Genomic DNA, 72,089 nt, shown 5'->3' on the forward strand with positions numbered 1-72,089 from the left:
CCAAGTATTGGAGAAAGCTCGATCCCTGGCGTAGTTGAGTGGCCGCATCATAACTGTCAATCCAGCGACAGAGCTCTCCAATCCAAGGAGAAAGTCCTGCGTGTCCACCTACAAATTCGTAGCAGCAGCGAGTGTAGCGGTAGTAGTTGCTGAGCTCAATCGGCCAGCCTACCTAACCTAACACACACTGACACACCACGGAAGGCGATTGGACTTTTGGTTGGTGGAACAGGCGAACAGCGGCCGAAGCCATGAGTCCGTGACGGACACCGCAACGCGCGTATCCACTGAAGAAAGCTCAACTGGCCAGAAGGGACAGAACAAGTGTACTCTCTTTCAAATGTTCCTCGGGTAAAAGTTTGATTGTTGGTGCTCTATACCACTCTCGGTCGGTCCCATGGAATTTAAGAAATCATTAGGGTGGGGGAGCACCTGAATTATCCCAATTACCAAATTGAACTCCCAATCCGTTGGTTCACTCAATTTGGACGGAACCAACTTGTAAGACAAACACATTACAACACATATCACCATCAAGGTGCTTATAGTGATTTCGACAATTTTGAGATATGTTGATCCAGTCTTTTGAAAATGCTTAAGGTTAGGGTACTTACGTGATTGGTTGTCATTCCTAGTCAACCTAGCTCGTATCTATGCGCATGCTAGACATATATATTTGGCTTCCTACTGCAACTCAATGGGCGTGTTTGTTTGCCTGGACATCGCTGGTCCACTCATAGAAGCCAGACCAAGGTTCTACCAAGCCGGCCCAGCAGATGCAAGGGGCTGTGTTTGTTTCATTTGGTCCAGGACAACCATGTTGCTTGTTTGCTTGGATCATGTTGGAGCTCACGCCAATTACCATATGTTTGCTAGCCTGCACATCGGGTGAACTGAACAGCTTCCCAGCCATCTAAATACAAAATCCAGAGAGAGGAGAACAGACTTAAGCAACAAAACAGCATCTAGAACAAGTTCTTAATAAAATTGCACATGAAGTTCAACTATGAGATTGACAAAGTACATGCCCACTAGTAACAATTACATGATCCACAACTGCTAATCTTCATGCAAAGCACACAAATAAGGATGACAAGCAGCACAACACAAATGGATTCCCAGAAAAAGCTACTAGAAGGAGCGAAAGGAGGTGGTTTTCCCAAACATACATCATTAGTTGGGGCTGTTTCAAGCTTTGAGTTGATTGCTGAGTTGAAATCTCTAATTGCCTCTCCATGATCATTGTACTTCATGTGGCTAGCACCAGGATAGCCACTTACCTGTTCTTGGCACTCATGCCATTTAGAGTACACACACCAACATACCAAGCTATGATTCTGCAAAGATATTCATTGCCTCAATGAGTTTGAATTAGTTAACTGTGGTGGTTAGAACTGGATTATCTCATCACAGACAGATAGAGGAGAATGAAAAAATTACCTCAGTTCTTATATGTTGTAGTTGCATTGCATGAGTTTGCCAAAGAGATCATCAATTTCATTAAGTTGAATTGATGACCTAAAAAGCAATCCGATGCACTACAACAATATGTGCTTCCACTAGGGTAGACATCATTGGCAAAAGCAAACAAAAGTGGCCAGAACATATAAGAGTATGAAATCAGAGCCATGAGTTTGCAATTTGAGTTTTATCGACGTCTGATAATGGAAATCTGAAAAAACAAACCAATGAGCCGATTCAACATATAGATCACTTTGGAGCAACAAACATCATTGGCTAAAAAAGGTTGGCCTTAGACATGACTAGACATATTGATTTTTCACACTCACTGGTGGCACTAGAGATAGGGCACTAAAAGTGGCAGAGGTACAAGATGAAAAATGCATAGTAAGAATATAACAGGTAGACACTAGGGCGTGTTTGTTTGCTTGGAGGTAGCCAAAAAAACAGCATGTAAGGTTGAAGAAGCAACTACAAATCAAGATACTCTAGTGCAACTACAAAAAAAACATAGATAGGTTGCCTATTAAATCAAGATACTCTACAAAGAAACAGCATGTAAGGTTGAAGAAGCAACTACAAATCAAGATACTCTAGGGCGTGTTTCTGTTTAGTTTTATCGAGGTTTGAGACTTACGATGTCTTGTCATTCAAAACAAATAATTTCCGTCATGTTTGTCTTTGATTGTTAGCCATAATATGCTTGGTTTGAGACTTACGATGTCTTGTCATTCAAAACTGAACATTATTTCTTTACATTTACCTTTGATTGCAAGCCAAATATACTTTCATATGCTAAATTCAACATTAGATTCAAGCATAGCCTTTATCAGACACTCCATGTAACACCCCAGGTGTTTGGCTTCCACATTTGCACTTGCATTTCATAAACATGAGCATCATTCATCCATTCATGAGCTTATATTGCATGAAACATGTTTTTGAAATATTGCAACATATTGTTATATTTCATGTGTGTTGTTTTTATGAAATGAAAAGTGTGCAACATGTGCAACTCACTTTAGTGAAACATGGTTAGTTAGTACTATGCAACAAGATCATGAAACATGTGAAACATGACTATGAAACAAATGTAACATTTCATTGGTTTTTCTTTGTTTCAGTACATATAATGCTTGATTCTTGTGTGACCAATGTGTGGTGTGGCTAATAATTCTCTTAAGTAACTTAGTTACACTTAGAATGTCATTTGGGACATTGTTCATGTTGATCATGTTGCCTATTTATGATTCAAATAGTGGTTTGACTTGTTTTGACCCCTGAACTCTTTTGTTTGACTGTTTAAAAAGTGTAGCTTAGAGTGTTTGCATGTCTGAGCAACCTAAAGCAAAGTTGTAGCAAATTTTATAAGGAACAAACTTTGTTTAGAAGCCAAGTCATGAAAATGTGCACAACATGCTCAAAAAGGTCACACAAGTTAGTGTTGAGGGCTGAGTCAACACTTAGAAAATTTTCTAAGTCTAAAATGCAATGTCAGTTTGATCGAGCTAACTTTGGCTTGATATAACTCGTGATCCGTTGAGAATTAGCTGATGACTTCTAAAGCATTGTTGTAGCCCTAGCATAGCTCTACAACTTTCATGTATATTGTTTGCACTGATTCTTCCCGGTTTAGGAGATCAAACGCTGTAAATCTTCGCTTTCAGGCATCATTGTCGGGACTGAATCGGAGCTACAGTAACTGATCGGTTTCAAAAAACAAACGCCGCGTGGAGGACACCCGTCGCCGGCCGCCTGACCGCGCAGGCCATGCGCCGCGGCTGTCCTGGCGCTGCTGGCCACTGCTTGAACCCGCGACCGTCTGCCCGACCTACTCGCAAGTCCATTTTCGTTTTCCTTCACTTCCCACTGCAGCCGTAACGCAGCGCCGCCTCGCCATTGCTGCTGAGCGAGCTCCGCCGTCGCCTAGCTCACTCGTTGCCGCAAAAACACGACCTCCAGCTCGACCACAGCTCCACCGTGTCCTCCTCTACCTCGTTGACCTTCTAGCCGTGCCATCCGAGCCTTAGGTGAGGGCCATTGGCCATTTTTCCGACGCCGTCTCCATGGCCGCACCTCGCTGGGAGCGGAGCTCACCACGGCCAACCACCACCGGGACCCTCTCGTCCTCCTTTCTCTGCTTGGTTAGCTCCGTGGTGACCCCGTGAAGCTCGTACTGAGCTCGGGAGGGGCATTAGGGGCTCGCCGCCGTCTGTATCTCACGCCGGAGCTCCGCCGTGCCGCCTTCACCGGTGACGAGCTACCTCCGGTTAGCTTTAGGCCTTGCCGGTAGCATCATCCGACACATCTCATCACATAGATCATGTAGGTGCCCTCGGTGTCATCGGAGTCCTCGCCGTCGGCAAGCTTCGCTGCTGCCGCGCCGTCGCATGCCGTCTCCCTTGTTTCCATCTCACTGACCAGCAGGCCCGACTGACACGCGGGTCCCACGCATCAGTGACTACATATTCAAAAGCCAGTTCAAATAATTCCAGTTTGTATGCTATTTTGTGAATTTTGTATCTCCTAATTGGTAGATCCAAATGGGGTGATTCTAATTTTGGTAGAATCACAGTGAAGGCTAGTATTTAGGAAAAATATGACATGAGCACTTGAAGTGGAAATTTTGGATGAATTAAATAGAAACTTGAAATGTGTTTTTATATGCATGCAAACTTGTTTAAATTATATCTTGAGTTTCTGTGCTCCACAAATTATGAAATTTTGTGGGTAAGCTATTCTTACTTAGTAGAAGCTCTGGTAAAAATTTGAGAGTCATTGCATGTATGGTTTTTGAGTTATAGATTTTCCTTTTATCATTAATTGATACTTGTGTGAATTTTTATAAATTATCTAGGAATCCTATGACCATGAAATTTTGTGGGGAGTATCCTAGTACCTTAAGGATGCTAGGAAAAATATGAAATCTATTGCTTGACACTTTTCCCTAAGGTTTCCTAATTATGTCATTTTAAGCCATTTTGTCTTATCATTTTTGTGTAGGTTGTTATACTTGCTCAAATGGTGTGACATTTTTATAGGGGTTTACTTAGAGCATGTAGTACCCACTGTAATTTTTGTAGATTTAATGGTGAAGTTTTCATATATATTTACCATTTCCTCTAATTAATTAGATAAATTAAGAAAGGCATTAAAAGAAATGATTTGGTGATGAACACCTTACTTTCTGGTGTTCTTGTGATATGTGTAATGAGTGAGTAAAGTTAGTTTTGTCCAATTACGTGTTTACATCATAAGTTAATAATTATTGTGTTTGCCTTATGTCCTTCTGGATAGTTTTGGAGACTTTATAAAGTTTCCCATGATAATTTGTTTTTCTGTCAATGGGGTGAATACAAAAGTTGTAGATAATTTATGTATCTAGCTCCTGTCAAAATTTGATGGCATTTGGCCTAGTAGTTTAGGAACTATAGCTGTTCAAAGTTAGGTTCCAGTTTTGCCTATTCTCTATCTTGTTAAGACAGATATCTGTTGATTAAAGAGTTCGACCTGGTAAAGGTTGGAATCATGCTTTGAGATCTGAAAATTAATTGTAGACAATTTCATAAGCTTTCCAAATTGTCTTGTTGCATGTCATTTGAAATTCTAAATCTCCAGTTATGGCAGTTTATTGTACCACTATATAGTCTCTATTTTGCTGAAATACAAATGCTTGAGTGTATGCTCTGTTGTAATGTTCTCGTTGATTGTTTAGGGGCTAGTCTAACTTAAGAACATGCTTAGGTGTAGGTGCTAGGTCCTTAACTGAAGATGAACAATTATACATTAGGTTGTATAAACTTGGTAAGTTAATGTGATTTGAATAGAGCTTAAGTGGAATATGCGGACTACAGTGAGCATGTGCATTCCCCGAGCATCCCTAACTTCGTTCATATGCATGCATGATATTTATCATGTGCATACATGCAATAGGTGTGCCGGAGGGAGTGACGCTGCTAGAATTCGAGGGAGCCAACCAGGAGGAGGAGCCCGAGGTGCAGGAAGCCGACGAAGCAGCCGCCGAGGAGGAGTTGCCCGAGTGCCCTGACCACCATCCTTCCTCTTTCCTGAAAGGCAAGCCCCGGAGCATCTTAAGCCTCCCATGTTTTTACAAATACCTTGAGTATCTTTTATTCGTTAATGATGCATTAAGTATAGGAATTGGTTGGAACCAATTGTTGCATTATATATCCATCCTTGTCTAGATATCACACTGGAATCCTATTTAAGTTCACGAACGGGTTAAATGCTTAGCCATGCTTAGTGCGGTAGAAGTCAGGTGATTTCATGTCACCTGCGAGCTTTAGGATGAGGTGGATCACGGTTGGCTATATTTGCTATCGTGGAAAAGAACCATGTTAATAATGAATTAAGACCGGGCAGAGTCTTGTGTAGGTTTGGACATAGTGACTCCGTCTGAGTCGTTTAAGGACCGATACGCTGTACGTCCTTATGTCATGTTGAACGCAGCCTAATACTTAGCTGGCCGGATAAGTCGTTCCGACCGCGAAGCCTAGTAGCTCGACTCAGGCCGGGGACGCGAGCAGTGGCGTGCATTCTAGAGGTAGTAAGGATGTGCGGAGAGCCATTGGCATAAGTTCAAGGCGGGTTAGAGTCCCGAACAACCTTGGCAGAGTGGTTCTCTAAGAATATCAATCTGTTTGGACTCGCGACTCCTGAATTGTACCAAAGGTGACTCGTTGCGACCCTGACGGGGAAGCAGGATTTGTGTTTAGGAATACCCCTCCAGCTGGATAGGAATCGATTCGAATCATCGTCTCTCCCGGATAGTGAGAACTTGACTGAGCAGCAGCAACGTATATTCAATTAATTTAACGATATGGTTAAATGGATGATGATGATAATGTTGCCATGATTTATACCTGATATGGTTATTAATGTTTGTATCTTAATAAAATGATTGCTTAGTACATGTGCTAATATAGATGACAAGCTAATGGCTAAAAGTCACTGCTAGTTCAGGTTATGAGTTGATCATTATTACTTATGCTTTTCTGCAAAAAGAAAGTGTCAGCCAGATCCACTAAATTAAGCTATGCATAATCCTTGGTGCCATTTATTTTGGTTTATGATGGGTAAGTCTAGCTGAGTACATTCTCATACTCAGGGTTTATTCCCTCTTGTTGCAGATGACCTTCTATATCAGGGATTCTGTAAGTATTGTCTCCACCCGGTGGGTGATGAAGACTAGATCATGGGCATGATCTCTGTTTCTCTTATCTGAATGCTTTTGCGGGTTGTGATCAGCGAACCAGTATTTGTATTTGAACTCGGGTGTGTAAGTTAAACTATTTGCTTCCACGTACTTTACAAGACTTGTTTTGTAATAACAATGACTCTGAGGTGTTGTAACTTATTTGCAACCGTCTGTGAAATATTATAACGTACGATATGTTATGTTGAATTACTGTAATCTTGGCTATATGTAAGTTGGTTTGAAATTCTTCGAGATTTCAGTTGACTACCGGGTTTATATGGGCTCAAGTGCGAGAATTTGATCGTTTTGACGATTGTTTTTGTACTTGTGCTCTTATAAATTGATCGGTTCTGTGACACTCCACAATATAACCATTTACTCTTCTTTCATGGTTCTTTGCACCCGTCCACAAATAACTGGTCTTCAAATAAAACTTGTTTCCCTATCACCATATAATTACCAGATTTATGTTGCAGAAGGACATGGGAGCTAAAAGAAAATTAAAGCTCTTCATAACTTGGGCTACATTTCAGTTTTAGAGCCTCTTTGGCAGGGCTCCTGCAGGGGCTTCAACTCCAGCTCCTGCAGGAGCTGTGCCAAACGCCTGTTTTGGAAAGGGCTCCGCATGGGGAGCTGGTTAAGAGCCGGAGCCATTTTTTATCTGCACAGGAGAAGCCTCAAAAACGAGCTTCGCGTGGCTCCTTGCTGTGGGTTCACGTCGTTTAGTGCGAAGGAGCCGTTTTGCCAAACGTTTTCCAGAACAGCTTCAGCTCCTCCAGAGGAGCCAGAGCTAGAGCCATTTTCAAAGGAGCCAGAGCCCTGACAAACAGGCCCTTAGTTGTACTGATAAATCAGATCCATCACTACTGGAAACGGGATCTTTGTCGAGTGTCAAAAATCGGGCATTGGGCAAAGACCTTCTTTGCCGAGTGCCGCACTCGGCAAAGAATTACACTCGGCAAAGAGTCTTTGCCGAGTGCCGGGCACTCGGCAAAAAAAGGCTCTCGGCAAAGGACTTCTTTGCCGAGTGCCAGGCTCTCGGCAAAAGCGCGGCACTCAGCATAGGCTGCCCCGCGTAACGGTGTTTGGCCACGTCCTTCTTTGTCGAGTGTCTGCTGTTAGGCACTCGGCAAAGAAGGTTTTTTAAAAAAAAAAATATTCTTTGCCGAGTGTCCCAGATCTGGCACTCGGCAAAGAGGAATTTTTTTAAAAAAAAATCAAAACTTTCTTTGTCGAGTGCCTTATTCTTGGCACTCGGCAAAGACCCCATTTGCCGAGTGTCATGCCCCGGCACTCGGCAAAGTTTTTTTTTTGTTTTTGGCCTCCAATTTTTTTGTACAGCCCTTTTAAAGTACCAGGAACTCCTAGTTAGAATTTGGGGATTTTTTGTGGCTTTTTGATATATTTAGTTACTTTATTTCGTTTACTTGAATTTTTTTCGAAAAATATAAATTTGAACTACACGTGGTACGAATAATGGAATTTAATGATTCAAAAAATGATAGTCATGTTACTGAGTGTAGTGTGAGGCCGTATCCAGGAACGGACCTAAAATTTCAGACATCTTGTTTACGAAACATGACCGCGAACTTGTGTGCGAAGTGTTTTTAAATTCTATAAAAAGCAAACAAAGTCTGAAAATCATGAAACTTGTTGAGATGTCGTGATATCGTATGTGGAGGCTATGATAAAAATTTGAGAAGGTTTGATGCACGTTGTCACGTACGATGCTTACAAACCAGGACATCTCCACGTGTGATATAATATCATAATTGACTGATATATACCACCTTTGCCACTGCATTTAAAACTGTAATACATTGTCTACATTGTTAGTCTCCTGCCCGCGCGAAGGGCGGGGTTACCCGCTAGTTTCTATATAATTGGTGGCAAATGACATGCCACCGGTTGCAAGCCGCATGCTACCTAGCTCGCATCCTCCAGAGTCCAGAAGGGAGGTTTAATTAATGGTCATAAGTATCCCTTGGTGATTTGTTGCTCAAGCTCATTGAAGTTCCAAGCATCATTGACCGAGTATTCACCTGCAAAATAAGCCTTAGAAACCTTCACAAGCAACAAATCTTCACTGGACTAGAACTACAGCTGAACCATGTAGACAGTAGCCAAGAGGCACAGAACAGAAAATTACCTATTGAGTCTCTCCGCAAGGCAGTTAAATGAGCACAGCTGCAGGAAAATGTATAGACTGAATTTGGTCACCGAAATATATTAGCATAAAAGAGATGTCGATGGATAAGAACAGTTACTAAAATGAAAATGAGGGAAAAAGGAGCATGGGGTTATTCTACAATTAAACGACAAGAGTAATATCTTAAACTACATCAAGAAAAAAGAGGAGGAACAAGTATGTGGGTTCAGTGCAATAAATACATGAAAGTAGCCAACTTCAGTAAAATAGCTAAGTTATTTAAAAAAAAAAACTTCCAGCCCAAAGACATGAAAATAATACTTGTGAAATATGAATATCAAACTTGGGCCTGTTAGTAAGGGTAAGTTCCAAGTGAGTACTATTAGTATGTATGCCAATTGACCAAGATGGTAGACTCGGTTAAAACTTTGGCAGAGCAAGTATAAGCAGGGTGCATAAGCATAGGCCCAAAACACATAGGGACCGCGAATGTATGTTCCTTTTGAGCAAGTAACACGAAATATCAAATTCTGTCTGTAGAATGCAACCCAAAAAAACATTATCAAGAGGAGTACAGGTAATTATATGAACACTGACCAGATATTTATTATCTGCTATGAATTCAAAAGTAGGAAAAGAGGAATGTAAGAATACCTATCTTCCAAGCTGCGCTCAATATCAAATTGGTATATTGATATACGTCTTGGTGAAAGCTCTACTGTTTCACCCCTCCGTGCTTTGTCATACATCTTTTCACCACCAACCTGATTTCATGGTTGATTAACATTGTGAGCTTGTAAAATTTGTCATATATCTTTTGGAAATAACGCAACTTGTGAACTTGTGATTTCATGGTTGATTAATTGAGTAATAGGCAGTGTGACGGCAGATGAAAGATCTAACAGTAATATCAAACTGTATTAGGTATTATGACCAAATCCATTTTTCCAGCTTTGCCGAGTGCCATGACCATGGCACTCGGCAAAGAATTTTTTTAAAAAAAATTCAAACTTTGCCGAGTGCCGGCCAGAGGGCACTCAGCAAAGAATTTTTTTAAAAAAAAATTCAAACTTTGCCGAGCGTCGGCCAGGGGGCACTCGGCAAAGAATTTTTAGAAAAAAAAACATCTTTGCCAAGTGCCGGATAGAGGGCACTCGGCAAAGAATTTTTAAAAAAAAATAAAAAATCTTTGCCGAGTGTCTGCATGGTTGGCACTCGGCAAAGCGACCGTCAACGGGGCTAGCGTCGTGATGGTCGTTTTTCTTTGCCGAGTGCCCCCGGAGCTCTCGGCAAAGCCTTTGCCGAGTGCCCGATAAAAGACACTCGGCAAAAAGAGCTTTGCCGATCAATTTTTTGTCGTGTGTTCTTTGCCGAGTGCCGCACTCGGCAAAGGCTTTGTCGAGTGTAATTTGGTCTTTGCCGGGTGCCTCAAGCACTCGGCAAAGAACCTGAATCCAGTAGTGCATGTCCCTCATAAATTGTCTGGTATATGTTTTGGTTTCATCATCAATAAATGGGCATGAATTTTTTTACCCCACTTTTATTTTAACCGTTACAGTTCAGCATCCAAATCTCCTAGCTTTATATGCAAGTCTAGTTACACTCAACAGATATCTCTTTTTCAGGCGAAAAACGTTCTCATAAAATCCATCCAACCGAGTGGTATACGTCCATGGTTTATTAAATATTATGTTATGAGAAAATCCATCCAACCGAGTGGTATATGTCCATGGTTAATTATTAATGTATTATTATAACCAAAATTCTTCTGGATAAAAGATATCGGAGTCATCCAACCGAGTACTGGCCTGGTACGTCCATGCAGTTAATATATTAACAAAAAAAAATCTAGAGAAACGATATTGGATCCAATCTATCAACGCCAACAAAAAGCATACACCATCTGCCGGACTGCCTATATATTTTGTGAGCCACGTACTAACAGGACCCATCCAACACACACCAATCGTCTTTTCATCATCCAACAACTGAAGGTACGGCTGTACCGATTTGCATTTATGTATTTTGTCAACCACCCGCAAAATAAGAATCCATTTATTTACCGCATGAATCCATTTACTCACTGTTCATCCCCCCGTTGTTTCCTCATCATCACCAACCAAAGTTCTACTGTTTTCATCATTCACCAACCAAAGGTATGTCCGTCTTGCTGAATCCATTTACGATTTAATCTGTCTCTTACAATCTACATGAAAAAGGTAATACCATCATTATTATGTTTTCCAGTTTACAAGGTCTATTGTTTTATCATTCGCCAACCAAAGGTATGCCCATCATGCTGAATCCATTTACGATCTAATCCGTCTCCTGCGTTCTACATGAAAAAAAGTAAAGTAATGCCCATTATTATTATGTTTTACAGTTTACAAAGTTGTAATAGTTAGCAAAACGTTAAGTGAGATTAGGCTAGGTAAAAGATCATAATGGTTAGAGGGGGGTGAATAACCTATTAAAAAATCTACAACAACACTAAGCCAAGTGGTTAGATAATAATGAGGCGAAGCAAATGTTGCGCTAGCCTACTAAAAATGCAAGCTACCTACCAATAATACTAGTCAATTAAGATCACTAGGCACTCAAGGGCTATGTCTCTACTCTCTACACTAGTTGAGCTAGCTAGGAACTAATTACAACTAAGAGGCTAAGAGACACAACTAGCTACAACTACCACAAGCTCTACACAAAGTAAATACACAAAGTAATGAAGAGAGTGGTAGAGAAGATATACCGCCGTGGCAAGTGATCAATCAATGAATACCATAGAATACCAAGGAGACAAATGATGACACAATGATTTTTCCTCCGAGGTTCACTTGCTTGCCAGCAAGCTAGTCCCCATTGTGACGATTCACTCACTTAGAGGTTCACGCGTTAATAGGCATCACATGCCTAACCCGTAACTGGATGCCGCACAACCAACACAAGATGAGGATCCCTAAGCCACGCGCATTCCACTAGAGTTGCCTTTGGCACTCCGCTGGGGAAGGCACAAGAATCCCTCACAATCACAACGATCGGAGCTAGAGACAATCACCTTTCTCTGCTCGACGATCTACCAATCACCGGACCGTCTAGTGTCAGCAAACACCAAGAGTAACAAGAACTCCACCAGCCCAAATCGCTCACCTAGTGCCACAAGATGCTAGATCACTAAGCAATGCACTAGAGGCTCTCCAATCTCACTCAAGATGATGAAATCAAGTGTAGAAGTGAGTGGAGTATGTTAGCTTGCTCACAATATGAATTCTCAGCACTTTGGGGTTCCAAGAGAGTGGCCATGGCCGACCAAGGGGGCTATTTATAAGCCCCACCACAAAATAGAGCCATTACCCCTTGGAGCTGGTTTCTGCGAGGCCACCGAACACGGCGGTGGTGGCACTGGACATGGGGTGGCGGTGCCCCCCAACGGTCGACTCAACGACTAGTTTGACTAGCCAAGCGGGCACCAGACATGCTACGGTGGCACCACCCTAGGGAGGGTGGTGACCAAGCCACCCGAGACCCCCTCTCTAGAAAAATAGGGCGGTGGCACCGGACACAGGGTGCGGTGCCCTGTCCGGTGACCACCCTCGGTTCCCTCGCTCTCTGAATAAAAATGGCGGTGCACCGCCCTACTAGTGGCGGTGACCAAGCGGTGCACCACCCTCGCTGAGGCAGTGAACACCGGCCACGGCGGTGACCGTGCCCACGTAGCTTCTCAGGATACTGCCAGGTGGGCACTACCATAGGGGTGGTGGTGCCACCGGACAGGGGGTGATGGTGCCCCTAGGGCACCACTTCAAGCGTAGTTTCGTCTCCTTTTCTGCTCCTTTTCACCACCTTTACAAATGTGCCAACACCACAAGTGTTTCACCATCACATGCAAGTGTGTTAGCATTTTCACAATCATTTTTCAAAGGTTAATCACTTCTCACCAATTGTGCACAAGGCCTAAAATACATACGTAAGTTTTCCAATACCTAGTAGCACTAGATGATCGAGTTGTCTGATAAGAGCTCCCCTCTTAATAGTATGACCATCTATCCTAAATGTGATCACACTCTCTATAGTGTCTTGATCACCAAAACAAAATGGCCCTATAGATATCACCTTTGCCTTGAGTCCATTTTGTTTTTCTCTTTCTTCTTTTTCCAAAGTCCGGAGCTTGATCATCACATGTGTCCACACCATCACCATGATCTTCATTTCATGTGGCCATCTCCATCCATGAGTGCCACTTAGCTCCATCACTTAGGTTGGACCAACCTATCTCACATCCACACTTAGAGCATAGGGTTAGTTCAAATAGGTTTCATCAATTTTCCAAAACCAAACTAGGGTTTTCACCAAGAAAGGAATTATGGAAAATCAAAGCACGAGTCGCTAGAATATGGGATGTAATCTTGCTCGGTAGCGGCGAACAAGTCAGTCTTGATATGACCCTTATTGATCATCAGATATAATATTTTTTCATCGTGTTTATAATGGTTTTGGATTACTTCTGATTTATATGATAATGATAATAAAATGCAGGATACAAAAAACATTGAGTTATCAATAAGGCATATATAGAAAAATTCAAACCACTAATCGAAGAAGGTAAAGTTTATATCATTACAAATGTCAAAGTCACAGCAGCTGCACAAAAATATCGACCAGTGGAGAATGATAAGGTACTCAACTTCTTGCCCACAACTAATATAAAGAAGATCAAAGATACAATAGTTTCCAGTTTTTTCAGTACAGACATGCTTTCTAACGTTATATTTTTATGTTTTTCCTCTCATTCGATCACTATTTGATAACAACTCATATTTATGTATCATAGATATCATAAGAGTTGCAACACACATTGAACCATTGAAGAAACCAGAACATACTTCAGAATAACCAAAATTCATGATATTGTGCTTTTATCGAGTAGGTTTCTTTTCTTCTTAATCTACCAAACTTTAAAGGTTTACATGCATGCTACTGTAGCAACCCTAATAAACTAATGAATTGAAGATATTTCCTTATGTTTTTGCACACCTTAAATTAGATTAATTTTCCTAATGTTTTAGCACATCTTAAACTAAATTATTTTTCACTTCGGAATTTGTAGTGGATCGAAAAGAAGTAAAGGCTCAGCTTTGGGTGAAAAAGTTGAGCAAATTGATAAGAGGGCAAAATCTCATATCTTTGCAATAACATCTACAACTATGAAAAAATTTGACAATAAGTCTTCATTTAATAAAGTAATCAATGTACTACAACCGAAATATAGTATAGGACTAAGTGAACAACTAAGTAGAGAACATATATCAATTAAGGCCAAAGTCTTAAAAGATAGTGGAGATACAAGAGCTTTACCATCTTCTAAAAAGTACTCAGGAACCTAGAGCTAAACTCAACTCACTCTAACTCCCAACTATACTACAACTACAATACTAATACTATGACTATATCTTGAGAGAGTGGTGAGGCTTGCTCCTTGTGGTGTGTGTTTCAAGTGAGAGGGGCACCTCCTATTTATAGCCTTGAGAGAGTGAGGAGGTGGGCCCTTCAATCCATGTGAAAGCATCCCACATGCCCTTGGATCAAACTGCCATTCCACCAACACATGAGATTGATCCATTTTGTGTTAGCTTGGGTGTGTGAAAAGATGAGGTGGTTCGGTGGAGTTGGTGGGGTCGGGCGACGCCCCCCTGCCCCCCTTACTTCGAGCGACCAGCCCTAAGGAGTGGGGCTTCCCCCTTCTGTGTAGTGGTCCTTGAGGTGCTTAGGAGCGTGGGTATGAAGTTTGGTGTGCATTTGATCACCGAAGTAGGAATGGTGGACCCAAGGATTCATGTGTAGCTTCATCCAGACGTTTGATCATGAAATGACATGCAACCAACGATGGGATGAGCTTGAGAGTGTGTTTCTTCATCATGGGTTGAGTTGGGAGGTCAGAGGGGGCCAAGCCTAGGTTGATCGACTCATATTGACTTCAGGCGACCCACTAAGGAGCCCATTTTGGCTCCATTTCCACTAGCGGGCTTTGTAGATTAGTAGTTCCCAAAATATATGCATTTGACCTTTTATTCCACATTAGAAGTATAGGTTATGTTTATAATTCATCTTAAAAGTACACTCTGTTGGCGGTAAAAGTGGTGTATAATGACCGTCAACACTGCTCTTCTTTGTGTGTATCAGTTCCACTCTTTTGTGTGTTGATTTCTCTATGTTCTAAGCTAGACCTCATCATTCCTAGTGTCATTTGTCATATGTTGGTATGTATTATCTAGGTGATTAGAAGAGATGTGGTTTGTGCTGAAACTGGAGCATAGGCTAAGTTCTTTCCTGACGACAAGAATTTTGATTAACTCTTATTCACCTATCTCCCTCCGCTTGCCATTTCGAAGGAATCCTTGGGTCTGTTTAACATTGCGGAAGAAAGTGCTATAAAATTTGAGTCTAAGTTATTGCAAGAATGTGATACGGTGATATGCGAGCTAGTCTACTTGCTTTCTAGTAAGTGTTGTCTTAGAGTTTTTCTTTTAAAAAAAGAATATTCACAAGTTTATTCTATGGGAAAAAAATTCCTACCTGAGCTACATGTTTCACTTTCATAAGACATATATATATATATATATATATATATATATATATATATATATATATATATATATATATATATATATACACTACTACTACTACTACCTACTATTGTGTTAAATTTTGTCGAGGTTCGAGCCTTTACAAGGTCTTGTCCTTCAAAACTAATCATTTTCATGTTTACCTTTGATTGTTAGCCATACTATGCTAGGTAAGAGCATCTCCATTAGTTTCCAAAACCCACTTCTAAGAGCATCTCCGTTAGTTTCCAATAAAGCAATTGATAAATCAATGAGTTTTCCAAGTGGCTAAAAAATATTGGGAGCACATTTGTTGGGTTCCTTGAACAATTTCCAAAATCTCACTTCTAAAATATGGAAGGCAATTTTGCATCAGAATCTTGGACTATTTCCAAATTACCGTAACCACTTTTATACTTTCTCACTCTTGCACATTTACATTAAGAACTCTAACCAATTACTTATTCTTTTTCACGTCCTTCCAAACATCTAGATTGGCTGATTGATACGCGCGCATATATTTCCACACGATTGAGTCGATTTTTCCAAGTGCGGAAAGGTTAGGAGTTGAGATAGGGAATTACTGCATAGCAGTTTTTTTTAATCTCACCAAAAAATCAAGATTGGGAGTGGGTTTTGGAAACTCTTGGAGACGCTCAATCTTGATTTTGGGGCAATATTGGAAAATAACGCTCACCAATAATTTCTTATCTCAACTCCTAACTTTTCTGCACTTGGAAAATCCGATCACGCAGAAATATACAGAGCGTATAATGAGCTAATCCCAAGGTGGAAGGAAGTGGGGAAGATTAAGAAGTAAGTACAAGGTTACCGATACATACGTACAAGAGAGAAAGAAAGTATAAAAGTGGTCGAGTATTTTGGAAATAATTTGGAATTTCTGATGCAAAATTGTTTTTTATTTTTTTAGGAGTGATATTTTATTTTAGAAACAGTGTGCCCCAACTATTTTTAGCCACTTAAAAAAATTCACTGATTTATAATTTTTTTTGAACTATTGGAGATGTTGTAAGTATTGTTCTTCAAAACTTCACGTTTACCTTTGATTGCTAGCCAAAGTATGTTTGGTTATGCTAAACTGTACATCATATTCAAACTTAGGCATTCACCGTACACTCCACAATATAACCATTCAATCTTCTTTCACGGATCTTCGCACCCATCCACAAATAATTGGTCTTAAAATAAAAACTCGTTTTTCCCTAAGAGTACAGCTAATTTTTTGTTAATTGGTCTTCAAACAAAAACTTGTTTTCCCTAAGTACAGCTAAATTTCTGTTGCAGAAAGACATGGGAGCTAAAATAATTTCATAACTTCGGTTACATTTCTGTTTTAACTGTACTAATAAATTAGATTCATGTTCCTCATAAATTGGCGGTTTCTGTCATCAATGCAATAAACAGCCTTGAGTTTTCTTTTACCCCACTTTTGTTTTAACCCATTTCAGTTCAGCATCCAAATCTGGCTCTCTTTCCTTGAGCTATGGCGACATCATGTCCAACGCTCCCCTTTGATGAAGCACGGTGGATCATCCGAATTCGCCGGATCTTCGATGAGGAGATCGAGGTCGATGAGGATCAGCCCATCTGCGTGTTTGATGTCCCCAAGCCTCTGCTGAGCACGAAACCTGAAGCTTACATCCCTCAGCTGGTGGCCCTTGGCCCATACCACCATTGCCGCGAAGAACTCTGTGACATGGAGAGGTACAAGCTCTCGGCGGCAAAGCGAGCCCAGAGCCACCTCCCGGGCATGGACTTCCAACGGCTTGTTGATGTCTTCACGAAACTAGAGCATCTAGTTCGTGCGCACTATCACAGGTGAGGTGAGACACACTACACACATCGTTATCTTAATTTCGTTCATACTTGGAGAACTTCTGATCTTTCTTGTTTGTAGGCATCTGAACCTGAGCAACGAGGCACTAGGGTGGATGATGGCCATCGACGTGTCCTTCCTCCTCGAGTTCCTGCAGACTTTCAGCAAGAACAACGGTAACCAGCAGAGAGCGCTGCAGAGGATCCCCTCCAGGATGTCACATTTGGTAGAGCCCTCTCGCAGGACATCCTCGCATAGCATGCTGCTCCGCGACGTAGTCATGCTGGAGAACCAGGTCCCTCTCTTCCTGCTCCTGAAGGCGATCGAGTCCCGATGCTCGACGGCGGCGCAACCGCCGGCGCAATCCGTGCTGAGCTCCATGCTGTTTGGGTTCTTTCAGGAGGTCTCCATGTTCAGAGGGATTGGTCGTCCATGCACCGACGCCAATCGGCATGTCCACTTGCTTGATTTCCTCTACTCAAACATGGTGCCTAGATGTACTGAAGAATCACATGGCACAGAAGAAGGCGGAGACGAGTCGTGCCATGATCACAGAAAGAGTACACTGAATTCAGTCATGGACTTGCTCGTCAGTCGTGGCTCAAAGATCGTGTCAGTGATAGTAGATTTCCTGCTGAGGGTTCTCCTCAAGTTTATAGCCAGCCTTCCTTGCCTCTCGGTGCTCGGAGAACCCATCGAGCAGCTGACGCAGCACGCGGCCGAGACAAGCGGCGGCACACCAGGTGTTCAGGACAAGGACAGATCGCCTCTGCTCGAAGAGATCGCGGTGCCATCCGTCGCCGAGCTAGCGTACACCGGCGTCAGGTTCTGCCCGACGGTCGGCGACCTCTCCATGGTCGACTTCTGCCCGGCCACCGCGACGCTGCACCTCCCGGTGATCGGCGTCGACGTCAACAGCGAGGTGGTGCTGCGGAACCTGGTGGCGTACGAGGCGGCGGCGGGGCTCGGGCCACTCGTCCTCGCGCGCTACGTGGAGCTGATGAACGGGATCATCGACACCGAGGAGGACGCGCGGATGCTGAGGGAGTGCGGCGTCGTGCTGAACTACCTCAAGAGCGACCGGGAGGTGGCCGAGCTGTGGAACGGCATGACGAGGTCCGTGAGGTTGACGAGGGTGCCCGCGCTGGACAAGGTCATCGACGACCTCAACAGGCATTACGGCGGCTGCTGGAAGGTGAGGGTCCGGACGTTCGTGAAGGCGCGTCTCCTTGGCTCCAGGGAGCTGCTCGCCTGTGTCGCCGTGGTCTTGCTCTTCCTCTTCGTTGCCCTCCAGGCGTTCTGCGTGCTTCGTGGCTGCGTCCCTATCTCGTACGGGATGGCCAGCAGAAAATTTGGCGCCTCATGAGAACTATCTTGTCAGAACATTCCATTTCCACCAACGATAATGCGTCCCTGTCCCTGCCATTAGCCCATTAATCAGCTGTAGACAATGCACTTTGAATCCACGGCTCCCATTCATGCACCACGGATACAATTGTTTTTGTGTTCCCTTTTCTGCCACTTTGGCACCTATGTAACGTGTAAAGATTTGATGGGTACTCGTTTGAAGCTTGCTTCATATCATAACTTGAAAGTTGAAACGCTTTCAACGGTTTGCCAACATACGTTAGATTCTCTCGTCTTTTCTACTAAATTTTGAGGAAACATTTATAACTATTGGAATCACTCAAGGATAGAGAATCAGATTCTCTCATATTTTTAACTCTTCTGGCTTTTTAGATAATTATTTTTACTATGCATCTAGATATAATATATATTTAAATACGTAGCAAAAAGTGTGTACCTTTAAAAGGTAAAACGACTAATAATTTGGAACGGAGAGAGTACTATATTTTGAGGAAACATTCATAACTATTGGATCAATTCACTCGAGGATAGCAATAAGAGGTGAAGAATGATTGCGGAGGCTAAAAACAAATTTTATTACTTTCCTCTAAACATATAAAACCTAAATACACCTTGTTTTTCATATCTAGACACAATGATGTTTTACTAGTGAAAGAGATGTTGGTTCAAAACCATAACTCTGACTAATCCCAAATTTGAATGGAACAAAATGAATACAATTCTTGAATTAATCCAACAAGAATTATGTCAATCATATTTATAAATAAATCGATATTAAATTTGCAATCAGATGGCTTAGCACTCGGGGATTCAAAATTTATATTAGTTCAGGCGTCAATGCCCTATGTCTAGTCGGGTGTGTCCAACCATGTTACTTAGCACCAATGACTCAAATGTTTGCAGCGTTGGTTACAAACCAAAGGGTGAGAGAGAGCTCCGGGAGCTATGGAGAGGTTGTAGGTGTTTTGGAGGGACCAGAAGGAGGTAAAAAAGATCGAAGAAGAAGGAAGGGGAACCCTTGCCCTTTCTCGTATAGTCGAATGGGCATGGTTACATAAAGCAGTGGGTTCTCACATGTCGTCTAGTCTTGAAGGACCCTTCGGCAGTCGTCATCATGTCTTGTCCTACCACTAACGTTATCATGTCCGAGGTCATGGAGGAAGTTGTGGGAAGCGGCAGTCACACTTGTCTGCCCACGCCTGAGTTGGTAGAATACGGCTGCCGCAGTGACTGATGATGACTGTCCCATCCCCTGTTCGGCTGTTCCCCACAGGGTCGCTGTAGGGCAGGGCATGTCGTGTTGTCCCACGTACTTGTCACGTCCTCGGTATCGCGGTGCATGATGATCCCATCAAGGACATTGTGTTGTAAGGAACTTTGACCCTCGCTCAGAAGGAATCAAGCTCATCCGATCACCTCCTCACTGGGTCAAAGCCCCTTCTCAGAACCCGAGTCATGTGGATATACAAGAGGCCAGTCGAAAACCCTGTCACATATGTAGTAGTAGTTATCCAACATTTCATATCAATGCATACATGCAAACTTGAAGCCAAACCACTTAATCACATATGTAGAGGGAGGGCTATTGCTACCAAGTCGAATTTTGTGGTATTTATCCGACATATAACAATTTCTTCATGCTATGGATAAGTAGCACAAGATCCAAGCCAACTTAGCAATTTACACTTGTATGAATTGTTAGGTTGTCATTGATTATCAAAAGGGGGAGAGAGATGTAGGCACCACCCACCCTCGTCGCCACCGGAGGAGGAGGCACTCAGAGGAGGATGCATCTCCGTCTTGCAAACGTCACCCTTCCCCACCGCCGCCGAAGGAGAAGGCGGCAGATCCACAGGACTCGTCCTGCTCCAGCTCCGGTGTACGAGCGAGGAGAGGCGAAGGTGGGGCTCGAGCGGGTGGAGGCCAAGTGGAAGCTGCGTTGAGCTAAGGAATGAGAGAATCGAGGGATTTTGTCCACAGCTCGTTGCTATCCGATTTCGAGTTGACATTGAAACGAGGCAAGAGAGTGAATCACGAGCAAATAAGTCGCTCGAGAATCATGGCGTTTGGCACGGTTGGGCGGTTTCCCTCACCTAGAATTGGTTGAGAAGCCGCCCCCAAACTATATGGAGAGTATGGAAACTTTTAATTCAAAACTTCATAAAAAATATTACAAATATCAACGCCTATGTATATGCAACTACACCCACTTATCTATATCTTTTATAATGCTAATCCCCACTATGAGTTCTATCTCAACATGTAAGTCATCTACATCATCTCCCACTAACTATCCAAATCATCTCTGACTAATAGCCATGTCATCTCACTCAAATTCATTGCAAAATCTTTGCAATCCCCGCAACAACGTGCATGATATCTTCTAGTTATATAGGTAAACATGCACGTCCTTGACAACGAGAGAGTTTGATAAAGTGAGCACAAGCACCAAGATTACGGGCACATCGGCGCTTACTGTAAAGAAAAATAGGATTGTTCCTTTTCTCAAATATTTTGGGTTTTTTTATTCAAAATATTTTTTATTGTTTTACAAACTTAACAAGATCCAATTTTTAACAAAAGGATAGCTTTCACAATTTCGTTTTGTAATTATAAAATACTTACAAATTGCAAGTAATATGTGAAAACAGCATACTCTCACTTCACAAAGGTACATACTTTTTCTAGCATCATTAAATTATCGAATGTTTACTTTTCTCTCGTACTCTATACATTATTTGCTACCGGAGTTAAATTGTTCGTGCTTGCACTAGAATCTGGCTGCTCAAACAAGACGCGTCCTAGGGGAAAGGGGAAAAAATGCTGCGAAAGAAAAAGAGAATTTAAAATAGCCGAAGGGGCAAGAAATGTTCCGGTGGAATGGGAAAGCGAGGAAAATAAAATGAAGCCCACTAAGAATAGGCAGCCAGACCACGGGGCCCCTTCGTCCACCTCCGGCCGAGCGGTGCCGCCACTTCTGTGTTCCCTCCGAAAAGGCAAAAACCCTAGCAAAAACCACTGCCCCAATCCAAATCCCCGTTCCCTCCACTCCACTTCCCTCCCAAAATTTCAAACCCCGAATCGAAGCTATCATGTGCGAGCGCTCACCTACCCCACGTTGATTGGAAGAACAGGTCCGACCTCACCTACCCAATTTTTCCTCCTCCAAAAAATTTCAAATAATTATTCGACCCCGCCGCCATCCCGTCCGCCCTACAAATCCCGCCAGCATGCGCTCCATCTGCGTCATGCGGTCGCTGCTCGCCGCTGCCGCTGCCGCCACCGCCCCCACCGCCCTCCGCGCCTGCGCTTTCCCATCGCGGCCGCCGCTCCTCTCTCTACCTTTTCGCCGGGGCCGTGCTGCCAGGAACATGCTTGGCGCGGCGAGGTCGGTCTCTGTGGCGGTCCAGTCGCGAGCCGGCGGCGGTGCGGCTACAGAGGTCCGGGTGGCTCATTCCGGCGAGATCCATGTCATCGTCGGCCCCATGTTCGCCGGCAAGACCACTGCGCTCCTCCGCCGGGTCCAGGCTGAGGCCGGCAACGGAAGGTACGGAAAACGCCGGCGACGCTGTGCCTTTCCCTTGTGATTACTTGTCTTGCTGGCAGAGCGGGCCCGCTTGCTAGTGACCTCTCTTCCGGGTTTTTTTTTGGCTCAGAAAAGGTTTGGCTACGAGGAAAAAATGGTCTTTTTGGTGTCATATATAATGTAGTTAATGCTGGCCATCGCTGCAATTTATGAGCTTACATTTGTCAATCGGCCTGTTCACTAGTTGGTTTTTGGGCTGGTTTGGACTGGCTGGTGCTGGTTTATTGTGAGAGAAAAATACTGTTGGCTGGCTGGTTTGGGCTAGCTGAAACCAACCAGCGAACAGGCTGAATATCTTGCTCGGGAAGCAGTGTATTTGTCTTTTGTCCTGGTCTTCACTGTCCAGTGATGACATGGTACATAATCTTACTGTTTGTTGTACAGAAAATTCCATAGACTCAGCTAGTCAAAGTACTGCCATAACAGATGAGCTTCTTGGGTAAGCTATGTTGTTTTTTAGTCTCCAATTTTCAGGTGCTTTCTCTGCAAATCCACAAAATGAAATTTAGACAGTTCATTTGACCATTCTCTGGGCAGTTCTAGAACAGTTTGATATGATACCATATTGTGAGGTCACTGCTGTCGTGTTGAATTCATATACATGTAATTCTATTCTTAGGTGTACATCACATAGTCATACACATGGGAAAACTGAAATTTGGTTGCCTTGACTGGTTCTATGTCTTGGATTAAAAATTTTCATTTCTGACCTTTTCACGGTGTCATTATAGGAGTGTGGCACTAATAAAGTCTGACAAGGACAACCGCTATGGATTGGATTCTGTTGTGACTCATGACGGTACAAAGATGGCATGCTGGGCCTTGTCAGAACTGTCAAGTTTTCATGACAAATTAGGAATTGAGGCCTACAATAAGGTTTGTTCAAACACATGTTCTCTTAATTTGCATGTTGGTATCCTATCCATGAACTCTACTACCATGCGTATATTTTGAATAGTTCACATTGGTGCATCAGGCATTATATTGCTAGTGCCCATCAATATTATTTTCTTGAACAAAGAAATCTTGAGAATCATGACAGTGAACTCAGCTGGTGGTGCTGGGGAAGTATAGAACACATTTATTTGGAGTAATTCACAGATTAAAAACAAGGGCAAGTTATGAAGGACCATATGGTGATTATTCTACTATAGCTTGAATATCTTATTATGGGTCAATCCTGATTCCCGATAAGTTTTAGCGACCCACCAAGATGAACACCTAAGCTTGCAGCTTTATAAATTTAATTATGTTTAATAAATGTGATATTATTTCCTTACTGGTTTACTGGCGTTGTGCAACCAATTGCCAGTCCTTGTTCGATTGCTATTGGTTGTCTAATATGATTTGATCCCAGTAGAACATACTACTAGCTGTAGTGCCTCAGTAGTGTTTCTTTAAAACTGAAACCTTCTGATCATTTACTTAAGCATGACCACATTACAGACCTGTACAACATGTACAGCACAGGTAAACAGGCCTCCCCAAAGATTAGGGCCCCCAAAAGCAGTAGTTAATTGAATAGTTGTATAGGTTGAGATTGTCAAGTAAAGCAAGACTGCAGCAGCGGTTACTCCAACCTTAATCCACTTCTCTGGCTTACTTCACCGCACAGGCACACATACTTTTTTTCCCCTTCTCACTTTCTTGTGTTCTTTTACTCTCTCTGCTCAACCCTCATCTATCATCCTAAACGGGGAAAAAAAAGGAAAGGAAAGCATTTCTTTCATCTGATTTTTGCTGATCATTGTTCTGTGGCCTCCACTTTGTTGAAACTTGAAAACTATCCATAAGAGCTAAGCCTTTGCGTATTTTGCAAGCTTGTGCCCACACAAATTCGGACAGACATTGATCAACTTTCTCTTTAGCCATATGCATAAGATGCCATGAGATTATGAGAAACTTTGCACCTAGTTCAGATGTAAGCTTGCGCCTTTGTAGACAAGCTAACGGCTTTAAATGGTCGTTGCCTAGCCCCTTGGGTAACGCCTTGATGCCACTCTAATGCCTAGTTCATTTGTTATCAGAAGCGTATTTGGTTTGCAAGTTTTTCTTCATATAGCTATAAAACTAGCGCTTAGAGATGTTGTGATTGTGTGTTATCCAAAATGATATACAGTTATGATGAGGCAGTGATTCATTAGCATGTAAACTTGCACTCTTCTTGTCACAGTAATTTGTAGTTTTCAATATGTTCCTGGGAAGTTTATGACCTATAACATTAAGGTGTTTTCTTTGTTTGTTAATGTTATTAAGTTATATGTGTAATCTGGATAATCCATTAGGGAACCCCATAAGCTTTCTTAGTTTAGTTGTGAGGGTCCCCTAGATGGTGCTATGTCTATTTGTATATTGTAGCCTTTTTGATATTGAAATGATTAATATTGAAAAAGACAAAGATATAATAAAAAAAAGGAAAAATCTGACTGGATAAAAAAAAAATCTGTAGTTGTTATGTTTAGTGTCTTAAGCAGGATCTATGTATCATGCTAACAATGGTTCACGGATTCTTTAAAGGGCGTACCCAGTGCAGTGAGCTCCCGCTCTGTGCGGGGTCTGGGGAAGGGTGTCAGTGGCAAGCCTTACCCTCGCCTGTGCAATGTGAGGAGACCGTGACTCGAACCCTGGACCTTTCGGTCACAGGCGGTAAGACTCTACCGCTTGCACCAGGCCCGCCCTTCGGTTCATAGATTCTTTGTTCTCGCATAAACCGCGAAAAATGCATTTTCTGCTTTAAGATTTGTTTGTCTGCACTTATTACATTATCAAAAACCTCATGACCCCACTGTTCCATCAGTGTGGGATATCCCCTGAAAGATGTCTCACCAATGCCATGATACCCAGCCAAAAGTCTGGTTGAGATATTTTCTGCTGACCTTACTGCACACATGACATGGCTACTGAAATAGGTCCTCTTCTAGACATTTTGTAAATCACTGAAATTGGTTTTTGCAGGTAGATGTTATAGGTATTGATGAGGCCCAGTTCTTTGATGATCTTTATGATTTCTGCTGCAAAGCTGCAGATCGTGATGGAAAAATTGTAGTTGTTGCTGGGCTAGATGGTGACTACAAAAGGTAATCACTGGGTTTTGAAGCTTTTGATTTGACCTGACTCTGAGCTATATAGTGCAAAATAATTTTTGAGAATGAGTATCGTGCCAGCATTACATTTATTCTTTTAGAGGACATGTCTCATCGTGCCAGCATTTGATTTTGTGAATGTGATATTGGCAGGAAGAAGTTTGGTTCAGTTCTGGATATTGTTCCCCTGGCTGACTCAGTCACCAAGCTAACAGCACGCTGTGAGCTATGTGGTCGCCGGGCGTTCTTCACATTGAGGAAGACACAGGAAACCAAGACTGAACTAATTGGAGGAGCAGATGTGTATATGCCTGTGTGCAGGCAGCACTACATGGATGGGCAGATTGTTATTGAGGCCACAAGGATTGTATTGGACCTTGACAGATCCACCGTGACGGAGAAAGCCTTGAAATAGGTCGATACCTGACTTCTGCATGCAGATTTGCAGTGTGTAACAATTTATTTATGATGATATTGGTTACTGTTGAGTGTTGAAGACACTAGCATCTCAGTTCTGGCATCCTGTCTAATATATAGTTGATGAAAAGCTGTTCACCTTGTTCGCTTATGCTGAAATTTAGCTTATGCTAAAATGTTGTGAGAGGAAAAGACTGTTTCATAGCTGAAAAGTAGCTCAAGTGAACAGGGTGATTGACATTGAGATGCTGCTACCAGAGAGGGAAGCTAAATGAGGCTATCACACAAAGCACAATTGAGAAGATTGTAAATATCGAACAGTTTGGATTTTAAATGTGAACATTTATATCGCTTTTCCAATGCCATTGGCACTGTGATGCTTATTAAGCAATCAGATGCTAGGAATTTCTATTTGGCGAGGACTACACGTATTTCTAAGAATAAGAAGTGTACAAGCTAATCATTAAAGTTTGACTTTTTTATATTTGTCAAACATCCTAGGCAGACAGACAGCCAGGCTTGGCTCTGCCTAGCGTTTGTGATTTGGCGTTTAACAGGAGACGCTTCATATATGTGTTACTACTTGTGCATTGCATTTCTGCAGCTAACAACCCATGGAGTTGACGAAGCAGTGATTCAGCATATGAAGGACGTCACTGCGCAGTTCTTCAGCCAGCCACGGAGCCACTGGACAGCAACAAGACAGTTGGCGGTCCGAGAAGATTGCTTCCAAGGATATGGCCGTCACTACAGCAGATTGTCGACAACTCGAAATTGAACAGATGGTTTCAAAAGTTGGATGAGGTAGACTGACTACACATCTCCCGGAAGATTTTGCTGTTCGTTGTCTTCCACATTTTCAACAAATGAGCAGTTGCCACGTAACATTATACACCAGAACCAAAAAAAAAGAAAAAGAAAAGCAGCACATGTACGTCACAGGACTAAGCTTCTGGAAGATATTTATGGTCGTTATCTTCTGGAAGATTTTTACATCTGTTATCTTTCAGAAAATAATTGACAGGAAAAAGAAAAAATAGCCGAATGACAACACATAACCAGCAGACAAACAGAACAGTTACAGGCACCTACTTGACGGACAAGAAATATAGAAAACCAGTGCCCAAAACAAAACACATTCGCTACAACGCACGATGAGGACCAAAGCAAAAGCAAGATCAAACTCATTAAGTACACATTTAAAAAGGAAATGATTACTTCACTGTTGCAAATGCGGCGTCGTAGAAGACAAAGAAAGCCGATGAGGACCAAAGCAAAAGCAAGATCAAACTTGAAATTAACACCCAGATCAGAAGCAAAAGAGCAAGATGCAACGTAGGTAACCCATCAAAACCAGTCCACCCCAAAGCACCTTCATCTAAAATTTGTTCTTTTTTTTTTCCATACATCTGCATCTAATTTTGGTACAAATTACTAATAAAACAACAACATTACAGTTTCTCTTTATCATCTTCAAACTTCGAGAACAGGTCTGCAGAAAATAGTACACAGATAGGTCGACTAAAAAATGAAGATAACTGATGACAACTATCTCAGTGAGGAGGAAAGTGAGGCAATATAGGCACAACACAGTGCTCTATGGGTGATTTCACATTAACATTAAAATATTATCCCTTTCTAAATCACGAATTATAGGAAAGTGTGAGTGTGTGACAGTATAGGTACAGCACAACACTATATGGTTTGCATTTACTAGCTGCAAAACTGCTAGCAGATTAAGCACCTTAGGTCAGCTTGTCTGTAGATTTCCTCCGGTGATAATTAACAAAAAAAAAGCCAAACAACACAACAGTATAGGTACATTCCATTCAGGGTGTTCACAGTATTCATTACCAAGAATCTATTTCAGTTCTTAGTTTATAGCTACAACTAAAAAGGAGCACATCAGATATCGCTGCAGGAGCTAATGTATTTCTCTAGTGAAGTCACTCGACGGCTGGAGATATGGATTAGTTATTTGCTCACCTTTCCTTCTCAAGCCTAGTCTTGGTGTCCTGTACCATAGTCTAAATCTCTGTTGCCACGCTGAAAGATATGAAAACTTGTAAGCAATGTACTCAAGATAGCTCACGAGTACAGCATCCAGATAGAAAAGAAATCATGTGAACATTGGAAATGATAGAAGAACAGCAAGGATAAGCTTAACTAGACCTTGGTCATAAAGATAGAAAATATATAAGATTCTATGATGCCATTGTTCCTGAACTCCAGTCTCAATCTACTTGCCAATCACCTTATGTGGATTCATTTCAGTTAGTAATAATGCTCCCTTCAGCATGCCCAGGCCAAGGGACAACAAATTCTCTAATCGTGAATTGTTGCAGAGATTTCAAGTCAAATTTGCTAACTAGTTGCTGCAACTACTGGACGGTGACCTTTTCCATGTAAGAAAATTTAATCCACATTTTCAATTGTGAATTGTTGCTGGTGTGTCGACACGGCCAGTGAAGCCTGCAACTTTCAAGTTTCAACTGCAGTAGGAAGAAGGGTTGGACAGCAAGAAAATTACTGCCGACTGAGCAAAATAGTGGAGATAAAAAATTCAAAGGAAACACAACTGAAGACTGAATATCAGACTCTGAAACTTGAAACAATAATTCACACATAACATTAGTGAAACAGATTATGTGCTACTATGCAAACAAAATCATGCAAGCAATAAATTAAATATTCAGGACTAAAATTGAAACACTAAAATACTGAAATCTGGAGATCAAAAGTGCTGAACAACTAACATGTCGAGACAGCTCCTTCCATTTTTCTGAACCTGCTCACCTGAATACTTGTTCCAGCTGCTAATCAAGAAAAATCGGCTTGATGCACTGCTGCTGAGACGGTATATCTGAACACCTGAAAGAAAACCAAAGACGGATAGAAAACACACTGAAACTGAATATAGGCAATTCAATAGCAATGAAGCAGAATTTATACTGAAAATCATAAAAGATGAAACACTAACACTTGAAAAACATAACAACCGCTGAAGAAGATGAGTAGATGACGAGCAGGCCTTAACAAGTACTCCAATTGCGCCCATGCGTGCTCTACAGAGAAGGACGCACGCACGCTGGCCTCTGCAGAGTGCCGACTATGGCAAGGGGTTGCAGCGACAACGTGTCTTCCTGCTCGCCAACGGCCAAACAGCCCTAGAGAGCTGGGCCTACACCGCTACACGAGGTGCAAAAGCCGCCGCTGCCCCACCACACCTTGCAGAATGGATGCTAGCAGTAGCTCACGCTCACTACAAGCCGACGGAGGCGCGAGATGGGGCTACGTGAATCACATTACTACATTACAAAAAAAACTAGTGCTAAGTGACTGAAACTGAAGAAAAAAAGAGAATACTAAAACTGAACCACAGACTGCTACTAGCCAAAAAACATGCAAACAATAAATTAAATATTCTAGGCTGAAAATTGAAAAAATAAATAACTGAAATCTGAAGCACTGAACATTGAAGGGATGAATCACATTACCAGTAAACAAGAGCTCAAGATAAATAAACAAGCTGTTGAGATCAAGCAACTAAATAGAATTGTAATTATTAAACAATGCCATTTCATGTAGCATGAAAGGGACACCCAATGTGAAAAGTGCTCAGCTCTTGGCTACTGAACTGCACTTTGCCGATCTGAAAACAGAGCCGATCTCTGGAGCTGGTATTCTCATATACTACTCATAGTCATTAGCCAACACAAGCAAGCGACACAAGACACAATAAATAAGCTGAAATCATTAAGTACACATTTAAAAAGGAAATGATTACTTCACTGTTGCAAATGACGTCTCGCTCCAACCTGTCAAGCACCGAGTGCAAAAGCAATTGTTAGCTTGCTGCTGTTACAGACATGCAGAAGCTCTCCTGCCCAAAATGTTGAAGCCCAGGATGACCGGAGACTGAATTGCTTCACTGCTGCAATCAGCGTTCACTAAAACATAGAGAAAACAGGAAGCCGAAGGCAGTGTCAGCAACTGACTGAAACTGAAGAAAAAAAGAAATACTAAAACTGAAACACAGACCGCTACTAGCCAAAAAAACATGCAAACAATAAAGGTAATGACTTTGTTTCTGCCGTGCGTGCACGCACGCTCCTCTTGCCGTCGATGGATCATCCAAGGCTCAGCGTGCATCTGGCGTTTCCAACCGAATCGTGGTGCCTGGCACACTAGTCATAGAGAGGGGCAGGGAGGAGTAACTGTTCAAATCTTGGGACTCGCGCTTCCTCTCTCCTCCCGACAGCGACGCCTCATATAGAGCTCGCTTCTTCTGTGCCCGCTTCGGCTCCTTCTTCGTCGAGAAGAATCCCCCGCGGCGACCCGATGACTCCGCCGGTGACTGCAGTTTTTTGCCGGACCCGGATCTAGGCGGAGCACAGGTCACCGCGCTTACCGGTAAGTTGGATCCCGTCCCGACGCTTCCACCTCACGGATTCGATTTGGATTTGTTCCCCATCTAACTCCAATCTCTTCCGATTCCATGGTTTGCTGGGTGCGCCATGCACTGAAGGTGTCCTAGGCAGCACCATTCTCGGTTTGCATGGCGAGAGGGCCGATTCGGATGAGGCATATACTGACGGATTTGGTTGATTTTGTTTCACTTGTAGGCTTCTCGGCGACGGCCACGTCGCGGTCGTTTCACCGTCGCCGTGCAGCCCCCTATCGCGACGTGCTGCTCACCGTCGCCGTCAAGCCTGCCCCAACGTCGACTGCGCCTCGCTGCTTGCTAGCCCCCCACCCCCTCCCCGACGCTACTGTCTCCTCCGACTTTTGCCTCACTCGGCGTCTCCTGTTGTAAGCACTCTCACCGTTGTTGCTTGCTTCCTTCCCTTCACAGAGAGAGAGAGATAGATAGATCGGACTGCTCCGTTAAAGCATTTTGGTTATTCACTGGTAGCGTATCCAGGATTTTTTTGGAGCCTTGGCACTCTGAATGAAAGTACAGATTATAATTCCTGCTTGTAGAATGTTGACTTTACATGCTCACTAGTGTTTAATTTTAGTCAGAAGAATAGGCTCGCCTGAAGGAAAATTTTCATAAGCATCAACCATTACACTTGGTGATGAAACATGTACCCTAAAATATGTAACCTCAGATCTGAAACCTGAATATCTATAGATAATATCGTTTTTGTCGCATACACTAAATTCTAGGTGTAGTGTCCACGTCTCTGCGAGATAGCTGTGGCTAGGTCTGGTGGACATGCAGGTGCAGCGCACATCCTTATTGGCTTTGGCACAGACTAAGCTTCGAATACGTACTGCTCATAAAGACGGAACTTGTTTTTTTGTCTTCAGTGGTTGCAGTGCTAGCATCTGGTGCTTGCTAATGTTGCCCTTCCCTGACCATTACTCCACATCTCGATGATTTCACAGAATCAAGTTGTTGCTCTTTCGACTCTTTTAGGGTACATTGTATGATAAATCTAGTCCATGTAATTACTGATAAACCTGAAAGGCTGCATGTGCATGATACTAGAAGTCCATCTCCTTTTGCCCAAACCAATGCTTTGTTTGCTCTGATCGCAAGTGGCCTGAGGCATTCAGAATTCAACATTTAGCCTGGAGGCATTTCTTATCCACATGCACACCATAAGGCTGAGAATTCAGATATTGTTCTTTAGCAACTTACTTCCTTGTCATAATATACATGGAATGTGTGGCTCCCTTGTTCATAACCCAAGTTGTATTTGCTATTTTTCTTCTTGTTTTAATCTATGCATTTCATGATCTTGAAAATGCCCATTTGCTATCTCACATAGTTCCAAAAATATTCTGCGCTATGACATTGTTAATTAAGCCTTAATGTTGGCTATTTCTGCTCAATGTGCATCATTAGGTTTATTTTATTTAGGTTTTGAGATTCTTCTTGTTTAATTAGAACTGAATGCCTTGAATTTGTTTATTTTTAGCTTCTGCTTGGTCGAGGCACAAGCGAGGCACCCAGTCCATTTTTCTGCATCTAATTTGTGTATAAGCAACTCTTCTCTGTGAAACTGTAAAATATCTCAAGTGCTTGTTATTTTCTTTCTTTTTATTTCTTCTCCAAAAACCAATGCCATCCTGTTTCTTAATAGTGTTATCCTTTTAACTGATTGGTGTCAGATTGTCGCATGTACTATAATAGTTTACATGTGATTGTTCAGTCCTGTCTATTTAGCATCAGTGGCAATCAAAACCAGTAGTGACGATTTATTGGTAATTACATGAATATTACGAGGTCTTTACTCACCACAAGAAATTACATTAGATTTTAGTCTATGGTTTGTTGCCTGGCCATGCTCTCTGGTTTCTTTTTATTTCGCAAGAACTGCAAAATAGTTCTATACCAAGAGGACAATGGCTATATCTTATCTAATTTACTTTACCAATCATGCTTTATGTATGCACTTTCGGTTCTTGCGAATGTGCTACATATTAGATTAGCACAATGTTTCCTAAATCTTTCAATATATGCTTTATGGAATAGGCATACAGTAGGAAGGCTCACTCTGTTCCCAGCCTCCTGGCTCCCTACAATCTGCTGTGCTGTTCATTTAGTGATCATCAGGCTATTACTAGTGTTTAGGAGTACCTATCATGCATGTATTCGTTTATGCTCCAGCTTTCACTTGTGCTCTCATCCTAGATGTAAATTAGAATCTTGCTGCTCCATAGTGCAACGTTTCTACAGGAGCCGGGCGGTTTGGAACGGAGTGACGCGAGGGTGCTGCTATGTCTTATATTACAGTGAAAGTATTAAACTTCATGTATTGAACTGCTCTTCATGTGTTGAACTGCTTTTCTGAAATTATTGAACTACTTTTTTGAAATTATTGAATGAAATTACAGTGAATGTATTGAACTGCTTTTTTGTAATTAGTGAATCCTAACATGTATTAAACTTCACTTCATGTCTATCTTTTTTATTTTACCTATATTTATGCCAAATGAGCTGAACCTTTCATCCAACATGGTCTCTTAGGTGCTGCTTGTGTTAGGCAATGGGTAGAGGACAACAAAGCCAACCTACTACTTCATCGTCTTCAACGGTTCCTAAGGTATGTGCACCCAATCCGTTAGCTCTGTTTTTTTTGTATTCACCTGTTTTGTGCACTCAATTTTTAGTTGTCGCTATTTTCTAACCTTTTGCAATCCATCTCCTATTTTTAGCCTCGAAGACAGCAGGCTTCCCCATCGAGGCTCGTGAAGCTCTACAATGATTTGACTCAATCTCAGAAGAAAAGAATACAGGTGATAGGTTTTGGTGGTCTCCTGAAGATTGCTTCTAAGACCCTTCCTGCAGGTTTTGCAGACTGTTGATGGCTGAGTGCTATGATGCTGATTCATTGGAGTTGGTGTTTACTGACAGGGGAAGGATTTAAATCAATGCCGATTCAGTGTGTCGTGCCTTTGGTCTTCCAAACAATGGTGATGAAGTTAAGTATGAGCTTGATGTTGGTGCGATCAACTTCATCAATGGTGAGTATGGTATTGATGAAGGGACAACACCTACTATTGACTCTATATTGGAAAGGTTGAAGGAGAATAAGACATGCAATGATGATTTCCTAAGGTCCTGGCTGATGATAGCAATTTCAACATTCCTATGTCCTCCAACTAGCTTAGCTATTAGCCCAAGGTGCTATCCAGCCATTGTGGATCTTTCTTGCGTCAAGAAGTTGAATTGGTGCCAGTTTGTTGTTGACCAGCTTAAAGACGCAGTAGCCAAAATGGGCAAAAGAAGATCTTTTAAGGGGTGTCTTCTTGTCCTTGTGGTAAATTGCTTTGTGTCTTGTTCTATGCTGTAGTGTTTGGTGAGTGCTGCTGCAGCAGCAGTAGCCACAGCGTCGCTGCAGCAAGCACTATCGATCTCAGCCATATATGTTTCTACTTCTTCATTTTTTTCTTATGTTTTGATGCCCTCATTGATTTTTCATCTTTGCAGATTCTCTATGTAGACTCGCTTCTGGTTGATAATGTACAAATCCCTTCCACCATGCCTATAGTTGCAGCATGGTCAAGGAAATTGTTGGATCAGGTCATCAAGTTAGACACCAACCGTGATGGCTCATTTGGGAAGCTCAAGGTATGTATCAATAGGTCAATGTGGCTTCCCTTTTGTCGCTAAAGTATCCCCATGTCCATATTATAACTTTGTCTGTGCATGTTTATGTGTCTAGTTGAAAGGATCAAGCTATTCTACTCCACAGCCTTCATTATTCCACATGGATGATATATGAAGATTTGTCTCCTCGAAGGTTTCCAGTGGCATTTCAGATCAGGTTTATACATGGTCTCTTCTCTAATGATGTTCTTACGACTACTAATTTTTGTTAAATGTACTTGAATGTGTTTGTGTGAAAATTTGTGTTGGCAGACCCATTGTACATCTTATATGTTAAGACTCAAATGTTAATGTGCATTGCCTTTCCTATTTACTAAGTTCAGAGTTTAGCCCATTGCTTGATTGTTTTTTTAAACAAAAAAAAAATAAATTACAAAATTTTGATTCATCCTATACTTCATCCTTTTTTTCTATGTAGTTTCTTCCGCGCCTACTTTTAACTTGTGTATTAGTATGCTGATTCATCCTTTTTCCTAGAGTTTAGCTTAGCTTTTCATGAATCCCGTGATGCCCTTGCCTTTTCATGAATCCCGTGTTCTTAGCATCCCCATTTTAGCATCTTTGCATTTTTTAGGCAATTTAAGTGTCATTCGTTTGGCAACAATATCTTCCTAAATAGGCAATTTAGCCTATTCTTACTAGTAAAAAAGGCCATCCCTTTTGTTGATTATATGATTGCTTAACTCTACTTGTTCCCCCCCATTCGTGGGCCTACACAACACAAGCTTGTATGAATCTTGTGGAGGCCCATTCCACTTGTTCACTTTCACTCCCTTTTTTGGGTTTTGTCCAAAATTTGTGTGCGTGGTTTTATTCCATTACTTACACCTGTTTTTTTCCTTTTCTTTTGTCCTTTGCAGAAAAAAGTACGCTCAACACTGATGTTAGTCAGTTCTGCTTTGGTTTCACAGAGCTTCTCGGCACATTTTTGGAAAAAGTTTCTGAAGTTGAAGCTCCTGCATCACAGCGTGTGGGTAGTTCCAAGCGTCCAAGGGCAAATCATTCTAAAGGTGAACCTTCCTCTGCATAGAGACATAGCAGACCAAAGCGTTCCAAATTGGAACAAGCTATACCTTCCTGTGCATAAAGGCAGACTAGGGCAATGAGTAGAAGAGGACATGTTGTTGAAGATGAATCTTTGTGCGAAGAATCTGAAGAGGATTTGCTGAGTGATGAAAATGGAGATAGTGACACTGACCAAGATGAAGAGGATGAAGATTCTAAGGATGAAGATTCTAATTCAGATCATAAGACTGCATTTGATGATGATGGCAATGGAAATCTATCCCCTGTACTAGAGGAGGAAGACAGAGGCATTGAAAAGCAAGATGAGGATGATACTGCTTCTTTGGAAGAACCTAAGTTGGATGCAACTAGAGTTGACAAGCAATGTAATGTGCAGCCACCTGTAGATTCATCCAGCCGTGTTGAAGCTCAAGTTGATGACAGTGAAGATCTTGTCCCACTGAAGGTCCGTTTGGAAAGGTTGCAAGCTTTGAAAGTTAAAGATAAGAAGAAGGATACAACAACTTCTAGTGAACCTCAACCACTGGAGATTATTCCTCTAGAACCTACCATCAAGCCAAAATCCAATGCACAAAGAATGAAGGAAAAGCTTAGGCTCCCACCAAGTGGTAACTTCACATCTTGACAATGGGATATGTTTCATCATCATACATGTTATTTCCTTTATTTCTTAGACTGATAACGAACCCAACACAAGTGACTCATGTTGTACCAGAAGCTGTCCTTTGGATTTTACACCCCCAGATATCAACATCATGAAATTTGTAGATTCATAAGGTGGACCCAACAACTCTACAGGTGCTACTTCAACAGCACCTATTGAAGTTCAAACAACTTCCACACCAGATGGTTCTCAATTTAATATACCAGAAGAGGAACTTGTTAAGTTGGAAAATGATGCTCTTATTGAGTTTGAGAAGAAAAAGGTGAAACCAGCAGTTGTGTTTCAGGCATCTAATCCTGTACCTCCTCCATCCACATCTAAGGAGCCTGCTAGTGGCAATTCTTCAGTTACACCTGCCTATGAGCCTCACCCAACAAGGATTCAGAAAAGGCCAGCTGCTCTCCGCTCACCTTATATTGACTTTGCTACAAAGAGGACTTTCCATTGCAGCAAGGATGTTTGTGATTTATATGCTGATGTGTGTGCACATGGAAATGCAAGGTCTACTATATCTAAAAAAGCTCAAGAGTGCGTATGCCCATAACCATGTCTTCCTTCATTATTTAAAAAATGCTGATCATCATGTTATCAATGATTTATGCTCACTTTCTTGCTTCTTTTATGTGTGTAGCGTGGTCATAATCAGTTTCTGGAGCTTTTATGTGACGCTAGATCATCTTGCTCTATCTGTTAAGCCTGGTGGGAAGCTAATGAGCCCAGTTGCTAAAATTGCAATCTACACAATTGACGACACCAGTAGAAAGACTGTCAAACATGTTCTACCTTTACGAGTCTTGGTTAGTTCATATTTTTCGTCCATTATTCTTCTACTATAAATCTATACTGAAGCAATTCTTCTTTTAGTTTCAAGTAATTTTTCATGTCCTTATTAGCAATTTTCTTAATTTATTAAGGCAGTTTTGCTTCTTTTTTTCGCACTTTCATCGAGGACATATTTAGAGGCCTATGTCCCTGCACTTGGGTAGCTCCCACTACTATAGCTAGGGCAAAATTTAGAGGCCCATGCCCCTACACTTGTTGTAGGCCTCCCACTGTTCAGTAGGTGCAGATCCACACCAAGCTAAGACCTCAGAACTACTACTACTACATGTAACCTCGGACTACAGTACTGCTCTGCTTGCTGAATGCAAATAGCCATTGCAAAGCCAAAACAAACGTGATAGATGAATGTAACCTGCTCACTTCTCATGATATTGCTCTCTAATTAATCTGTGACTACAAAACTACATCTACTGCGCTGTAACACAAGGCTCGTTTGATCAAATATTAACATTAGGTAGCTCTATAATCAGGCCATGGGCTATCTGAACAATTACGATTTTTGTTTCTTGACTAGTGTACAAGTTTAGTGCCACTGTTTTATCATCACGAGCAGCATTGGCAAGAACCCACCAGTGCGGGCAGTTGACACATGGCCATTTTTCCTCTCTTTCCATGGGCTGATCATGTATCAATGTTTGGCACTATGACATTGTTGTAGCATGTAGTTCTCTCCTAGCTGCTGTATGTTCACATGACGCATTCTCAATTTGTTGTCCCTGGGGAAAAAATTAATTAGCAAGGTGGCATTTGATTCCCCTGCTTTGTTATCCTTCATCTTGGTCAGTGTTTGTGGAATCTATAGCTCTGGACTTAGGCACTTGGGAATTCAAGCAACGCTCTTGATAGCATTTGATTGGATTATTCTACATCCTGAATAAAAAAATCAAGTATGTTCTTTTGATGTGTTAAAAGGTCATGCATGATTAGTTCATATATATGGCCAGCTGCTGGCCTCAGTCAGTTGTAGTTTCTTCTATTATTCTTGTACTGTAAACCTGTACAAAAGCAATTCTTCTTTTAGTATCAAGTATTTTTTTAAGTTTTTGTTAGCAATTTTCTTAATTTGTTAAGGCAGTTTTCCTGTTGTTTTTTTGTAGACTTTCATGCAGGAGGGCAACCTAACTACGACACAGGTCTCACATGTATTCTGGCTTCCAGATAACCATTTATACCATCATCAAATGGTAAGTTCATATCTTCACATGTATTTAGGTTTCGTCATACATGATTTTTTCTTCCTCAGTGACATTCATTGATAATAACCAACCCAACATAGGTGATGTTCCCTGTGCTTCAATCACTTGGAGATGGAAAATCTGCAACACAAGTAGGACACTACTTTTTGCTTGTCCTAAACCTATGAAACCAAAGGTTTGAGGTGTTAGACTAAATGAGAACTCTGGAAGATGAAGCTCTCTTCAAGTGCTGCAACTCCTTGATAGGGGCAATCAAAGAACTTTGGACCAAACATGGTTATGAGGCAAAAAAACCCAAATGCAATTATGAACTTGTTGATATTAGTGTTCCAATTTAGTCCAACAAGTAAGTAGTTTCTCTGGTCTAACTAATGTTACCTTTCTGCATATAGTTAGATTTGTTATCTGCATCAAGTTCTATATTGTTTGTGTTGTCTCTGCAGTCATGATTGTGGTTTCCATATGTTGATGCATGCTGAACATTGGGATGGATGTTCAATGCAATATTTCAAGGAGAGTGACATCCATAATATACGCAAGCTTCTACTACATAAGTGGCTAACTCACAAAGATAATGTTGTGCAGAATTAGAAAGACAGGCTGCATTTATAAGAGGTAGAGCTTGTAAACAGTTTTGTAATGGTTTCCTATAATTAATGCCTATGCTGCAATGTTTCCAAAAAAATTGTAAAGCCTAATATTACAACTCAAGACAACTATACCTAACTACATCTAGTACACCTGCTACTACTATAGCCACTACTAGCTACATGTGGTAGAACCACCTAATCAAATGCCTCCCAAGAGTTCTTGTCTTCCATTAGACACTAAGTACCCAAGGGAGGACACCAAATTATGCGGTCCCATCGAGCACACCCCAGGGGAGAACCCAAAAACCCACATTTTTCCATCAGGATCACAAATGAGAGAATAAAGCTTACAACATCATTAACCATTTCTTACATCACTTTCTATGCAACATCAGAGTATAATATTTATTATTTATAATAGCGGAATATGAACATGTTATCAGAGTTATGAACAATTTAATTTAACAACAGAATATAAACATGTGATCAGAGTTACAGCAGAAATAAATATCTATTCGTGACATGATGAAACATTGATATATAAACAATGACAACAGATTAATAAACTTCTATTTATAAAACATTTAATGAGGGTTATAAATAAAAACTATGATCACAGCGTAAAGGAATCCTCTCGGAGCCCACCATGAGGAATCCACACACAAGGATCAGCTCTAGCGTCCACCTGTCACCTACAACAGGGGAAAATAAAACCCTGAGTACTCAATTGTACTCAGCAAGAATTACCTGACAGGAGGAAAGAAAAAGACTCCAAGGATATGCAAGGCTATCTGGCTTGTGGGTTTATTGCATCTGCAGAAAGCATTACTAAGCCTGCGTCCTTATATTCAATTTTATTAGTAGTCATCATTAGTTCATTAACTAACCATTCTATATAAGCACCTGTGCTACTTTCAAGCAGGTGGTAAGCAATTAGATTTCATTTTACCATCTTTCATCTTCTAGTTCTTACCACATTGCTAGACTGTAGACAAGCCATACCGGATCGCCCGGCGATTCGCGAATCAATGTGCCCAGCTGGGTACCCCGAAACACACGGCCCTCTTATACCCTAGGCACAAGAAGGACCAACCCACTACCTCCTATCATGGGGCCTAGGTCCCCGTCCAAACTGGGACTCTAAACCCCCGCCCTAGAGTCCCGGACTCAGTGCGGTGCAAGGACCTCCACCCAGAAACCACCCTGACAGTCCGAAAATAGCCAGAACCCATGACAAGAGAGTAACAAGTGTTCCCTACGCCCATACCCAAGTATGTGTTCAGGATAATAAGTCTGTGACCTTCCTAGAACCCAATACAACGGCCGGTCCTTAACCGACACAGACAGGGAAAACAATGTAACCAAGCTATGCCCCGTTGGCCACAGGACAACCTCTTACACCCATCAATACCCAAACCATATCCCTGCCCGGTCTCCATTTTTCCTTTCACCATTCTTATCATGAGTGATAATAATATAGTAACAACAATAATATATTTCCTATCTCTCGTGAGTGACAGACAATCATTCGACTTCTATCGGAATCCTGTAGCATAACAATCTACATGTTCCTGTCATAATAGTAAAACTCATAGGAATAAGATTTATATATGCAAGTGGGTTTCATTCAACTCCTTAAAACTTAATGCACAAATATAATTTAAAGTGCAGAAAAGTAGGGGTCATGCACCGGGGCTTGCCTGGGTAAAATATAATCAGAAGTTAGCTTTCCATCATGGCGACACGATCTCTAAAAGAACCATTTCTCCAGCAACTCCCAATGACTCCATGATCCATCGACGTCCCTATTATGATATGCAATGCAATGCAATGCAAAGACATAATTAATCAACTGCAACCGTGACTCACAAAATATGATTTACGCCTTTCAAGTTAACGAGCTAGTTCTAACGACTAACATACTAATTTATGTATCAACATCGTCGAGAAAGATGTTATCTCCAAACAAGTGTTTTAGGTATACAATTCCAAGGTGTCTCCTTATTCCATTCTATCGATTTAATCTTTATTTGAAATAGGGCATCATTATCTAACAAGCAAACTAATTATTCTGGATGCTACAAAAATTACAGTGAGCAACTAATAATATTGGTAATTTACTGTAAAATTTTCAGGGTCAATACTATCATTGATTTATCGCCGAAATTCCTACAAGTTCACCTTTTAACAATATTAAGCATGTTAAAATAATTAGAGAAACCCTAAAAACATACAAAACCTATGCGAACAAAATACCCTATCAGATAGATCATGATTTTAGAAACTTAACAAAATTGGTTTGGCATTTTTGTGATTTTTCTACGCTTTATTTTTAATTTTTGAAGAACACTGAATTAACAAAACGAAAATCAACACAAAAAAGAAAAGGGTCTACACGGTTTGGCTCGGCCCGCAGACGCGCGCGTGGCCCAGCGGCGTGGTAAATGGCACGGCGGCCGATGCAGGGGCGGGGTGCGCGCGTGGCCATAGAAGAGGCCAACGACCCACACAGACGGCGAGTGCGGCCCAACAAGTCGGCCCAGGCGCGACGGCAGCAGACCGGCCCAGCGTGGCCTGCCCAAACCGACTGGGCAAATATGCAAAAAGGACCCTACGCTTTTCCTTATTTAACTCGAGGTAAACAACACTATGTGATACTATTCATATGAGTCTCGTGTTTTACACCTAGAACCCTACAATAGTTCTTATTCACACTTTCTCACATGCTCTCTTTCCCCAAAAGCAAAGCACGGAGCAGAGGCACTGGTTGGCAGTCAATCCCAGCCGAGGAGAGCACGACAATGGCAGGAAGCCTGCTGGCGAGTTGCAAGGGAACCCGCGCGGCCTCGGGCTGACCGTGGCGAGACCTGAGCTGGCCCCCAACAGCCTGCCCTCACGAGCCATGGTGGCGGCAAGTCGGCTACGGCGACGCCGGCCAGATGGATGGTGGCAACGGCGCTGCGGTGCTGGTAGGGCGGCTCTTCAGCACCCGGCGGCATGGTGCACTCGCGCGCATGGTGTCTACGGTGGAAACGACCATGGTGGGGCGCGGCGGTGGCGTGACCACGACGGGACGCTGCGGGCGGGAGGTGCGGTGACGGCGAAAGGCACTGCGACTTGGGCGTGCTCGCGAGAGGGGGGGAACCGGTGATGACGCTCCTAGACGCGGTGGTTGTCATGCTAGGAGGGGCAGCGCCAAGGGGCGGTCTAGTGCGGGCCAGAGCGGGCATGGCAGCTACACGCGGCTGCAGCAGGGAAGGAAGAGGAGGGGCGCCGGTGCTACACGCGGAGGAACAACGCTTTGGAGCGCAGCGGGGCTCGATATGAGCCATCGGTGCGAGGAGGAGCGAGGCAAGGCAACATGGTTTGCTCTAGCGGTATGGGGCTCTGAGCTGCTCCAACGAGATGAAGAAGGAAAGGAGTGGGAGGTGGGGTCCATGCCGTGCACGACACGACAGAAGGATGAGGCACTACAGGGTTCTGCTACGCACTAGGAAGAGGAGCAGCTGGGTCCGAGCGGCGTCGGCTAGCGGTAGAGCAGGGTAGGGTGACGTCCCATCCTCACTGTGGATCAGTCCGCTAGTCAATAACTAAACCACGACAAACAGCTGATGACCAACTGCAGGGATAGCTCACAGCTCAGAATTAATTACGCTCTTTGGATTACGCAAGATTGTACTACGTATAGTAGTAGTAGCAGCAAACACATGGGCGTCGCGTGGCTCTGCTGGCGGCGTGACTATGCGTGGGACGACAACAATTTTAAAAGATCTAAATCCTATCAACTACCACCAAAAAACATCTCACGCGATAGCTCATACTCTATAACAAGCCATGGAACAAAATATTAGGGTGTTATGTAATTATTTCTTTATCACTAACATCCATACACACATGCATATATTTATTGTATGTTTAAACATATACTTATTTATAGAGATACACTCGGAAAGAAATAAGTTTGTACACTACTTTAATTAGTATAGCAACATGCTTATCAAAACGAATCACGTGAGTGTATATATATATATATATATATATATATATATATATATATATATATATATATATGTATGTATGTATGTATCAGTTACTAATTTAGACAATTAGCAACATCTAGGCACAAGAAAAATTCCAACAAAGCTCGAATTTAAATTAGATTCAAAAGCTATATATATATCCTCCTATTTAATAATGTATTTTATTTCATTCTATTTTTGAGTTCTCTTCTACTCTACTCTTGCTCTAATTTATTATTAATAAGTTAATAATTACACATTTAGTACTAAAGGGCTTGTGTAACACTGGAGGTGTTACAACCAACCCCCCTAAAAAGAATCTCGTCCCAAGATTCGAAGTAAGAATTAGAAGAGGGTAAAACGCGATTACATTTCATAAATCGAAAAATACACAAAAGATTACATGACTTTGAATACTAAACCACACGGGGATTAGGGATACATAGTTAAGAGCAATCTAATACAACCAAGGCTTAATCTAGAAGTCGGGATAGACGAGGGCAATGGAGAAACAACAAGATAATAATTATCCAAAACATGGCGTATGACCAACAGATCCAGAAACAGGAGGCTGAGAAGTCAAACATCGTCAACCCTAAGACCAATTTAACCCATGGTAGACTTGAACTTCTTCGATGAAACTAGATCCTTCTTCTTCTTGGATTACACAATCATCCCAAACGGACGAACCTAGCTTCACAATAACGACTAGATCTCGTAGCTCTGCGTCGGGTTTGAGGGGATGGGGATGAAGAAGAAGAGCAAGGACCAAGGGTATCTTATAGTGGTGAACGGAGGTGGGGCACAACGCACCGGCAGTGGAGACGACGTGGATGGTATACACAGACGGTTCATGCTGTGGGGATAAAGTCGGCCATGGTGCGCTCCCTACGCGAGCGGTAGAGAGGATAAGGAGAGGGTTCGCTCGACGAGGCAGGCATGCGGGCTGTCGTGTCCCTAGGAGAAGATAAAAGGAGAGGGGAAGGGGGTCCATTACGGGGACAAGAGCGTGGGGGTCAAGAGCCGATCGGATGCTAGGTAAAGGAAAAGCGCACAGTGCACAAGGACGGCGAGTGCGGCATGATGACGCGGCTATGCAAGAATGGTGTGCTAATGGACCCAACACAGACGACGTCCATAGGGCACGCAGTGAAATAAACTAGTAGGCATAGCATGGTCAAGCTAGACACAGGACTTGGGACATGACGTCCACTTGGGCTTTTACAATCACTCCCGACTACCCATGGCTAACTTTCCTTACTACTCTTCTTTTGCTTTCCCTTCCTTGACCACATCCATCTTTCATGTAGACTAAGACCATGTCCTACGTTCTTCCTCCAAAACCACCTCCTCTTGTTTACTTTGAGAGAACACTATTTCATCAACCCGTTGTAGATTTCCTGTTTGAACACCCGAATATTTCCAAGAAAAATATTTGTAGCAAAAGTGGTATAGCGGTGTAACTTGGCAAAGGTACTTGGTTAACAACCTCGATACCAGCGCATGCCAAGCAGTGTCACCATGTGGCAGCTATTCCACAGGGGCCCTCGGTTTTGTCGTGGTACCATAAGCTATTAACTAGGCAACTATTACCAACTTACACGCCACGAATGCGGTGGGGTCATAGACCATAGAATAAGGGGAGTATTGCAAGGGAAGATTCAAACAACAAGGGTTCCTTTCGCAACAAGGAACAAGGAATTCAAATTCAACAATGGATTGGATTTAAAGAGATTCAAGTGTTCTGCGGGGACATCCACAATTAGTCGATACAGTGTCCTATGTTATCCAATCACGGCTGGTTTGCTGGCATCCGAATGATAACTTCTCTTGTAACCCGCTTAACACCACCCTTGAAAACTCCAAACACATCTAACTAGACTTAAGGGTAGATGGACACAATAAACACAATGAAATAACCAAAATGCACATTCCAACGGTCTTATACGGGTACATCATACAGGCATTCACTCTCCCCTTCTCAACACGGCATTCACCTTCCCTACAGTCGGACTACCTCAACAACTACGGTCAAAATATAATAGAAAGATTACAATACTAGAGAATAGCGACGAAAGGCACTAATACTACAGGTACAACATCCCAAGGCAACTAATCTACTCTGGACCATGCATCTTCATTTCTGGGCTCGATGGATTCTTCTACCGCCCTGGCTATGGATCTGCCTCCTCTCTTGGCAGTGGCTGAGTGAGAGAAATCAAGGGTTCTACTTCTGACACTTTCGAGGGTGGAAGTGCTAGAGGCACTGCAACACCAGTTCTCCTTCTTTCAGGCAGGTGGACAGGGATTCCCTCCAAGATCGAGGAATCCTGCCTTTCAGCAGCCAGCGTCCTCCGCTTGGCCCTGGTGATAAGGTAGGCCTCACCCAGTTGGTGGACATGCCGATCTTCAGCCTCCTTCAGAGCTTTTGACATGGCAGTCTCCCGACTCTTAGTGGCTACCACACTATCATGCGCTTCTACGAGCTGCACCTAGAGCATCCTAGAGAAGATCTCAGCTTCCTCGACTTGATGGAGGCACGTCCTCAGCTCTAAGGCTTGCTGATCATACTTCTCATCTAGAGCAAGCTGGTACGTGGTCAAGTGCACCATGGTAGGACTATCCTCTTGCGCATCTCACCCTTACGAAGCCTCCATGCGAGCCCTCCATGCCCATTGATTCTTTTCCAAAGGTGGAAAGAACCTCATGGGGGTACGAGCAATGGGCTCTTTATAGATCTGGCAAAGGTACCACAAGGCTTTGCGGGCCACAACCTGGTAGGTGTCGATGAAGCGAAACCCGGTTGCGATCATGTTCTAGGCTTTAGTGATGTTGGGGAACTCTTCACTCTTCCCAATATAGATGGTAACCTCACACCGCTCGGTGCCATACTTTTCATACTCACGGCCCTCATACTCGGGATGATCTTTGACTCTGAGTTTTTGTAGGGTGGCATGTAGGATTCTAGGAAAACCTTCAATATTCAGTCAGTAACTACTAACCCAGGCTCCTGCCATTTCTGGCGATGGTTGCAAGGAAGGACTGAGCAAAAAGCTTGCTCAAAAGAAAAGCTAGACAAGCTAAGGTACCTCGAGTGGTAGTACCAATGGCTAAGCCAGGCCCTACTTATAAAGGCATAGCGGTCAGTGGTCCTAGCGAGGTCCACCAGGGTTCCTACATGGGGTCACTATGAATGAATCAACCAAATCCTTCATGCGTTCGAGGCGAGTGATGTCCAAGGCCATTACTGACTAGTACGACTGCAGGGCAAGGGTTCGATAAGAGTGTAGAAAAGAGTATGAGGAGACATGGGTCACGATTGGTGTGAACCACGAGCGAACGCGGAGCAAGAAGCCATAGTGCAGAAATAACTCTAGAACAAGGACGGTTAGTCGTGCACAATACGACACGCATGACACCTATGGACGGCGTATCCACAAGCAATACGGGCACTACAATGCACAAACATGATATGTATGAATGCACGTCCTATACATGCTTCCACTGTTGCCAACAAATAGGGCAACCGTTCTCAGATTTGTGGCACATCGTTCTCTCCCTGTAACTAGTCGATACTATCGGACTATGCTCGGGTCAGTGTACCTGCAAAAAATTGATTAAGTCTACCTAAGTCAGCAGAGTGTCATCTATCTTGGATACATAACCATAGCAATAGGGCTACTTATATAACTTTGCATGCAAACATCCTATTCTTTTGAAAAGAATTTGTTGTCAAATTTTATTTTAGAACATGTTTTTGAACCTTTATTTCCTCATTTATGCTCCGATACCACTTATGGCAGAACCGCCTAATCTAATGTCTCCTAGGAGTTCTTGTCTTCCATTAGACACTAAGTACCCAAGGGAGGACACCAAATTACACGGTCCCGTCGAGCACACCCCAGGGGAGAACCAAAAAATCCACATTTTTCATCAGGATCACAAATGAAAGAATAAAGCTTACAACATCATTAACCATTTCTTACATCACTTTCCATGCAACATCAGAGTATAATATTCATTATTTATAATAGCGGAATATGAACATGTTATCAGAGTTATGAACAATTTAATTTAACAGCGGAATATAAACATGTGATCTGAGTTACAATGGAAATAAATATCTATTCGTGACATGATGAAACATTGATATATAAACAATGGCAATAGATTAATAAACTTCTATTTATAAAACATTTAGTGAGGGTTATAAAAAAACTATGATCGCAGTGTAAAGGAATCCTCTCTGAGCCCACCGGGAGGAATCGACACACAAGGGTCAGCTCTAGCATCCACCTATCACCTACAACAGGGGGGAAATAAAACCCTAAGTACTCAATTGTACTCAGCAAGACTTACTCGATAGGAGGAAATAAAAAGACTCCAAGGATATGCAAGGCTATCTGGCTTATGGGTTTGTTGCATCTGTAGGAAGCATTACTAAGCGTGCGTCCTTATATTCAATTTTATTAGTAGTCATCATTAGTTCATTAACTAACCATTCTATGTAAGCACCTGTGCTACTTTCAAGCAGGTGGTAAGCAATCAGATTTCCTTTTATCATCTTTCATCTTCTAGTTCTTACTATGTTGCTAGACTGTAGACAAGTCGTACCGGATCGCCCAGTGATTTGCGAAACAATGTGCCCAGCTGGGTACCCCAAAACACACGTCCTGCTTGTACCCTAGGCACAAGCAGGACCAACCCACTACCCTCCTGTCTTGGGGCCTAGGTCCCCGTCCAAACTAGGACTCCAAGCCCCACCCCTGTGTCCTGGACTTAGTGCGGTGCAAGGACCTCCACCCAAAAACCACCCTGATAGTCGGTTCGAAAAGAGCTAAAACCCACGACAAGAGAGTAACAAGTCTTCCCTACGCCCATACCCAAATTTGTGTTCAGGATAATAAGTCTGTGATCTGCCTAGAACCCAATACAACGGCCGGTCCTTAACCGACATAGATAGGGAAAACAGTGTAACCAAGCTATGCCCCATTGGCTGCAGGACACAACCTCTTACACCCACCAATACCCAAACCATATCCCTACCTAGTCTCCATTTTTCCTTTCACCATTCTTATCATGAGTGATAATAATATAGTAACGACAATAATATAATTCTTATCTCTCACGAGTGACAGGCAATCACTCGACTTCTACCGGAATCCTATAGCATAACAATCTACATGATCCTATCATACTAGTAAAACTCATAGGAATAAGATTTATATATGCAAGTGGGTTTCATTCAACTCCTTAAAACTTAATGCACAAATATAATTTAAAGTGCAGAAAAGTAGGGGTCATGCACCGGGGCTTACCTAGGTAAAATATAATCAGAAGTTAGCTTTCCATCATGGCGACATGATCTACAAAAGCACCATTTCTCCAGCAACTCCCGATGACTCCATGATCCATCGACGTCCCTATTATGATATGCAATGCGATGCAATGCATTGACGTAATTAATCAATTACAACCGTGACTCGTAAAATACGATTTACGCCTTTCGAGTTAATGGGCTAGTTCTAATGACTAACGTACTAATCTACGTATCAACATTATTGAGAAAGGTGTCATCTCCAAACAAGTGTTTTAGTTATACAATTCCAAGGTGTCTCTTTATTCCATTCTATCGATTTAATCTTTATTCAAAATAGGGCATCATTATCTAACAAGCAAACTAATTATTCTGGATGCTACAAAAATTACAGTGAGGAGCTAATAATATTGGTAATTTACTGTAAAATTTTTAGGGTCAATACTATGACCGATTTATCGCAGAAATTCCTACAAGTTCACCTTTTAACAATATTAAGCATGTTAAAATAATTAGAGCAACCCTAAAACCATACAGAAACTATGCGAACGAAATACTCTATCAGATAGATCATGATTTTAGAAACTTAACGAAATTGGTTTGACATTTTTATGATTTTTCTACGCATTATTTTCAATTTTTGAAGAACACTGAATTAACAAAACAAAAATCAACACCAAAAAGAAAAGGGCCTACACGGTTTGGCTCAGCCCATAGACGCACGCGTGGCCTGCTGGCTAGGCGTGGCCCAGCGGGGCGGTAAAGGGCGCGGCGGCCCAGGCAGGGGCGGGGCGCGCGCGTAGCAACAGAAGAGGCCGACGGCCCACGCGGACGGCGAGTGCGGCCCAACAAGCCGGCCCAGGCACGATGGCAGTAGACCAGCCCAGCGCGTCCTGCCCAAACCGACCTGGCAAATATGCAAAAAGGATCATACGCTTTTCCTTATTTAACTCGAGGTAAACAACACTGTGCGATACTATTCATATGAGTCTTGTATTTTACACCTAGAACCCTGCAATAGTTCTTATTCACACTTTCTCACCTGCTCTCTTTCCCCAAAAGTAGAGCATGAAGCAGAGGCACCGACCGGCGGTCAATCCCGGCCGGGGAGAGCACAGCGACGGCGGGAAGCCCAACGACGAGTTGCACGGGGACCGCATGGCCTCGGGCTGACCGTGGTGAGACATGAGCTGGCCCTCAGCAGCCTGTCCGCGTGAGCTATGGTGGCGGCAAGCCAGCTGCGGCAGCGCCGGCCAGACGGATGACGACAATGACGCTGTGGCGCTGGCAGGGTGACTCTTTGGCACTGGGCGGCATGGCGTGCTCACATGCGTGGTAGCGGTGGTGGAAATGGCCACGGCAGGGCACGACGGTGGCACGGCCACGACGGGACGCTATGGGCGGGAGGCGTGGTGACGGCGGAAGGCACTGCGACTCGGGTGTGCTCGTGAGAGGGGCGGTGGCTGTCGTGCTGGGAGGGGTAGCGCCGAGGGGCGGTGCTCTAGGGTGGACCAGAGTGGGCACAGCGGCCACATGCGGCCACAACAAGGATGGAAGAGGAGGGGCGCCGATGCTACACGCGGAGGAACAGTGCTGTGGAGCGCAGCAGGGCTCGGCAGGAGCCACGGGTGCGAGAAGGAGCGAGGCGAGGTAGAGTAGCTTGGCGTCGTGCTTTGCTCTGGCGGTATGGGGCTCTAAGCTGCTCCAACGGGATGAAGAAGGAAAGGAGTGGGAGGTGGGGTCCATGCCGTGCACGATGCAACAGAAGGATGAGGCACCATGGGGTTCTGCTATGCACTAGGAAGAGGAGCAACTAGGTCCGAGTGGCGTCGGCTAGCGGCAGAGCAGGGTAGGGAGACGTCCCATCCTCGCTGTGGATCAGTCAGCTCACTAGTCAATAACTAAACCATGACAGACAACTGATGACCAACTGCAGGGACAGCTCATAGCTCAGAATTAATTACGCTCTTTGGATTACGCAAGATTGTACTATGTATAGTAGTAGTAGCAGCAAACACTTGGACATCGCGTGGCTCTACTGGCGGCGTGACTGTGCGTGAGACGGCGTAACGCGGACGTGAACGACGACAATTTTAAAAGATCTAAATCCTATCAACTACCACCAATAAACATCTCACGCGATAGCTCATACTCTATACCAAGCCATGAAACAAAATATTAGGGTGCTATGTAATTATTTCTTTATCACTAATATCCACACACACATGCATATATTTATTGTATGTTTAAACGTATACTTATCTATAGAGATACACTCAGAAAGAAATAAGTTTGTACACTGCTTTAATTAATATAGCAACATGCTTATCAAAATGAATCACGTGAGTGTATATATATATATATATATATATATATATATATATATATCGGTTACTAATTTAGACAATTAGCAACATCTAGGCACAAGAAAAATTCCAACAAAGCTCGGATTTAAATTAGATTCAAAAGCTATATATATATATCCTTCTATTTAATAATGTATTTTATTTCATTCTATTTTTGAGTTCTCTTCTACTCTACTCTTGCTCTAATTTATTATTAACAAGTTAGTAATTACACATTTAGTGCTAAAGGGCTCGTGTAACACTGGAGGTGTTACACTATAGCTGGTCAGTACTAGGCTGAGATCAGGCACTACTTATTATGTCGGTGGGGCAAGTTATTAGTCAGGCAATTCATTAGTAGTCCGGTAAGCAATTTAATATGATTAGCCAGGCAAGTTATTAGTATTCTGGTAGCAATTATGTGTGCCCAACATAAAAAATGTGCATACAACCCCTGTGAAACCAGAGCAGAACTGGCTAACGGCAATGTTGAGCATACTTTTTTTCTGCAAAGGACAAAAGAGGAGGAAAAATAGGTGTAAGTAATGGAATGAAACCATGCACATAAATTTTGGATAAAACCTAAAAAAAGAGTGAAAGCGAACAAGTGGAATGGGCCTCCACAAGATTCATACAAGCTTGTGTTGTGCAGGCCCACGAACGGAGGGGGGGACAAGCAGAGTTAAGCAACCATATAAGCAACAAAAGGGATGGCCTTTTTTACTAGTAATAATAGGCTAAATTGCCTATTTAGGAAGACATTATTGCCTAACGAATGACACTTAAATTGCCTAAAAAATGCGAAGATGCTAAAATGGGGATGCTAAGAACACGAGATTCATAAAAAGGCAAGGGCATCACGGGATTCATGAAAAGCTAAGCTGAACTCTAGGAAAAAGGATGAATTAGCATACTACTACACAAGTCAAAAGTAGGCGCGGAAGAAACTGCAAAGGAAAAAAGGATGAAGTATAGGATGAATCCAAATTTTGTAATTTATTTTTTTTGTTTAAAAAAAACAATCAAGGGATGGGCTAAACTCTAAACTTAGTAAATAGGAAAGGCAATGCACATTAACATTTGAGTCTTAACATATAAGATGTACAAATGGGTCTGCCAACACAAATTTTCACACAAACACATTCAAGTACATTTCAGTAACACTATTTCTTAATTTAAACTGTTTCTTGATTTTGAACTTCTCTTCCAGGCTTGTCTGGACATCTCTATGCATTGTGATCATATGATCTGCAAACGCTGCACCTATTCTTCCTCTTCGCTTAACCATTCATCCCCTTTTTGTGCGCCTTCTTCTTCCTACGCCCTTTGGCTTTTGACTTTGGGGGGTTCCCTACATTTAATGAGCTTGGACCAGCCACTACACCTACAGGGTGAAATGCAATATCAGCAACTAAGTAATCAAGTACATGTGTACTAGGATGAAGTAAAGCAGAACACAGGGTCTAGTTTTTAAACCTGCAGTTCGCAGTGAAGGTCCAGTTGGAGTAGAGGCACCTGGACCAGTGTTCTATAGCACCAGTGTAGCACCAGGTCTTGTGCACCTTCTGTAGCACCAGTGTTCTACTTATTCACCATCTTCTTTTTCTTGATTTCTTCAAATTTAGATTGTATTTGCTTGATGTGGTTCTCCAAAACAGCATAGTTTCATCACTTGTACAACCCTCAACTGCTAGTGCTGCAAATGCGGTAGATGCGTTGGCGAATCTCAGAATTTTTTGGCTGATCAATGGCATCCCATGGGCTACAAGTTCCACTAGTGCCTGCACATTTTGGACCTGATCTGTATCACTAGTAATTGCTTGCTGCGTCCACCTTTTAAGGATGTAACTTTCTGGTATCAATTTCACCCCCATCCTGACCATAACCCTCATAATGTGGCAGCAAATGATTCCATCCCTGTCAAACTTGCTGCACTCATAGCAATAGCTTTCCTCTTCTTCTATTGCTGTAACAAGGTAGTTCCTTTTTCTATACCCATAAACAAAGCTGTTATTGGGCTCCACCCAATATTGGAACTGCCCTACAGGCTTCGCATCATATTCTGCAGTTTTCTCAAACTCTTTGGAGAACTTGTAGAACATATTCTTTGTGTATACAGTGGAAGCATGCTTCTCAAGCGGATGCCTTGACTATCGTCTTCGCTCATTCTCATCAGTCCTGAAGTCTTGCCCATCCTGTGCTACCAGACACTTCTCTTGTATTTGCTGGTATTGTCTCACAAACTGAAGCACAAACAAGTTTGGGTTCACATACTTCTTGAGCAAAGCATTGAACCCCTCACTCCTTTGAGTCGACTGGAGGAATGTGAAGAAGTTGTGCATGTAGTAGGCTAGAATGAAGCTCTGCCTTATGTGGTACAGGTGCTGAAAATGCTCATTGCCCTCCAAATTGTGTTTCTAGACCATAGCGACCCACTTTGACTCAAAATCTTCAGGACTTACGGTGTGGTTCAAGCAATCCACAAACTCCTAATTTAGTTCTTCATTTTCAGCAAGGATTGGTCCAATTGTGCCCAAAAACTTGTCCATGATATGCTACCTGCAATTCCTGTGGGTCATGTTTGGAAAAATGGTGCAAATGGCGGCTCTCATCGCAGCATCCTAATTGGTGATTATGTTGAGGGGTGTCTTTTCTGTCCATTGCCTCTAGAAATGTTACAAACAACCATTCATAGGTAGCTGCCTTCTCATTCCTTATAAAGGCACATCCTAGCTAAAAAGTTTGGCAGTGTCTATTGATTCCTATGAATGGTGTACAAGGCATCCCATATATGTTGGTCATATAGGTTGCATCAAATGAGACACAGTTGCTGTATGCCTCTTTGTAAGCTTGTCTTGCAGCTGAATCAACCCAAAATAGGTTCTCAACCCTATGGTTGTCATCGAGCTTGATCTTGTAGAAGAAATCAGGGTCTTCTTCTTTCAAAGCTCTGAAGTAATCCAAAGTTTCCTGCATATCTTTGAATTTTTCTGTCTTGTGGATGGTGGAGCAAAAGTTCAAAACTTGTTTGCCCTCATATGGCACTAGCTGTGCAGAGCCATAGAACTCGCTCATCAACTGCGTGATTCTACCCGTGCTCAAGTTGCATCCGTGTAGGAAAACGATGAAATCCTTTTCTGGCTTTGGTATCCTTCTGTGGGACCTTATGAACTTCTTGAGCGAGGGCTTCACCACAAGATCATGGTTGTGCTCATCCAGAAAATAGATGACTTGCCACCTAGAGCCAATCATTTTGACCACCATCCTCGCCTTGCAGTTTGTATATAGCATTTTCCCCCTCTTCCTTTTCTTACATCCGTCAAGCTTCTTCCTCTTCTCCCCTTGGTCATCCTCATCCTCTTGTGCACTATCCTCCTCTTCGGCTTCATCATTGTCAGAGTAGCAAGTGATAGCATCAACAAGCTGAGCAACAACTCTTCTTTTCTTGCATAAGAGTTGTAGTAAGAGTTGCATCAACAAGCTGAGCAACTCTTTTCTTGCCAAACACGTCAAGCCAGTTCTCTTTGCATAAGAGTTGTAGTACTCTTTTGCTCCGTCCAAGGATGCAAAAGACAACCCATTGTGTGGCATTTGAGGAGTAGACCACACCTCTTCCTCCTCTTCTACTACTTCATTTCTAGCACCATTCAATTCATTATCAGTAACTACAGGATTAGCAGTAGAACCTTCATTCCTATCCTCAATCCTTGCCTGTTCAAATGACAATTTGATCTCAAAAATGGTAGGAAGAACCTCTTTTGAAACTACAGGAGCCGCCTCTGCTAAACCAGCATGACCAACTTCAGAAAAACTAGGCAAAATCTACTGGTTCACATCCTCATCATTAGGCTGAGGAGTTTTAGGAATTGCAGGCACTTGAGTGCAGAAGGTAGGGTTGCCGGTCACATAATCCAAACCAAATGCATCCAAGAAATCTTCATCCTAATCTGATGGCAGCTTGTTAAGATCCATATTTGAGAACTGCATGCAAAATAGTAAGTTACATGAAATTAGACAACTTAGTCAAACCCATTAGGCAATAATACTGTACAAAATTAGGCAAAAAAGGCAAGCAACTTATGCAGTTTTGCTCTATACATGCTATTAGTTTTGTTCTATACATGCTATCAGTTACGTGAAATTTCATGATAGCTTTGCTGTGGCTATCAGTTTTCCACAGTTACAGTGGGACTGAAGACTGAATAACACTGTGCCTAAATGTTACAACCTGTAAAATGGACACATGAGAGTTTGAAAACTTAAGACTGTCCATGGTACAAAATGCATTTTATTCCAAAATCAGTTTTCAACTTAATGAGTCTACTGTTCTTGTGTTTCCCCCCTTTTTTGCAGAAAGTTAAAATTTGAGGCTTGCTCGTCCTCAACTTAGTTGATTTAAACATTTTTCCTTAGTTCTCGCATATCATGTACTTCTATTTAATTGCAGGTGTGAGGCCATCAAGCATCAAAATGAACATGTGCAGCAACTAACACAAGAAAGTTTAATGCATAGGAGTAACCATGTGCAACAGCTAACACAAGAAAGTTTAATGCATAGGAGTAACCATGTGCAGCAGCTAACACAAGAAGGTTTATTGCATTAAGATGTACATCTATAGTAGTGGTGCATACATCATATATCCATGTTAACTAGTAAGAACACCATCTTGTAGTAAGATGTGCAGTAAGAACATTAGTCATTTACATGTTCAAGTTAGGATCAGAACTGGATTGCTTATGCAAAACAACTGAATTGCTTATGCAAAAGTAGTGAATTGCTTATCAGTTAGGATCAAATCTGCTTATGCAGTAGGAACAACGGTACTACCTGATATCAGAACTGAATTGCTTCTGGTAACAGATTTGGTTAGTTCTATTGTGTAATTCTAGTGTCTGAGAAGAAGCTGATTATTTGCAGCTGATAGTATCAAGTTCTTGCATATTTGTACGTACCTGCTGTTTGGATGTATTGGCCTGCCTTGTTTGGATGAATCTACCAGTCGCTCGATGGTGGCGGCGGCGTCCTGGACGCCTTTGTTTTGCGCGTTGAAAGGGAAAATCAAAACAGGGCGATGGGAAGAAGCTTCCAGGCGGGGCGTGGGCCTGGCCTCTGGTGGGCCTTGTCCACGAAGCACGCTTGGCGCGCACCCACCGTAGCGCTTTGCACGCGCGTGCACGTGCACGACCGCTACTTCCCCACGACTAGGACGGAAACAGAAAGTGTATACTATTGGATTTCCTAATATGGAGTGTGCGTGCGGCCTGCTTAATGCATGCACGGCGTGCATTAGTCGTTTCCAACAATAAATTAAATATTCTAGACAGAAAATTGAAAAACTAAATAACTGAAATCTGAAACAGTAAACATTGAAGGGATGAATCACATTACTACATTACCAAAAAAACTAGTGCTCAGTAACTAAAACCGAAGAAAAAAAGAAATACTAAAAGTGAACCACAGACTGCTACTAGCAGAAACACACTAATAAACCTAAAAATCTAAACCCAGTGCACCAACCGACTAGGAGATTCACAATCCACACAATCACAATGCCCGTCAACACTAATCAGCATCTAAAAATCAACAATACAACAATGAACCGAATCACAAACAACAAACCCCAATTTCACCTAAAATACAACAAAGCCCAACAGAAACGACTACACTTGGGAATAAATCCAAAGAGCAGCAGCAGCGTCTGCCGAACTTCATCGAGGCCTGCAACGGCGTCAGAGGGGACGGGCTCTTCGAATATCCCTGGTGGTGACAGGAGGAGAAGTGTCGGGTACCTTAGAACGGGGTACCCCAAGCAAACATCAAACGGGTCGCTGAAATCCCATCTAAAAAATAAAGCTAGAAGGTAAGCCGTGGGCCCCTCACCTGCCACGACCGAGCCCACTGGGCCCTCCTCCACCTCGCCTCGAGCCTCGAGCAGGAGGTCTCGGCATCCTGGAACAAACTCTGCCTCGTGCGAGGCTCCCCAGGGTAGGCCTCGGCAGGGGGCGCCAAGCCTTGGCAGGGGGCGCCGTCTCCGTCTCGACCCAGGCTCTCCAGGGAAGGCCTCGGCAGGGGTACATTCTCCGTATCGCACGAGGCATCTCGCGCAAGGCCTCAGCAAGGAGCCTGATCTCCGTCTCGCGCGAGGCCTCGGCAAGGAGCCCGATCTCCGTGTCGCTCGAGGCCGGGTCACCCGCAGCCCGTCACCCCCCGCCTCGACCGACCCTCCAGACAACGTGTCATGTCCCATTAATGCTTCAACCACTCCTGCAATCTCAGCCGGACGACGGCTCAACGCCACAGAATGGCTGACGTGACCCAAGGTCGCATCAGCGCCATGCCGGCCGGGACAGGACACGGTAGGGATTACCGGCCACTGTGTCCTAACGCTGTATCCACGATCAGCGCCATACCGGCTGGGACAGGGTACGGCGGGGATTACCGGCCACTGTGTCCTAACGCTGTATCCACGATCAGCGCCATACCGGCTGGGACAGGGTACGGCGGGAATTACCGGCCACTGTGTCCTAACACTGTACCCACGATCAGCCGCCCACTCGAGGCCTCGGCACTGTACACCAAGGTCTTGGCTATCTTGGGATTCGTGCCTGCCGAGACCTCTCCACCATGGTGCAGCCTCGACACCGACCAAGTCTCGGCCTCGCGCACAGTCCGTCCACAGTGGCTTGCACGTCCACCGCCGCACCCACTCCGAGGCAGTCCCGAGGCTCCCACGATGCATAGGATCTGATGGGACGGCCACGCCGCCCCAGTGCTCCAAGGACGGACCACTCCGACGGCCACACCACCACAGGAACAGGCTACAGGGCCCGGACACGCCGCCTCTGCTCACACGGCGCCGTATAGTTAGCTCATGTACCATCCTAGTCCTCCCTTAGGCTATAAAAGGAGAGGACTTGGGCTATTTTAGGAGGGGAGAACACCTGGTCACACCCACGCACACACGCACACTCCTGCCGCCTGAGAGCAACATCTCAAGCGACTCGCACGACACTCTGCCGAGACCTGGGACCAGCTCCCTCTCTCCTTTAGCTTGTAACCCCCTACTACGAGCACCTCGGTGCAAGGAATACAAGATCGATCTCTCAGACTGGACATAGGGCCTCGATTGCCTGAACCAGTATAAACCTTGTGTCTCTTTGCATCACCATCCGGAATCGGGAGCACGCAGAACAAATTCACTGGTTGGTTGAGGACCCCCCGGTCCAAAACACCGACAGTTGGCATGCCAGGTAGGGGCCGCTGCGTGTCGGTTTCGTCATCCCAGCAGGTTCCGGATGGCAGACCCCATACGACCATTGTGTCTCGGCACCGTGGTTTGGTTCGGGAGCCTAGAGTTCATGTCTCTAGGGCATGAGTACGACATGGTGCTCCTCACTCCTCGAGCCCCACTGTCCAACGATGAAGTTACGCCCCGGTAGCCTAGGCGCAGGCGGCGTCCGGGCGGCCGCTCTCACCGCGCTCGCCAAGCATGGCACGAACAAGGCCACCTCGACGCTACGTGAATCCGGTGCGACACGCCACCCCCCACCGATATCCTACGACCAGCTGTTGGCACAGGGTCCCTGGCTAGGGACCTGTCTAGCCTGAGCTTGGACAAAGGAAAGTTGCCTGAGGCACGCGGCGATGCCCAGTCGTCAAGCTCCGCTCCACCACTCCCTGAAGAGCCGACCCCGGCGGGGTAGAATCTGGCGACGGCACCATCCCCATACCCCTTTGGGTTGAGAAATGCCGCCGCCTCTTACGCCTACGCTTACACTGCCGCTCACGAGCATCCCTCGGAACGCCGCCAGCGCTTCGCTCTCGACCTGAGCACCCACTCCGACTCCTCGGACGAGGACGAGGCGTGGCCCGGGGTGGATTTCTCCGGACTCCACAACCCTGGGGCTTTGCGCCAGTTCTTGGCCGCAAGCGACTACTGCTTTGGCTACTCCGACTCCGACGACGAAGGCACCTACGACCCCACTCGCGAGTGTTTTCACATCGGGCTTGGGATGCCGAGGGTGGGCGAAGAGGACGAGGGGGCAGGTAGCCGTTCCCCGCTCTGCCCCGGCACGGGCGTCGCTACACCTCCACACGCCGTCCTACCGGCCGCACGAAATGAGAACGTCGCTCTTGCGCGACCTCAGCGCCCAGACCTAGAACAGCTCCGTGAGCTCCAGGCCAAGGTCAACCAAGACCAACTCCTTCTGCAGCAGCTTCGAGACTGTCTCAAATAGGAACAGTGAGGTTGCGGCGAAGGCGGGGGAGCCCGACGAGGGCCCTCGACGTGCATCACCGCATCCATAACAACGAAGGGAGTGAGCAACCCCCGGTCTTCAATCGCGCTAGCCAGAACATCACAGCTGCGGCAATGTTGGTTCGCGCAATGCCCGAGCCTTCTACCACAGAGGGGCGGCGGGTCCTCGGTGAGCTCCGAGATCTCCTAGAGACCGCCGCGGTTCAGCAGGCCGAGAGTTCCGCCTCCTGATGGCACGGGGGTGTCTCGAACCTGCCCGCGGCACCGCCTCGGTAGGATAGGGAAGCCTCGGCTCATCCTGAACCTGCTCGAGCACCGATAGCCCATAGGGTCCCCGTGCTTCTTGACCGCCTCGACAATCGACACGAGGTGCAGGGAGACCACGAGGTGGTCGGCTGACGACGACGCCACGATGGTGAGGGGCCCGCCCGAGGCTACCATGTGCACCGAGGTGGCCGCTATGACAGCGAGGAAGACCGCAGTCCTTCTCCTGAGCCTCCTAGCCCTCGAGTCTTTAGCAGAGCTATCCGTGTCGCCTAGTTTCCGGCCCATTTTCGGCAACCAGCCAACCTCGCGAAATACAGCGGTGAGACCAACCCCGAACTCTAGCTTGCCGACTACCACCTAGCCTGCCAGCTAGGTGGCGTGGATGATGACCTGCTCATCATCCGTAACCTCCCCTTGCTCTTGTCAGACTCGGTGTGAGCCTGGCTCGAGCACCTCCCTCCCTCACAAATCCACGACTGGCGCGACTTGGTTAGGGTCTTCGTTGGGAATTTCCAGGGCACATACGTACGTCCCGGAAACTCCTGGGACCTTAAGAGTTGCCGCCAGAAACCAGGTGAGTCTCTCCGAACTACCCAGCGTCGGCGACTCGGAGATCGTCCAGGCCTTCCTCTCTGGCACCACCTGCCGGGACCTGGTGCGGGAGCTAGGTCGGAACGTGCCACGCACCGCTGCTGCGCTCCTCGACATCGCCACCAACTTCGCCTCGGGCGAGGAGGTCGTCGGTGCCATCTTCCCCGACAGCGACGCCAAGGGAAAACGGAGGGACGAGGCCCCCGACGCCTCGGCCTCCCACCTCCCTAAGAAAAAGAAAAAGGGGCGCCTAGGGAAGCAGGAGGTCATGGAGGCTGATCTGGTCGGGGCCGTAGAACGCAAGAATCCCCGAGGCCCCAAAGGCCCTAGGCCTTTCGACGACATGCTCAAGAAACCATGCCCTTATCACCAAGGCCCGGTCAAGCACGCCCTCGAGGATTGCTCCATGCTGTGACATTACTACACTAGGCTCGGGCTCCCCGACGATGATGCCAAGCAGAAGGGCACCGGCGACCGGGTCGAGGACAAGGACGATGGGTTCGCCGAGGTACGCAACGCCTTCATGATCTTCGGCGGACCCTCGGCATGCCTTACGGCGCGGCAGCGCAAGAGGGAACGCCGAGAAGTCTTCTCGGTCAAGGTAGCCACCCCCAGTACCTTGACTAGTCTCGAGAGGCAATCACCTTCGATCGAGATGACCACCCTGACCGTGTTCTGAATCCCGGGCAGTACCTGCTGGTTGTCGACCCGATCATCGGCAACACCCGACTCTCCAAGGTGTTGATGGACGGAGGCAGCGGCCTCAACATCCTCTACGCCAACACCCTGGAGCTCTTGGAGATCGACCGGTCGAGGCTTCGAGGCGATGTCGCACCCTTCCACGGCATCGTGCTAGGGAAGCGCACGTGACCCCTCGGGCGCATTGACTTCCTATCTGCTTCGGCACCCCCTCCAACTACCGCAAGGAAGTCCTCACCTTCGAGGTAGTCGGGTTCGGGGGAGCCTACCACGCCATTCTGGGGCGGCCGTGCTACGCCAAGTTCATGGCAGTGCCCAACTATACCTACCTCAAGCTCAAGATGCCAGGCCCTAGTGGTGTCATCACGATTGAGTCCACGTACGAACATGCATACGACTGCGACATTGAATGCATCGAGTACGCCGAGGCTCTTGCGGAGGCCGAGACCCTCATCGCCCACCTCGACCAACTCAGTGGCGAGGTGCCTAACTCCAAGCGTCGCGCAGGGGTGTTCAAGCCCGCGGAAACCATCAAACTCATCCCGGTCGACCCCGCCTGCCCCGACGACCGGGCGCTGAGGATCAGCGCCACCCTCGACATCAAATAGGAAGCCGTGCTCGTCGACTTTCTCCGTGCGAATGCCAACATATTTGCATGGAGTCCCTCGGACATGCCGGGCATACCGAGGGAAGTCGCCGAGCATGCCTTGGACGTCCGAGCTAGCTCTAGACCGGTGAGGCAACGCCTGCGCCGCTTCGACGAGGAAAAGCGTAGGGCCATCGGTGAGGAGGTGCAGAAACTACTGGCGGCCAGGTTCATCAAGGAAGTATCCCACCCGGAGTGGTTGGCTAACCCCGTGTTAGTTAGGAAGAAAAGTGGGAAATGGAGGATGTGTGTAGACTATACCGGTTTGAACAAAGCCTGTCCAAAAGTCCCCTTCCCATTACCCCGAATCGATCAGATCGTTGACTCCACTGCGGGATGCGAAACCCTGTCTTTCCTTGATGCGTATTCTGGTTACCATCAAATCAAGATGAAAGAGTCCGACCAGCTCATGACTTCTTTCATCACACCATTCAGCATGTACTGCTACGTGACGATGCCCTTCGGCCTCAGAAACGCCGGTGCCACGTACCAGCGGTGCATGACCCAGGTCTTTGGCAACAACATTGGGCGGACCGTTGAGGCCTACGTAGACGACATCGTGGTCAAGACCAGAAAGGCCAAGGGTCTCGTCGACAACTTGACAATAACCTTCAAATGCCTTAGAGAAAAGGGCATCAAGCTCAATCCCGAGAAGTGTGTGTTCGGGGTTCCCCGAGGCATGCTCTTGGGATTCATAGTCTCGGAATGCGGCATCGAAGCCAACCCATAGAAGGTCTCGGCCATAACTGGCATGGGACCAATCAGGGACCTCAAGGGAGTACAGAGGGTCATGGGATGCCTTGCGGCCCTGAGCCGATTCATCTCGCGCCTCGGCGAAAAAGGTTTGCCTCTGTACCGACTCTTGAGAAAATCCAAGCATTTTTCCTGGACTCCCGAGGCCGAAGAAGCCCTCAATAGACTCAAAGCACAGCTCACGAATCCTCCCGTCCTGATACCCCCGGCCATGGACGAGACCCTCTTGCTCTACATCGCCGCAATGACCCAAGTGGTCAGTGCCACCGTAGTGGTAGAGAGGTAGGAAGAGGGGCACACTCTGCCCACCCAGCGACCTGTTTACTTCATCAGCGAGGTGCTCTCCGAGACCAAAGCACGCTACCCCCACGTCCAGAAGCTGGTCTACGCCGTGGTCCTAGCCCGGCGCAAACTGCATCACTACTTCGAGTCGCACCTAGTGACTGTGGTATCATCTTTCCCCCTGGGCGAAATAGTTCATAATCGGGAGGCCTCGGGCAGGATAGCCAAATGGGCTGTCGAGCTTATGGGGGAAACCTTGACCTTTGCGCCTCGAAAGGCGATCAAGTCTCAGGTCTTGGCCGATTTCGTGGCTGAATGGACAGATACCCAACTGCCACCCACTCAAATTCAGACGGAATACTGGACCCTGTACTTCGATGGATCCCTGATGAAGACCGGGGCAGGCGCGGGTCTACTCTTCATTTCGCCCCTCGGAGTACACATGCGCTACATGGTGCGGCTCCACTTCACCGTCTCCAACAACGTGGCCGAATACGAGGCCCTCATCAACGGCTTACAAGTCGCCATCGAACTTGGGGCGTGATGCCTCGACGTCCGAGGCGACTCATGGCTCGTCATAGATCAAGTGATGAAGGAGTCAAACTGCCTCGACCCCAAAATGGAGGCTTACTGCAAGCTGGTACGACGCCTAGAAGACAAGTTCGACGGTCTCGAGCTAAATCACGTCGCACGGAAGTACAACGAGGCCGCCGACAAGCTAGCAAAGATGGCCTCAGCACGGGTCCCGGTCCCCCCGAACGTCTTCGCCAGAGACCTCCACAAACCTTCCATTGGATACACCTCGACGATAGAGGAGGGCCCACCTGTGGAACCCGCGGCGAAGCTCGATGCCCTCTCTGCTGCCGAGACCCCCTCGGCCAAGCCCGAGGTCATGGAAGTCAACGCCAAGCCTCCACGGACTGATCAGGACACGGATTGGCGAGTCCCGTTTCTCGATTGGCTCGATTGGGGGGAGCTTCCTGACGACAAAACCGAAGCACGATGGCGAGCCAAGACCTACGCCCTCTACAACGGCAAATTGTACAGGCGAAGTCCCTCAGGTGTCCTCCAACGGTGTATCAGCTCCGAAGCGGGCCAAGCCCTGCTTTGGGACTTACACGTGGGCGCCTGTGGGCACCATGCGGCACCTCGGACGCTCGTAGGGAACGCTTTTCACCAAGGGTTCTACTGGCCGACGGCAATCGCTGACGCTACCAAGCTGGTACGCTCCTACGAAGGATGCCAGTACTATGCCCGGCAGACACATCTCCCGGCCCTGGCCCTACAAACCATCCCCATCACCTGGCCATTCGCCGTATGGGGTCTCGACATGGTCGGGCCTCTACAAAAGGCCCCCGGGGGCTTCACCCATCTATTGGTATCAATCGACAAGTTCTCCAAATGGATCGAGGCTCGTCCGATCAATCGAATCAAATCCGAGCAGGCAGTGCTATTCTTCACTGACATCATCCATAGGTTTGGGGTCCCCAACACCATCATCACCGACAACGGGACACAGTTCACTAGCAAAAGGTTCCTGACGTTTTGCGACGACCACCACATCCGTGTGGCCTGGTCGGCCGTAGGACACCCAAGGACCAACGGCCAAGTAGAGCGTGCCAACGGCATGATCCTACAAGGCCTCAAGCCAAGGATTCACAACCGATTGAAAAAGTTTGGCAAAAAATGGCTCGCCAAGCTCCCGTCGGTCATCTGGAGCCTGAGGAACACTCCAAGCCGAGCCACGGGATTCACGCCTTTCTTCCTAGTCTATGGGGCCGAGGCCATCCTCCCCACCGACTTGGAATATGGTTCCCCGAGGCTGCAAGCCTATAACGAACAAAGTAACCGCACCACCCGAGAGGATGCCCTTGATCAACTGGAGGAAGCCCGAGACGTCGCGCTACTACACTCAGCCAAATACCAGCAGAGCCTGCGGCGCTATTAGGCCCAACGCGTCCAAGGCCGAGACTTGAAGGTAGGTGACCTGGTGTTGAGGCTAGCACAGAGCAACAAGGGTCGCCACAAGCTGACCCCGCCATGGGAAGGACCGTACATCATTGCCCGAGTGCTGAAGCCCAGGACCTACAAACTGGCCAACGAGAAGGGCGAAGTCTTCACCAACGCTTGGAACATAGAACAGCTACGTCGCTTTTATCCCTAAATTTCCAAGCATTGTATATATCGTTTCTTGAAGTACAATTAAAAAGTGTTCTTTAGTTCGTCTAACTTTTCGAGAAACCCCCCGAGCCCATCGTAGGCCTCGGCAATACAGTAACACGGCAAGGGAAACTCGGTTTTGCCTCGGTAGAACCAAGCCTCCCTCGGGGGCTAGATAGGGGACCCCTCCCTAGGCGTCCCCTAGGTCCATGCACCATTCTTCAGTTGTTTTTTGCAAAAAATCCTACGCCAAGTCCCTAGCAGGCTCTGACGAATTAGTTGTAAAAACCCCTCGGACCAAGGTTTGTTTCCTAAGCAAGAGGCCGGTAGAGTCGCGAGACGGCCTACGCCTCTGGGCTACAACACTCCCTCACTACCTCTTGCTCAAGGGACGGCTTAGGCCCCAAGGGGGTGTTTTGCAAACGAAATCCGATCAGGAGCGACAGAGGGCAGAGGCTCGGAAACATAAGAAAAACAACTAGGAAACACAAGTACTTCAAAAGTAAAGGCCTCGACGGCCACAAGCGTTACGATACAAAAAACAACCCCTATTCTATTTTTACATAGCCCCCGGGGCCCAGATCAAGGCTCAGGGCCTTCAGCGTCGGCAGATGGTAGGGGAGGAACCACCTCCTCTTCGAAGAGCGTCGCCAGCGCCGTGCCAGGGCCTTCCACCGCCTCCATCAGCTTTGCCACCGCCGCGTCGGCCTCCTCGTCATCATCAGGCAGAACATAACCATCACTGATGGCCGGGAGGTCGACGCCAAGGTAGTGAGAGAAGATGACGGCCAGCGCCCGCTTGACACCCGTGTGTAGTGCCCCTCGAAGCCGCTCGCGCATCTGGCTGCTCAGCGCAATCAAGTGGCTCCCAAGGGAGCTGCCTGATTGAACCCCCTCGACCTCCAAGGCCTCGCAGGCGGAATGGGCAGCACACTTCAGCGCCTCATGCTCCCCGATCTCGGTCTCAAGCACCGTCTGCACCGCGCTGGAAGCCTCGGTGGCCCGAATGATCTTCGCCTCCGACTCTGCACCGCGGAAAACGGAATGAAGTCGAGCGAGAGAAAGGACAACCTAAGTTGGGGACGGAAGCCCACGGAGCTCACCCTTGGCCTTCTGCTCCCAGCGACGGGTCTTGGCCTGACAGGCCTTGGCCTTCTCCTTCAACCGTTGGGCCTCGAACCTAGAGGCCTCGGCCGCCCTGGAAGCTTCACTTCCCAGCTCTGCGTCATACAAGGAAGTCAGGGAGCAAACATAAGGAAAAGGAAACAAAACAAGGGGACTGGAACTCACCCTCGACCGTCCCCTTCAAAACCATAGCCTCGATTTGCGAGGCCTCAACTACAGCGAGGGCCTCGTTCAGTGCGCCTTTGGTCAGCCGGTGCGCACTCTCCTCTGCCCCCAGCTGCTCGGCGAGGGCCTCGCCCGAGGCCGTCGCCTCTTCGGCCCGGGACCTGAAGGCATCCCGATCGCTGACCGCGCGGATAAGCTCCTCCTCCAGCTCCTTGACCCGCGCCGCCAAAGGGGCGAGCTGCGCCTAGACCACGGCCGCCTTGACCTTCGCGTCGGCACAGTGAAGGCGGAGGTCCTCCACCTCCGTGCTTTGCGCCGACAGAAGCTCATTAGCATCGGCAAGAAGGCCCTTCTACCGGTGAAGCTGGTCCTAGACGCCCCTCTCCCACCGGAGAAAGACCGACTTCCCAAGCGACCGGGTCTCGAGCTCCTGGGGAAGCAAAGCGAGGGTCATTGGTCGCAATAAAATCAGGAAAGTAAACGTCGCGCGAGAAAGGAAAACACGAACCTGGGCGACTCCGGGCAGTTCGTCGGCCACCATGGACAGCGCCGTCCGTAGCGACCGCTCCGCCAGTTGGCGGTACTGCTCGAAGGTGTTCCAGCACCCGCCCTCGGCCACGTCCTCAAGGGCGAATAGAGGCTCCCCCTCAGGGTCGTCCCGGCTCCGCCACAATACCCGCGGGTGATCCCACCCGTGAGGCTCGGGCTGGACCCGCACGAGGGCCGAGCTTCCCTCATCCAAGAGCGGCGCTGGCTGCTCCACGGCATCGGTCTCCTTGGCGTTGGCCACCTCCCGCGCCCGGGAAGTATCGTCGGAGGAGATCGGATAGACCAACGGCGGGCCCTGAACCAAAGGCACCACTGAGGCAGCCGCCGCCTGCATCTCCGCCTCCTGCACAGACGGCCTCGCCGCCATCACGACGGTCTTGGTGACCTCGGGGGCTCCGGCCTCTGCAATTATGGCCTCGGCGGTCTCAGGGGCTCTGGCGTCCGCCATCGTGGCCTCGGCAGACGCAGAGACACCGACCGCAGCCATCGCGGTCTCAGCGGTCGTAGGCACCGTAGCTTCCGTCGCCTCAACCTCGGAGACCCCGGGGGCCTCGGCAACAAAGGGCATGCCGGCCCCATCCGACTCGTGAGCCTCGCCCCCACGAGGTGGAAGCGCTCCCTCCCTCGTCTGTGTAGGGGCCGCCTCGACAGCCCCTCCTTGGGCGGCCGGCCCCTTTGGGTCGACCCTCGCCGACGCCGCGCCGCGTTGGATAGCGGCTTGTGCCTCCGCCACCCAGTGTGCGGAGGAGCCGGGGCTCGCCTTAAGCGCCTTAAGGGGCGCCAAGGGGAGGTTGTCCGCAGGCCGCTTCCGACTAAGGAAAATTAACCTACAGGGTCAGCACAAAACTAAAAAAGCGACTGAAAAACACCATGACCCTGCCAAGAATACACTTGCCTTGATCGGGGCGGCCCCCGCTTCGCCACGGCAAACCTCATCTGCAGCTGCGGAGGCGGCGGCAGAGGCGTCGCCTCCGTATCCATCGACGCCGGTCAGTCTTCAGCGGACCCCGGCGCCCCTTCGATCCTCTGCAGGGGCGGTGGCGTCGCCTCCGCTGCCACCTGCTCCACCACGGCCGCCGAGCCTACCGGGCTGACGGCGCGTTTGCCTAACGCCCGCGCCTCGGGCGTGTCGGCCTCGGCCCCGGAGCGGGCAACCGCCGGCCCTGGGTCCACTTCTCCTCCCCTTCTCGGGGGTGCCGGGCTGCTTACCGACACCCCGGGCGCCACCTCCATGACATCAGGAAGGTGGTCCAGGGGACCTCGCCCTCCCTCGACCTTGTCGTCCCTGTCCGAGGCCTCCGTCGACATCGACGTCGATGGGGATTCCTCCAGAGGAAAACCGTCCTTCCGTCGACATCCAGCTCCTCGCGCGTGAGGATGTGCTTCGTGCGCTTCGCCGCCTTGGCGTCCTTTCGCCTCTTCTGCGCATCGGCGTGAGCGCGGTTGACCGCCCACCGCCCCGCGTCCTCGGGAACGGGCGGTGGAGAGGAGCGCACATCCCTCATCCCCTAAAGGAACGACAAACACACATAAGGGAACAAGGGGTAAGGGGAGACTAAGGAGGTTCAGAGGCTACAACGGCGCACGACTTACCAATGAAAGGAACCCCCGCGACGGCCGCATCGCGATAGGGGTCAAGTTGCCGCCCCTCAGCTTCGCCTCTACCATCTCCCCCACCCGACGAAGAATCTCCTCCTCAGAAAGGGCGGAGGAGGACATCCGGGTGCCCTCAATGGGCTCACCCGGCTTCATCTCGAACAGCCGCCGCCGCCGAGCCATCAGCGGCAGCACCCTCCGGCGGTGGAACGTGGCCACAACCACAGCCACGGTGAGGCCGTGGCCCCGCAGCCTCGCCAGCCCCTCTAGGAGCGGCTCCAGCTTGGGCTGGTCGACCTTCGGGACGCCCCACTTCCACTTCTCCAGGCAACTCCCCACAATCCGCCCGGTGTAGGGGGGAAGCCCTCCGTCGTCGTTACGAAGGTAAAACCAACTCATGTACCACCGGCGGTTGGAGGACGCGAGTTGGGCCAGGATGTAGAGGTGCAGGCGGTCCTGACGCACTTGGAGAGTGCAGCCTCCGGCCCTCGCCGCCTTCCTCTTACCCGACGTGCCCGTCGGCTTTGTAGTATGCCCCGCCCGAAACAGATGGAGCCACAACTCCCAATGGGGAGCGATCCCTAAATACCCCTCACAGACGGCAACAAAGATAGCCGCCTGAGCGATGGAGTTGGGATTAAAATTGTGGAGCTCCACGCCGTAGTAGTGCGTGAGCGCCCGCATGAACCGGTCCGCCGGGACGCTGAGGCCGTGCTCGTGGAAGGAGACAAAGCTTACGACATAGCCGTCGTGAGGCCTCGGCTCCAGCTCGCCGTACGGAGCAATCCACTCCGGCCTAGTGGAGTCAGTCACCGGGCGGAGGAGCCCACCGTCGACAAGCGACTGGAGCATCTCCTCGGTGACGTTCGACGGATCCTAGGGGTCCGCCTCGACAACAACGATGTCACCGGCCATGGGTGCGATGGAGGAATCAGGTGCGGCGATGAGTCTTTTCTCTCCCTCCCACACTCTCGCTTTTTTCTCGCTTCGTCCCTAGGCTCGCTCTTCCTCCTCTCCTTCTCGGCACTCGCTGCTCTAGCGATGGCTCGGCGGGGGCGGCGCTAATGCAGGCAAGGTAAGACAAGGAGGGGCACAACTCCCCAGGTATTTATGCAGGGAGGAGGCGAAACGAGCGGGCGATGAAATCGGGGAAGTTTCCCCCCAATCCGGCGCGGTTAACCACGAGCCGATTTCGCCGGCCCATGCGCCCACGTCTCCCGCATTAAATGCGAGGACGGTTGCATCCCATCCACCACGCCACGCTCGGCCACTACGGCAGCAGGTGTCGTTTCGACTCCCAATGAAACTGCCTCAAAAGGCGCGCCGCCCGTACCGAGCCAATAGGGAAGATATTCCCTGCGGCCTATTCCTTTCGTATGAAGGAATCTGGCTCTAAACCTGTTACGGTCCAGGGGTTCGAAGGCTGGGCCTCTAAGAGGTTTCGACAGCCGCCCCAGGGCAATAGAGTTAGGGACGACCGCGGGCGAGCCCATACGGGGCCGAGGCCCAAGCAAGCGAAACGCTTGGGACGCCCAAAGTTGTGTCTGAGACCGGAGGAAAGTCTCCGAATGGGATCCCACCGTAGGGAGGCACCGAGCCACCAAGGCCTAGCGAACGGCCTCGGCACCCACTAGAGACATCCTCTGGTACTCTTGGAGTGTGTCTCTGGACCACTAGCCGTCCCCTAGCGAACGGGGTATGGGCCTCCACTCGGACTACCCGATAACAGCTCACCGGAAGTGCCATCGCTCGTGCCCATCGAGGGTAGCGAGGCACAATCCACCCCTCCTTCCGAGCGAAAAGGAAGCGCGAGGGTCGCACAAAAAGTCAGGGGAACCCCCAACGGCCTTCTCGCTTTATGCAGAGGCTAGGGGGCTCTTCCTGCAACCTTGCCGAGACCCAGTGACCCCAGCTCGCACTCAAAGGGGCTCGGCAAAACAAACCCTCCTTCCGAGCGAAAAGGAAGCGTGAGGGTCGTACAAAAAGATAGGGGAGTCCCTGACGGCCCTCTCACCCTGTGCAGAGGCTAGGGGGCTCTTCCTGCAAATACGCCGAGACCCCACAACTCGAGCCCATGCCCAAAAGGGGGCCTCGGCAAACAAACCCTCACGCGCGAGGGGCGTATAAAAAGTCAGGGGAACTCCCGACGGCCCTCTCGCTCTACGCAGAGGCTAGGGGCTCTTCCTGCAACCTTGCCAAGACCAGAATCGGCTCGGCAAACAAACCCTCTGTCTGAACGAAAAGGATATGTGAGGGGCGAATGAAAAAGTCAGGGGACCCCCGACCGTCCTCTTGCTCCAGGCGGAGGCTCGGGGGCTCCTCTTGCACCCAAAAACCAAGACAAACGGTTCAAAGCCATGCTAGAGGTTTCATTACAAAACACAATAAAGGGCACCGAGCCCGTTACGGTCCAGGGGTTCGAAGGCTGGGCCTCCAAGAGGTTTCGACAGCCACCCCAGGGCAACAGAGTCAGGGACGACTTCGGGGCGAGCCTACGAATGGCCCAGGCCCGAACGAACAGTCGCTCGGGGCGTCCTAAGTCGTGTCCGAGACCGGCAGGAAAGTATCCGAATGGGATCCCACCGTAGGGAGGCACCGAGCCACCGAGGCCTAGCGAACGGCCTCAGCACCCACTAGAGAAATCCTCTGATACTTTTGGAGTGCGTCTCTGGACCGCTAGCCGTCCCCTAGCGAACGGGGCTCGGGCCTCCACTCGGACTACCCGATAACAGCTCACCGAAAGTGTCCACGCTCACGCCCATCGAGGGTAGCCTGGCACATTCCACCCCTCCTTCCGAGCGAAAGGAAGCGTGAGGGACATACCCAAAGTCAGGGGGACCCCTGACGAACCTCTCGCTCCGTGCGGAGGCTAGAGGGCTTCTTTTTTTCTGCGGCCTCGCCGAGACCCCCGCAACCCGAACTTGCGCTTATGGGCTCGGCAAATGCAATAAGAACTAATCGCTCAAACGCGAAAATGGAGAAAGCCCCTGGAGGAGTAACTTCACTCCTCCAGGGGCTCGGGGGCTACACCCGGCGGGTGCGCTCGCGCGCACCCACCGGAACCTCAAAAAACAAACCAATTCCTACGGAGCAGGCATAAACCCAGCCTCGACAAACCCTCAGGGAGAGTGCATGCACTCACCCCGAGGCTCGGGGGCTACTGTCGGGTACCTTAGAACGGGGTACCCCAAGCAAACATCAAACGGGTCGCTGAAATCCCATCTAAAAAATAAAGCTAGAAGGTAAGCCGTGGGCCCCTCACCTGCCATGACCGAGCCCACTGGGCCCTCCTCCACCTCGCCTCGAGCCTCGAGCAGGAGGTCTCGGCATCCTGGAACAAACTCCGCCTCGCGCGAGGCTCCCCAGGGTAGGCCTCGACAGGGGGCGCCGTCTCCGTCTCGCCCCAGGCTCTCTAGGGAAGGCCTCGGCAGGGGTACATTCTCCGTATCGCGCGAGGCGTCTCGCGCAAGGCCTCGGCAAGGAGCCCGATCTCCGTCTCGTGTGAGGCCTCGGCAAGGAGCCCGATCTCCGTGTCGCTCGAGGCCGGGTCGCCCGCAACCCGTCACCCCCCGCCTCGATCGACCCTCCAGACAACGTGTCATGTCCCATTAATGCTTCAACCACTCCCGCAATCTCAGCCGGACGACGGCTCAACGCCACAGAATGGCTGACACGACCCAAGGTCGCATTAGCGCCATGCCGGCCGGGACAGGACACGGCAGGGATTACCGGCCACTGTATCCTAACGCTGTATCCACGATCAGCGCCATACCGGCTGGGACAGGGTACGGCGGGGATTACCGGCCACTGTGTCCTAACGCTGTATCCACGATCAGCGCCATACCGGCTGGGACAGGGTACGGCGGGAATTACCGGCCACTGTGTCCTAACACTGTACCCACGATCAGCCGCCCACTCAAGGCCTCGGCACTGTACACCAAGGTCTCAGCTATCTTGGGATTCGTGCCTGCCGAGACCCCTCCACCATGGTGCAGCCTCGACACCGACCAAGTCTCGGCCTCGCACGCAGTCCGTCCACAGTGGCTTGCACGTCCACCGCCGCACCCACTCCGAGGCAGTCCTGGGGCTCCCACGACGCACAGGATCTGATGGGACGGCCATGCCGCCCCAGTGCTCCAAGGACGGACCACTCCGACGGCCACACCACCACAGGAACAGGCTACAGGGCCCGGACACGCCGCCTCTGCTCACACGGCGCCGTATAGTTAGCTCATGTACCGTCCTAGTCCTCCCTTAGGCTATAAAAGGAGAGGACTTGGGCTGTTTTAGGAGGGGAGAACACCTGGTAACACCCACGCACACACGCACACTCCTGCCGCCTGAGAGCAACGTCTCAAGCGGCCCGCACGACACCCTGCCGAGACCTGGGACCAGCTCCCTCTCTCCTTTAGCTTGTAACCCCCTACTACGAGCACCTCGGTGCAAGGAATACAAGATCGATCTCTTAGACTGGACGTAGGGCCTCGATTGCCTGAACCAGTATAAACCTTGTGTCTCTTTGCATCACCATCCGAAATCGGGAGCACGTAGAACAAATTCACTGGTTGGTTGAGGACCCCCCGGTCCGAAACACCGACAAGAAGGCTTATAGGAGTTGGAATCAAGGTTCACGGTGGGGGCTCAGAAGGAGAGATTTGGGGAAAACAGATGCGATAGAGAAGGACGGAGGGAGACAAGAAGACTCACTGTATATGCGGCGTACAAAGGGCGGCGGGCGAGGGCAACAACGGCACCTGACGGAGACAGCGGCGGACGAGGGCGGGGGGGGGGGGGGGGGGGGCGAGGGTAACCACGGCACACGACGGCAACAGCGGCGGTCATGGGCGGAGGATGGGCAACTGCGGCGTGGGAGGTAGAGGGCAACAACAGTGCTGAGCGGAACAGGGACGACCGTAGGTGCGCAGACATAGAGGACGCGGCCGCCACTGCCGACAATGCCGCCACCGACGGCACCTGCAAGGCCACGGCTACCGTTTAGGGGCGTGTTTGTTTGCCTGCACTAGGTGGCCCGTGCGTCCCAGCCCAGCCTCGTCACGTGGAGCCAGCCCTAAGTGGTGCAACTAGTGTTTGTTTGTTTGCCTGGACACAGTAGGGCTGGCTGAGGCTGAGATAGCGTTTGTTTGCCTGGCTCAAT

At 46.7% G+C, this 72,089-nt stretch overlaps 2 protein-coding genes across 2 annotated transcripts; both read left to right on the forward strand.

The window, feature by feature from the left end:
- The first annotated feature begins 17,379 nt into the window (after nt 1–17,379).
- Nucleotides 17,380–18,630, forward strand: LOC136539497 (putative UPF0481 protein At3g02645). Its single transcript, XM_066531464.1, has one exon. The coding sequence runs from the start codon at nt 17,380–17,382 to the stop codon at nt 18,628–18,630; it is 1,251 nt and encodes a 416-aa protein (XP_066387561.1).
- Nucleotides 18,631–21,570: 2,940 nt separating this feature from the next.
- LOC136539498 (thymidine kinase-like) lies at nt 21,571–26,076 on the forward strand. The gene is made up of 4 exons (XM_066531466.1): nt 21,571–22,179; nt 22,950–23,094; nt 25,174–25,295; nt 25,455–26,076. Exons 1-4 carry the CDS (start codon nt 21,863–21,865, stop codon nt 25,714–25,716), a joined length of 846 nt encoding a protein of 281 aa, XP_066387563.1. The 5' UTR covers nt 21,571–21,862; the 3' UTR covers nt 25,717–26,076.
- Nucleotides 26,077–72,089: the final 46,013 nt, after the last annotated feature.

Source organism: Miscanthus floridulus, chromosome 2 (assembly GCF_019320115.1).
Source record: "Miscanthus floridulus cultivar M001 chromosome 2, ASM1932011v1, whole genome shotgun sequence".
NCBI lineage: Eukaryota > Viridiplantae > Streptophyta > Magnoliopsida > Poales > Poaceae > Miscanthus > Miscanthus floridulus.

Excerpts from the sequence above, each read along its gene's own strand:
- LOC136539498 (XM_066531466.1), top strand. The coding sequence starts at position 21,863 with ATGCGCTCCATCTGCGTCATGCGGTCGCTGCTCGCCGCTGCCGCTGCC. Across the intron at positions 22,180-22,949 it reads GCTGAGGCCGGCAACGGAAG|GAGTGTGGCACTAATAAAGT; the intron begins GTACGGAAAACG and ends GTGTCATTATAG. Across the intron at positions 23,095-25,173 it reads GAATTGAGGCCTACAATAAG|GTAGATGTTATAGGTATTGA; the intron begins GTTTGTTCAAAC and ends TGGTTTTTGCAG.
- LOC136539497 (XM_066531464.1), top strand. The coding sequence starts at position 17,380 with ATGATGGCCATCGACGTGTCCTTCCTCCTCGAGTTCCTGCAGACTTTC.